Genomic DNA, 72,089 nt, shown 5'->3' with positions numbered 1-72,089 from the left:
GAGTTCACACTTTCGTGATCTGCGTGTGCTGCTCCTCATCAAAAGGTTCGTTTTCCGGATCAGAGTCAGTGGTGTCAGAATATCGATAATGGTCTGGCTCGTTGTCACTAACGTCCGGAGTGACAGATGTCGAAGTGCTCGCCTCGGAATTCGAAGAATCTTCCACGGTTTTCGTGAAATACAACTTCACCTAAAGGAGCGAGACAGTGAGAGAAAGGGGAAGCCATAATATCAGAACAAGGAACCTTGTCAAACAATAGAACTCAGCACTGCTGTCATTGAAAACCAATGTTTCAATTTCATCAGGATTCTAATAGCGCAAAGACCAATTGAGAGATTTACACAACAGATTTGCAGTACCTTCCTCATATTATTAATTGGCCCAGCGTTTCCTGGGCTAGGTTTTGGCCGGGGTAGGTCATCATTGTAAATAATAATTTGTTGTTAACTGACTTGCCTAGTTAAATAAAAGATTCCATTACAACCATTAGTTTAAATGGCTCACCTTGAAATTAGGTGAGAAGTAGCGGTTAGCTTTGTCTTTGTTGGCCTTGTCCAGGTCATTCTTGGTGAGCGCGAGGATGAGGTAGTCCCTGTCGCTGTCCCTGCTGCTGTCCCTGCGTTCGGCACTCTGCGGGGCCTGGGGAGGGGTGCCAATCGTGGACTGGTTCTGAACCCCGTCCACATCGTTCACCACCACCGACCCGTTCTCCACCTTCTCCATGCTCTCCTCCGGTGGCCCGGGGATGAAGAAGGTGTTAACCCAGAAGTGGAACATCTTATCCTGGATAGTGGAGAGGGAGATGTACTGACTAACTGTAATGGAGTATGTCTGACGATCATTGTGGTTATAGTTACCACGCTAATGCCGGCGTAGAAAAGCTACACATTACAGTACATAAGTGTGAAAATCCTTATCAGCTATTTATAGTAACATGATTCAATACATTTCCAGGTAAGCTATCCAATTATAACGTCAGAGTGCCGTTTAACATCATTACGACTATCATGTATGATACTATAAGGGACTCACATAAAACACCTTTTATGATAAAATACCAGGTAAACATTGGAGTGACACTGCAATTATGACAATAACTACAATGGGGCAGCAATTGAAAACCCCATAACAGCTGAAGCCAAGGAAACCCAGGTGGAAATTAGAGACACTCATGTGACAGGCGGAACTAACCAACCTTCTTCATCATTTTGTTTTGCTTGTGAAAGAACTCCACTTTGACGTCTCCACAGACAGGCAGCGGCTGGGGAAACTCAAATAACATGTGCTTTTCTTCCCTCCGCGTGTGAGCCGGGTTGGATGTGTGGATCTTGACTTTAAGTTGATACACCACAAACTGAGGATCTAAAAGGGGTGAGTGTTTCAGAGATATGGAGAGAGGTTGCAATGAAGGGTAATGGCGGTAGAGAGAACCAGACAAGACAGGACACAGGTCTTAGTAGTCTTGGAGTTGCTGCCATGACAGTTACAAAAGCAACCCCTAGTTGGGAGTTCTCTAAAACCGTGTTTTCCAATATAGGAGGAGAGAAGGAAAGAACCAGACCACAAAGGAGGATAGGGGGAAATAACCAGACCACAAATAGCACCCAAAAAGAACCAGAACTAAAGACATGGGACCCCATTCTGATGACTGTTGTGCTTTCTTCTATAACAAAAGCCTTACATTTGTGAGAGTTTGAAACCTCTCATAAGGGGGTGGTTGGTTGGTCTTTGTATGCCTCCACATTACAATGATGTTTTAATGCTACAACTCCTTCTTCTAGCCTTCACTAGAATAAGTTCTACCTTTCTAGTTCTTGTTGGAACTGGAGCCAAATGAACAGTATATGAGGGAAGGACATCAAAACGGATGAAAGGCTCATTTACCCCAATGCCAATTCCCTTTCTTGAAGCCCAGAGGGATCGGCTCGCTCCTGTTTTTAACGGTACTGTCCCCTTAGAGAGAGAGAAGGAGATTAACTCACAGCCTGGCTGGGCTGGCAAGCTAGGCCTTCAGAACACAGCAGGAACACTTCTAACAGTACAGATATATGCTAGGATATCAATTATATACATACACAGCCACATATCTAAAAACAATGCTTTCAAATGGAGATATCAAGTTAAATCTAGTCCACAAGACTTGGGATACATGGTGCAATACATTAATAATTCACAGGAAAAAGAACATGTGGGGAACTTCAGACTGTAGATATTCCAAGAACATCTCAATTGACCACCATAAATCCCAATGGCAGAAACCTGCATCTAGCCAATTTAATTCTTAACAATGTGTGATAATGTATTCACCAATGAGAACCGCCTTATATGCTAGCTAGTCTTATATGCTAGTCCATTAAAAAAGGAAAGTTCTCTCCAAATGAACTTCTCACCCAATACACTAGTGATGTGCGGGTTGACTCATAACCCACAGGACCCGCTTGGGCGTGTGGGTTATGGGTCATTAAATATTGTGTGGATGAAGGGCAGGTGGGTGGCGGGAGGATTAAATAAAGAGAAAATGCATAACAAATACATAAATGTATGTAATGTGCAATTTATATCTATAGTCTACATTGAGGTTTTCATTCATTATTTTGTATCTGGAATTAGTGCGTTGCCTAAGCCTAGGCTTTAGGGCCAAACACTGTAATTGCCAAATGCTTTTGGGAACTTGGGCAGAAAAGATTCATGTCAATCGACTGAGGCAAAAAAGGATCATGTTAAGAGTTGAATTCAATAAGAGAAAAGCTGTGAAATGGAGAGTTGAAAAGAAATGAAACGGAGGGCAAGAACAGTAGCTCTGTGTTGTCTGTTCACACTGCTATGCTTTATCTTGGCCAGGTCGCAGTTGCAAATGAGAACTTGTTCTCAACTAGCCTACCTGGTTAAATAAAGGTTAAATATATATATTTTTTTTTAAGTCTAATGTTTGGGAAAGATTTGCTGAAGTGGTAGGAGAGGATGATAGCAGTGCTGTCCGGCTATGTTGTGTGTGATGATTGTGAACCTCTATATACATTTGACAGTCACAAGACAGGGATATCAATATGGCACATCAAGGTAACTGTACTGTTCAGATGGGTTAAATGGAATAGTAGCCTAACTGAATCTGGAAAGATGTTTAGGGACCAGGAGGTTATACACTGTAGCTCTATAACCTCGCTCATAGCCTGATATAATATTAACAGGAGTGGAGAAATAGGATTTATTTATTTTAGCATCCTGAGAGAATGGACACGACCATCTGTATATGTGCGGTCTTTATCAGCATCATAAAAGCTGATAGTATTTCAACCACAAATTGTTGGGTAATTTTAACAGATTTAAATTTCCTTAAAACCAGTCAAACCAATGTCATTAGGAAATGTTGTACTGAAAATCTTATTATTATTATTTTTTTAGTTATTGCATTTTCTCCCCAGTACCTAAACATCGTTGTAGAGAAGCAGAGATGAAAGAGGAAACAGAAAGCAAACTTTACCGATGCCAACTAGATTGAATCATTCATTCTATCGATTTATGACATTTTGTTGAGAAAGGGTTTATTTAGTCTAAGGGAAACAAGTAATGACAGAAGAGAAGCTGCATATATCTATTTATAGACAAGATGACTAACAAATAGCCTAAAAAAATGGCGGAAATTATAAGACGAAACATGGACCTATCTAAAAAGACCTCTTCAAAAAATTGTTGTGCCATCTGACGGTACAGAGCATTTACAATATTTGCGGGTTAGGGTCGAGTGCAGGCCTCAGATTTGGGGGGGTGAACAAACAGCTGATCTGCACGTCACTACAATACACCTCAGTATTTAGCCAATACTTTAAAATGAGTGCGAACAAGTAACATGATGTTTTCTATCTAGGTCTTTGCAAATAGAGAACGTCAAACTCAGAATAGGGCCCTCTCTCGGGAGTGTTAAGAGGGAAAGAGAAGGGTTAGTTCAGAGCAGTTGAGCACATTCAGATGCTAGGTTAGAGCATCACAGATAATCCAAGGAGGAAAAAGGTGCATTTTTTGTGCAACAGTGAAATATTGAGAAAAAACAAGATAATCCGTGACTCAGGCACATTAAACCAGAAATCCATATTTCATATGACCAAAATGGAAAGATATTAAAATCATTGTTTCACAGAAAAAAATCAGCCAAGCAAATTACATGCAGTAGATGTACATGCATAGTCATTCACATTCTATTGGATGAAAAACATAGATCACTACATCTCTTGATTAAAGATCATAGGTGAAAATGTCTACTTGAGCTAGGAGTTGAAGTCTTTGTCTTTATGAAAATCCCTGGACAACAATAAACGCAGTTATTATATTTGCTATCTGTAAGAGGCCATTGGTGACTTGTTATTTACATGTACTGAATTCCTCCTCTGAACTGCAGAGCAAAACATGTCACAATTTGGATAAAGCAGGTAGAAGCCAGCCTTGCTGAACGCAGCTGAGAATAGTGTCATCCATGCTCTCTTTCTCATCAATATCTAGCCATCTTTCTTAAAGAGTACAAGCAACTGATCAAGAGCTTCGTTGGCTTCAATGTAAAGTACATAATATGACTCTATGCTCTCACTACACAAGTTGACCTGCACCATTCTCTACTACCGTGGGTGGCCGTATACACACCATTTAAAGAGCTACATGCCTACACCCTGAGTCGGAGTTCAAGTTAAACATGAGTGACTCACTGCAGGTGCCTCCACTGAACATTGGTAGCGTCTCAAACACCATTTTGTGGAAGAGGAGAGCCACAGGCTTGTAGTCCAGCTTGTTTTTCAGCAGGTGGCTATAGTAGTACACGTAACGCCGTTGGCTTGGGATCGTCACTCCCTGAAAAGGAAAGACAACAAAAACAGTCAATGATAGGGAATGACCTCAATTTAATAATTACCACATAGAAAAGGATATACAGATTGTGAAAAATATGTCTTTGAAATCCTGTGTGGCTCAGTTGGTAGAGCATGGCGCTTGCAAGTACAAAAAAGTATGAAAATGTTTGCACTCACTACTGTAAATCGCTCTGGATAAGAGTGTCTGCTTAATGACTAAAATGTCAATGTAAAAATTTGATCACGGCAGGTCTATGACAAAACAGACGATCTAGGCCTAGTCTGCGTTTATTAAAAATTCTCACACCGAGTACTAGCGTCTAGTGTCCACTAGGAATGGGCACGGTTAATTGAATATCCGAACGGACGTTATTATTCGTTTACTTGTGTTCATTTTTTTGTGATTTTTTTTTAGGCTAATTTTGACAAAAAAAATGAATTGACATTGGTTTGCTATTTTCCCCACTTTGAATAACAACTACAGGCACACACCTAACAGAGTTCCCACAATAACTGACCAAGATGAATGTAAAACATTCATCAGAAAACCTTTTTGTAACAGAATCAGTTCTATCATGGCAAAAATTGGACTTCTCTTTCACTGTTGCTTTCAGCCAAAAAACAAGCAGAGAAAAAAAACACAGCCTGTCCTCAGTTCTCTGCCATGTGCATTTGCGTCGTACTGATAAATCACTATCCGGATATCCGAACAAATGATAAAATGTCATATTATTTGAATAGTTAAATCATGTAAAATGCCTATCACTAGTCACCACCCCTGGCAAGTCACTGTCACTGACCTTCTTGTCCCTTGTCCGCACTTCCCCGTAGAAGTCGAGTGCCTCCTGGGCGTCCTGGAACTTGCCACGGTGCAGGAGGTAGGCGCAGATCATCACCCCGGTGCGGCCTTTCCCTGCCTTGCAGTGGATGGCCGCCACATGATTGTCATCCTCGCTCAGCCACTGGTCGAGGTCTTCACAGAACGGCTTGATGAGCTCTAGCTGAGGCGGGTTGTGGTCTTCAAAGGGGTATTGTGCAACTGGCGGGTGGAGAGTTAGAGAGAAATATAAAGAGTAAGTTTCCTTTAAGCAACCTGGCTCTAAAAACATTTTGTTTGTGACGGCGTACCTCTGCAGTTAAATTTGGCAGCATCGTAGTGTCGTTCTGCACAACTGAAATAGGAAGGAAATTAGGTCAGCAGTCATGAAGGAGCAATTAATTTGTAAACAAAACATTGATATTAGCATTTAAGTGTTTAGCGGTATACTTACAGATTGTAAATCTTATAATGGTTTTTATGTTTCGAGTCAAGAAACCTGTTGAGGTAAAAGGTAGTTACATTCAAAACATTCCGCAACTACAGAAATTGACAACGTAATGCATCAAATGAGAATTTGAAACACCTCAGTATACTTTATCAACTTGGATTGTTTTGTTACTCACCGTACAACCTCGTCTATATTGTTTCTGTACACTCCTTCGAGTCGCTCTGCAGGAAAGCCCATAGCAATGATGTTTGGATAGATATCTGTGGGCACCATTGGGTCAAGGACACACAGATAGAAGAAAATCCTATATACAGTGCATTTGGAAAGTTTTCAGACACCTTTCCGTTTTCAACATTTTTTTATGTTACAGACTTATTATGAAATGTATTAACTATTTTTTTCCCTCATCAATCTACACACAGTATAGTAATGACAAAGCAAAAACTGGTTTAGACATTTTTGCAAATGTATTACAAATAAAAAACAGATACTTTATTTACATAAGAATTCAGACCCTTTGCTATGAGACTCGAAATTGAGCTCAGGTTCATCTTGCTTCCATTGATAATCCTTGAGCTGTTTCTACAACTTGTTTGGAGTCCACATGTGGTAAATTCAATTGATTGGACATGATTTGAATAGGATCAGATCTGTCTATATAAGGTCCCACAGTTGACGGTGCATCTCAGTGCAAAAACCAAGCCATGAAGTCGAAGGAAATGTCCGTAGAGCTTAGAGACAAGATTGTGTTAAGGCACAGATCTGGGGAAGAGTACCAAACCATTTCTGCAGCACTGCATCTCAGTGCAAGAGGCGTCACTGCAGTCCCTGGTTCGATTCCAGGCTGCATCACATCAGGCCGTGATTGGTAGTCCCATAGGGCAGCGCACAATTGGCCCAGCGATGTCCGGGTTTGGCTGTGGTAGGCCGTCATTGTAAATAAGAATTTGTTCTTAACTGACTTGCCTAGTTAAATAAAAAATAACAAAAATGCTGTGGGGGTGTTTATCAGCGGCAGGGAGACTAGTCAGGATCGAGGGATAGATGAACTGAGCAAAGTACAGAGAGATCCTTGATGAAATCCTGCTCCAGAGCACTCAGGACCTCAGACTGGGGCAAAGGTTCACTTTCCATCAGGACAACAACCCTCAGCACACAGCTAAGACAAGGCAGGAGTGGCTTCATGACAAGTCTCTGAATGTCCCTGAGTGGCCCGGACTTGAACCCGATCGAACATCTCTGGAGAGACCTGAAAATAACTGTGCAGCAACGTTCTCCATCCAACCTGCCAGAGCTTGGGAGGATCTGCAGAGAAGAATGGGAGAAACTCCCAGATGTGCCAAGCTTGTAGCGTCATACCCAAGAAGACTTGAGTCTGTAATTGCTGCCAAAGGTGCTTCAACAAAGTAAATGATCTTAATACTTATGTAAATGTAATATTTCAGTTTACTTATGTTTATATCTTTTTTTATTATAAATTCGATCCCAAAAAAGATAAAAGCCTGTTTTTGCTTTGTCATTATGGGGTATTGTGTGTAGATTGATGAGGAGGGGGAAAAAATGTAATCCATTTGAGAATAAGGCTGTAACAAAATGTGGGAAAAGTCAAAGGGTCTGAATAAGTTTTGGAATGCACTGTGTAGCTCATACAATACCAAAACCTCTAGCTTACATCGTAATCCTATCACAAAAGGTCTGAGGAAAGATCATCATGACGTTTGTATCACCATGTGGGTGTCATTGTGCAGTAATGAACAGAAAGGGAAAGTACAGTGCTGGGCAGAAGGGTTGTGATCAGTAGAATAACAGATGGTGTTGGCTGTGTGAGGGCGAGAGAGAGGCCGAGAGGACCGGAGCACTCCTAATCAAGCGGGGCCCACATGTGGGTGCACTAGGAGAATTTACACAGCTTGACCTGCATGTATTTATAGAGCCCTAGTTATATTGAGATCGTCGCAGATGTTGGGCTTAATTTTTCTGCAGCCCCAGCCGAATCACATGGAATATTTAACAGATCAAATGTAAGAGTAAGGAGGACCCTGCCTTGACGGACAAGAAAAGTATCTTGTTGGGATAAATGACAATTGGTTATGGGGTTCATGGGGAGGAACAGTGGAGCAGTGAAACACGCAGATGAGGTGACTTCAGCGACGAACAGGGCTCCAGGGTGGTTACATTTTGCCACCCTTTGACTTGAATTGTCAAGTTACATTTTTAATTGGTCACATTGGCGCATGCTGCAAAATCTATCTGGTTACTTCATTCGAAACATTCTATTATGGGGTGGCTAAAAGCATGACTTGGTCAAACTAGCATAAAGCAGTGTTTCCCAAAGTCAGTCCTGGCCATGGTCCTGCCCCCCCCCCCCCATGGTGCACGTTTTGTTTTTGCCCAAGCACTTCATAGCAGATTCAAATAATCAAAGATTTATGAGTTGACTATTTGAATCAGCTGTGAAGTGCTTGGGCAAAAACCAAAATGTGCACCCAGGGGTCCCAGGACAGGGTTTTGGAAACCCTGGCCTAAAGTGCATGAAAGTGCTTGCCTGTGCCCATTTTTCCTGCAGGCTCTGAGTAGGCTAGTGGGAGAGGAGTGGCTGAGAGAAATGTGTTGTAATAGCAACCTTTACAAAATATTTGTTTTTCTCCGAAAGCAACTACTGTTGTGACTGTTGGAGAGAGGAGGTTCTCAGCTTTCTGTATTACATTTATTTCTCAACTCTCAATATTGACTGTCTGAGTGCTGTTTTTCAAACAAAAGTATCTGGTAGGCTATGGGCTTTGAGATATGCGGAACGGGGGAGCACGCATCTACCAGTTACAGTGATTACATAGGCCTAGACATCATTGGGAATGCTACAAAGTTATTACATTTGCTGTTAGATTAACCAATTACATGGCTTACTAGCAACATATTATATTCCTCAACCTAGCTAATGCATTTGGAGTTTCCACTTCCTCAGTTGGCAAATTAGCCCTAAAGGAATTAGCCTATTTGTAGCTATTTGTGATAGCCTATTTGTAGCCACACAAAATACGTATGCAAATTTATTGAACTAAAGACATAGCAATTCAGGATCCCTATTTTTTAGAGTAAAATATAGCAACAGGCTAATTGTAACCCCAAAATTCATTACAATCACTGGTTTAGGCTGCACATCAAAATATCTTGAATAATACCATCTCAATGGCACTGTGTATGACTTAAGATGATTGCAAAAACGTTTCTATTGACCAACCATTTTGGTTGGGCTGGTGCCACCAACTGAAAAACAGGGGGGTAGTCTGGAGCACTGCTAAACCCACACACTCATTAAGTGCAAAATGAAGCTGTTACTTTCACCTGCATATTGAAGATTTTCTAGTGCATCTGCGGTTTTTTGAAAGATACTTTAAACTACTAAACTAATTTCTGTCTCTGGAGGACAAATGTCAACCATATTATGTGTGATCATGTCCATATCAACTTCAATGTCATATCTCAAAACATTATTGAATTGATTGCACATCATCTCAACTCCTACCTGTAACTGACATTCTGAAGCCTGTCTGCCTACATAAGCCGTGGGATTTTGCACTTTAACCACTGACGAAAGGTCACCCTTTTGTACGTTTCCTGTGTCACCGTGTCAGAAATAGAATGGCAAACAGCTCTAATTTAATGTCTGTTTTTTCTAGCAGAAGTTATTTTGGAGCAAATCATTTTAAAACTGGTCTCCAAGATTTGACACACCACTGACGACTCTGGTGAGAAAGGTGAAGACTTGACTACCTTGAAATGCCTCTAATTTCTGCATAATGCATGCACACAAACACACAGTACAATGGCAGTATCTGTGGATGTGATGAACACATTTGCCAAGATCCAATGTAACTTGACCAAAATTTGAATGAAACTAGCAAGAATATGATGCCCTATGTCAGATAGGCATAGTATCTACCAAATTCCAGCTATGGCAATATAATTCAAGAGGAACACAATGCATTAATTCAATAAAACACAGCAGAGATTTTATTATAGTATTTGCATAATGCCAAGCTACTTGCTTGTGGCCTTCAGCATATGAGCATGTCTATTACATAGAGTAACATAATCATTTCCATTAATGCCTCAAAGACCTAATTAGGAACCAAATGCAGGCCGTTCTATACCACATAATGGGCTACAACCTCCACCTCTGCCTTTGGTCCTACTGGCAAAATCATTCCACTCAGACTATTTTAAGTGTTTTTAAAAAGCTCCAGAGCTCCTAGAGGAGCTACAGCCCAGGGCACGGGGGGCTCGGAATTCTGCAGCTGGGAGGAAACGCACATACAGGACCCCCGACAGAAGCTCCTCTAAAAACCGGACATTTCAGGAACGCCTTTTCTCTCTGCCGTTTTCAGCTGTCCTGCCACAGCTCTGTGCTCTAGCTAACTCCACGGCTGGGCAACAGAAAAAAAGAGAGTAGAGGGGGAGAGAGTTGAAAAGAGAAAATGAGAGGAGCAGGCAGAGAGCGAATGATATGGGAAGGGTGGATAAGAGTAGAGGAGAGAATTTGGGGATGGGGACTCAGGCAGCATTGCTGATACAACATCACTGGTGCTCTATTATAAGGATTATTCCCAGAACCCTGATACTGTATTATAGGGATATAAACGGTTAACTGTTAATCGGTAAGCTGTCGAAAACACATTTGACCAGTCATGCTTATCGGTCTTTATGCTAATTTGCATAATTTAGTGGAATTAAATTGGCGCGTGTGTATTTCTGTTAGTCGTCATGCACGTTATTTATTATCCAGGCTGTATCACATCCGGACGTGATTGGGAGTCCCATAGAGCGGCGCACAATTGGCCCAGCGTCATCCGGGTTCGGCCGTCGTTGTAAATAAGAATTTGCTCTTAACTGACTTGCCTAGTTAAATAAAAGGATAAATTATTTATCACACATGCACAGCATACAGAGCCTAGTTTGAGGAGGGGAATGGCCCATCACCTGTCAGACAACACGAGAGCAAACCCTTTAAAAATGCTGCTATTGGAATTAAATATGCTTTAATAAATAAACCCAGTCATTGTGCAACAAATAATTCTAAATGCAATGGCGTGTTAAAAACAGTTTTGATGGCCACAATTAAAAATAGCTACTATTTATATATCTCAATCTCAACTCTCAATTCAAGTGCGCCTCCTATTCGCATGTATAGGCTATAGTCAACGGTAGGCAGGCTATCAGCTCGTCACCCACCACATTGCAATGTGATCTTAAGGCAGTATCATTGCTTGAAACCTGAATATTTTACTTAACTTTAAATAATGTGGAATGTCTTACCTTGCTTCAAATTAGCCTAGCCAAAATCCAACCATAGAAACATGGATGCAATTATTTTATAAATACTTCCTCATGCCATTAAGCAGCATTTCTCTCCTGTTCTATTGGTTTTCATAACTTTCTTTCATTGTCCAGAAGCCAAAGGCACAATCATAGTCATATTAGCAACCCATCCTAGTTGTTGCTATTAGATTCTCCCTCTTTCTAAGTTTCCAATGGAGACGTTCATCCACGTCACAAATGGAACCGCTCGCATTAGGTGCGTTGCTTAGAACGGTGTTCACACAAATTGCATTTTGGTAAATGTATTAAAAATTAAATATTATTACCTGCTTCACTACAGCTGTCGAACGTTCAATAATAGCCATTTGACTGTAAAACGGAGGGCTTGCTATTGTTGCAAATTTTCATTAAACTCGTAATGAAATATGTCAGTTCCTTGCATGCATAGAATTTTCTGTTGGTCACGTTATTTTCCTGTTTGGATGTTATTTTTTCTACAGTTTGACTGGTTAACCAAAATGTCCATCCCTACTGCATTACATAACTGCAAAGAGATCATATTGTTTTAAGACACCATGCCAAATCCGATAAAAAAAAGTTTGCGTCCACAAGCGCCTGAATTTAGATCAGCAGAGAGGGGACTCACTGACTGGCTGTTGCTCATCAACAGAGGAATTACTGGGGTTGAATGACACACCCCTCTCGCTCCCTTGCGTCTCTCTCACAAGCAGAAAACCCCACAGAAACGGACAAATCTGATATCAATATCTCAATAACAGCATCTTTACACGATCAGCCTGTTATCCATTCATCTGTGGTTTCTTCTACTGAATGGGTGCAGGGAATAAACTGAGTTGAATTGACATAAATGCCTTTCTCCAGTGAGTGGTGTCCATTCAAAACAGAATAGTGGCATTTGACACTTTCAATGAGGGGTAAGCTTAATGCTCAGACAGTGACCAGTTTTCCTATTAGTCACATGTAAGTATCAATTTTAAAACAAGATAGAAAAGTAAAGCAAAACCCCCTTAACCTGTGCCGCAACTTACATCAATATGGCCTCTAGATTATAATACTGTATAGCCTGGACAACCAGTGGATTCAAACAGACTGTGGGACAAGTCCTTTTGATATGCTCAGGCCCACAAGTAACTGAACAAATGCCTCACTAAACCGTCAAAGGTATTGCCATTAGGGTGAACACCATCCTACCACACCATAGATAAAAAGGACTATACAGGCCATTAGAGTCCCTAGATTTTTTGCAAAGTCCACAAAAAACTGCTCCAAATAAACATTGTGCACATAATCCATGTCAGAAAACTATACAATTAACACAATACCTGTGTCCACTCTTCCCACTATCTCTCCTCCAAACCCATACAGTGCACTCCCTTAAACTTGTCTTCAATATCAGGGCCAGGTATGAGATGTGCTGCAGCAAGGGACTACCATTCTCACCACCAGCATATTATGGGTTAACAAAATCAGTATAGGCCTAGATCACATATGTCACTTGACAGAAAACATGAGGATGTTCTGAAGTTAACCTCAATAAATTAACAATATCCAATCATGCAGATTCCATTTGGACTTTATTAGCATTAGATCTTCTCAATTTAAGAATTTTCAGGAAGTGTTGCATCAGTGTGAATGTTATTTGTAAAAAGTATAGTGATTCATTGAAAAGCTAGACATTGAAAATTGGCATATTGAATTAATAATTTGCATAAAGATAACATGAACTGAATTGAGACTCTTTCGGCAGTAGCCTGTTTTCAAATGTTTTCTATCCACGGTTGCCAGATATGTTCCCTATACCCTAAGGGAACCTAATTTAGATCACGTTTGACAGCTAGCTAGCAGCACATGCTGCATGATTGCCAAATTCATGAGAACATATTTAGTTTCTCAATCTGGTTAACAGTGCTTTTCGAAAGGTGCATTGCACCGTCTTAAACATTCAAATCGATTGCTTCCCAACATGTCCAATGATTAAATCTGTGATACATTGGCCTTTGGGCCAACATCCCAGAACTGTCAGGCTGCGTTTACACAAGCAGCCAAATTCAGATATATTGCCCATAATTGGGTAAAAGATCAGAATTGGGCAGCTTATGTAAATGCAGTCTCTGTGTTCGCAAACCAAGTTTGCGGTTGATTAGCTGGCCAATAGGTTAGATAGTTTGCTAGGTAGCTAGAATTATGCCTCATGTCATCTATATTTCATCTAAGAGAAGAAAACATTGTTACAGCAGCCAACCAGCTTCCCTGCACTGTCAAATAAGTCAAGTTTTACTGTAGCAAGCAAACCAAATGTTAGTTTACATTACGGAAAGTTGGCTAGCATCAGTGGTGGAAAAGGTACCCAATTGTCATACTTGAGTAATTTTCTATTAAAGATATCATTACTTTTACTCAAGTAAAGTCACCCAGTGAAATACTACTTGAGTAAAAGTCTAAAAGTATTTGATTTTAAATATACTTAAGTATCAAAAGCAAATATAATTACTAAAATATACTTAAATATTGAAAGTAAAGTATAAATTATTTAAAATTCCCTATATTAAACAAACTAGATGGCACAATTCTTGTTTTTTAATTTAGGGATTTACAAGGGGCACACTCCAACACCTAGACATAATTTGCAAAATAAGCCGTGCTTAGTGAGTCTGCCAGATCAGAGGCAATAGGGATGACCAGGGATGTTCTCTTGATAAGTGAATGAAATGTACTATTTTCCTGTCCTGCTAGCCATTCAAAATGTAAGAAGTACTTTTGGGTGTCAGGGAAAATGTATGGAGTAAAAATGTTTTTGTTTTTTTTAGGAATGTACTGAGGTAAAAGTTGTCAAAAATATAAATAGTAAAGTACAGATATCCCAAAAACTACTTAAGTAGTACTTTCAAGTATTTTTACAGTGCTTTACACCACTGGCTAACATTAGCTATCTAGTAGCAAAGTAGTCATGTCTATATTGACAATTTGTAGCCAACAAAGTTGAGTAATAATGACTGGCTGCTAACCTGAACCTAGCTAGCAAGCTAAATTGGTAAAATAATGTGTTGGCTAATGTTACTCGTAACACAACTTACAGTGCCTTCAGAAAGTATTTATACTCCTTAACTTATTCCACATTTTGCTGTATTACAGCCCAAATTCAAAATGTATCAAATGTATTTTTTTCATTACACAATTTCCTATAATGATAAAGTGAAAACATGTTTGCAAACGAATTGAAAATAAAATACAGAAATATAATTTACATAACTATTCACACCCACTCAATACATGTTAGTATCACCTTTAACAGCGATTATAGTTGTGTCTTTCTGAGTAAGTTTAAGAGCTTTGCACACCTGGATTGTACAATATTTGCACATTCGTTTAAAAATTCTTCAAGCTCTGTCAAGTTGGTTGTTGATCATTGCTAGACAGCCATTTTCAAGTCTTGCTAAAGATTTAAGCCGATTTACATCAAAACTAACTAGGCCACTCAGGAACATTCAACGTTGTCTTGGTAAGCAACTCCAATGTACAGTTGGCCTTGCGTTTTAGGTTATTGTTCTGCTGAAAGGTGAATTTGTCTCCCGGTGTCTGTTGGGAAGCAGACAACCAGGTTTTCCTAAGATTTTGCCTGTGCTAATGTGTCGTTCACCCCAAACGTAACACTTTGTATTCAGGACATAGTTCATTTCTTGGCCACATTTTTGGAATATTTAACATCTGCTTTTTTATTTTATTTGTACCCATCTACCAATAGATGTCCTTCTTCCCAAGGCATTGTAAAACCTCCCTGGCCTCTGTGGTGGAATCTTTTTGAAATTCACTGGGTGACTTACAGATAATTGTATGTGTGGGGTACAGAAGAGGTTGTCAAAAAAAATAAAATAATTGTGCACACAGAGGGAGTCCTTACAACTTATATGACTTAAGCAAACGTTTACTCCTGAACTTATTTAGGCTTGCCATAACAAAGGGGTTGAATACTTGACTCAAAGACACTTCAGCGTTTCATGTTTTATTAATTTGTAAACATAATTCCACTTTGACATGGTATTTTTCGTGTAGGCCAGTGACAATCACAATGCAATACATTTTAAATTCAAGCTGTAACAAAATGTTGAAAAAGTCGAGGGCTGTGAATACTTTGAAGGCACTGTACCTGATAATGACAACTAGCTAGGTAGTTACTGGATGTCATACATACTTGCTTCAGACATTTCTGCGTGCTCATTTGACAGATCCACCATATTTCAAACATGCTTTCCGGCTTATCAAAAGCAGCCAGTTACCTTAACTAGCTAACGTTAGCTAGCAAGCAATCATCGCTATTGAATTGATACAATATGCATACTCACGTGACTAGTTTACTGTATAATAAACTAACGTTTGTTATTTAACAAAAGGATACACGTTAAATCCAAGTCGAACCCATCCTCTTGGTATCTCCTTTTGTTCCGGCTGACCATTAATTTTATCTTCGCAGCCATTGTAGCTAACTTAGTGACAGGAGTCTATTTATGAAAAAGTATCGTTGCTTTCGCTTGATTTGCCTCTCGCTCGCCCTTTGCGCTTTTGATTTTGCAGCTCCTTTCTCGCAATGACAAGCTAGCAAAGCTAGCAGTGGTAGTCGTTGTGAGTAGGATTAACTAGCTAACTAGAATGTCTTCTCTGGATCATAAAGACGGGCCTTGCTCTGCTCCTCCACGCAGGCCCAACTTTCCCAACCCTGGAATTTGTTTTCAAATCCCCCCTGAAAAATACATACAATTCTCCTCCCGCCTAACCGTATGGTATAAGAGACGGTCCGAACCTCTTGATCTACAGTAGCCGCCGTGATTGACCGGACAGCGAGGAGAGAAAACTCTCCGGCGCTCGAATTTGAAGAATAATGTTACTCTCGGAAAGGACAGCAACAGTATCCACTCGTAGCTAACGTTAGCAAGCTACAGTATAGTAACTAACTAGCTAGCTAACGTTACCCCCTTTTTTTAATCAAAAAACCTTCTAACGAATCAACATCGTCGTGAATTATTTGCTAAACAACACCGAAAAAAGTGACAGGCTCCACCGTGCATTTATATTGTCTATACAGGGATCAAATATGAGCACAGATTCGTCTGACAGATAGCTATGTCCTGGGGATCATCTTTTCGCGTTTCTCCCCAGCTGAATTCTCAAGCTTCCATCATGGCTTCCAACGGAGGAAGAAAATGTAGAGCAGGCTAGGTTTTTAAAATAATATCCTACCGCCGCAAATATATAGTTCTAGAGCGAAATCAAAAACACTTTCTTCCTAGAAAATAAATAATTGTTGATTCTCAGAATATCTATTTATTTGCATAAGTTTTATATCGTAGTCAGTGTATTGTCAATTTACGTTTTTTGTAGTCGGCTAGTTCTTTTGTTGGCAGCGGAAGGACACAATCAGAGCGCATGCAAGTCTCTGTCAATGTGATCACGTGTTTTTTGTAATTAGGGAAGTTTCCAACATAATGTCACTTTTTTCGGTTTAAATTGGGTTATGCTATTTAAGTGTGACTGACAAGCATATCTGTTCATGTCATCATATAAAACAATTGAGAGAAGTCAGATACACCATTTTAGTATATTATTTCTAATGTCCTAGTTTACCTTATTGAATGTATCCACGGGTCCATTAATTGACTCTGAGACAACCAATTACCTGTGTGTGTGTGTGTGTGTGTGTGTGTGTGTGTGTGTGTGTGTGTGTGTGTGTGTGTGTGTGTGTGTGTGTGTGTGTGTGTGTGTGAGTGAGTGAGAGACAAGGGTGGGGTGTAGAAGTGGGAAACATCCACTTCGACTCAGTGTCATGAAAAGACCAGATCCTCAAAAAGTTTTACAGCTGCACCATTGAGAGCACCTTGACAGGTTGATCGCTGCTTGGTATGGCAACTGCTTGCCATCCAACCGCAAGGCGCTACAGAGGGTAGTGTGTACGGCCCAGTATATCACTGGGGCCAAGCTCCCTGCCATCGAGGACCTCTATACCAGGCGGTGTCTGTTTGGTGTAACTTGTGTGCACGTCTGTGGGTTTCGTGTTTTCCCATTTCGTGGGTTTTTCTGGACAGTTTAAGTCCCCCTGTTTGGGGCGTTTGTTTGTTTATACGCCCTGTGTTTTCGTGGGGTTGGCTTATGTTCGCCGTTTTTTATGCATTAAAGTAGCACTCCCCTGAACTCTCTGCTTCCTGCGCCTGACTTCTCACCCACTACACTCAGAACGTTATAGAATCCCGCACCGTGAGGAATGGAGTCAGCAGGAGCAACAGCCACTCCCCTCCCATCGATGGAGGAAAGGGTTCTACAACATACCACCGTTCTCCATCGGATCGGAACGGCTATGGATCAGGTGATGGAGAGAATGGACCGATGGGAGAGAAGCGTGGAGACAGGGGGTTCTCCAGGGGTGGTCAGAGGAGTGTTCTGGAAGGTGTCTGGGGGTTTCCATCGGTGCCACATCGGTGGAGAGTCCAGACCAGAGTCCCACAGTGTGCATTCCCCCCGAGTATGCCGATTTGGCAATCGCTTTTAGTAAAAAGAAGGCGACTAAATTACCACCACATCGACCGGGAAGGGATTGTGGAGGGAGGTTTGCATCCGTGTATTGATTATAGAGGTCTAAATGCCATCACAGTGGGGTTCAGCCACCCACTACTTCTCATTGCTACGGCAGTGGAATCCTTTCAGGGAGCGCAGTTCTTCACAAAATTGGATCTCAGGAGCGCGTATAGCCTGGTGCGTATTCGGAAGGGAGACGAGTGGAAAATCGCATTTAGTACCACATCGGGCCACTATGAGTACTGCGTCATGCCGTATGGGTTAAAAAATGCTCCAGCCGTTTTCCAATCCTTTGTAGACGAGATTCTCAGGGACCTGCACGGGCAGGGAGTGGTTGTTTATATCGATGACATTCTGATCTACTCAGCCACTCATGCCGCGCCTGTGTCTCTGGTACGCAAGGTGCTTGGTAGACTGCTGGAGCATGACCTATACGTCAAGGCTGAGAAGTGTGTGTTCTCCAAACGAGCCGTCTCCTTTCTGGGTTATCACATTTCCACCTCGGGGGTGGAGATGGAGGGTGACCGCAGTAAGGCCGTGCGTAATTGGCCGACTCCGACCACGGTAAAAGAGGTGCAGCGGTTTTTGGGTTTTGCCAACTACTACCGGAGGTTTATCCGTGGTTTTAGCCAGGTACGGCTCCAATTACCTCACTGCTGAAGGGGAGCCCGGTGCGGTTGCGGTGGTCAGCAGAGGCGGACAGAGCTTTCAACAAGTTGAAGGCGCTGTTCACGGATGCACCCGTGTTGGCGCATCCGGACCCCTCTCTAGCATTCATAGTGGAGGTGGACGCGTCCGAGGCTGGGGTGGGTGCTGTGCTATCACAGCGCTCGGGTACGCCACCAAAACTCCGCCCCTGCGCTTTCTTCTCGAGGAAGCTCAGCCCAGCGGAGCGTAACTATGATGTGGGGGACCGGGAGTTGTTAGCGGTGGTCAGGGTTCTGAAGGTGTGGAGACACTGGCTTGAGGTGGCTAAGCACCCCTTTCTCATCTGGACCGACCACCAAAATCTGGAGTATATTTTCGCCAGCTAGGAGACTGAACCCGCGTCAGGCAAGGTGGGCCATATTTTTCACCCTATTCTGGTTCACTTTATCGTATAGACCGGGCTCCCAGAACGTGAAGGCGGACGCACTGTCCCGCCTTTACTACACCGAGGATAGGTTCACCGAACCTACTCCCATCCTTCCCGCCTCAAAACTGATAGCATCAGTGGTATGGGAGGTGGATTCGGACATCGAGCGGGCGTTACGGACTGAACCTGCAGTGTCCGGCGGGGCGGAAGTACGTGCCGCTTGGTGTTCGGGACCAACTGATTCGGTGGGCTCACGTCCTACCCTCCTCGGGTCACCCTGGGGTGAGGAGGACATTTACATTTACATTTAAGTCATTAGCAGACGCTCTTATCCAGAGCGACTTACAAATTGGTGAATTCACCTTCTGACATCCAGTGGAACAGCCACTTTACAATAGTGTATCTAAATCATTAAGGGGGGTGGGGGTGGTGAGAAGGATTACTTATCTTATCCTAGGTATTCCTTGAAGAGGTGGGGTTTCAGGTGTCTCCGGAAGGTGGTGATTGACTCCGCTGTCCTGGCGTCGTGAGGGAGTTTGTTCCACCATTGGGGGGCCAGAGCAGCGAACAGTTTTGACTGGGCTGAGCGGGAACTGTACTTCCTCAATGGTAGGGAGGCGAGCAGGCCAGAGGTGGATGAACGCAGTGCCCTTGCTTGGGTGTAGGGCCTGATCAGAGCCTGGAGGTACTGCGGTGCCGTTCCCCTCACAGCTCCGTAGGCAAGCACCATGGTCTTGTAGCGGATGCGAGCTTCAACTGGAAGCCAGTGGAGAGAGCGGAGGAGCGGGGTGACGTGAGAGAACTTGGGAAGGTTGAACACCAGACGGGCTGCGGCGTTCTGGATGAGTTGTAGGGGTTTAATGGCACAGGCAGGGAGCCCAGCCAACAGCGAGTTGCAGTAATCCAGACGGGAGATGACAAGTGCCTGGATTAGGACCTGCGCCGCTTCCTGTGTGAGGCAGGGTCGTACTCTGCGGATGTTGTAGAGCATGAACCTACAGGAACGGGCCACCGCCATGATGTTGGTTGAGAACGACAGGGTGTTGTCCAGGATCACGCCAAGGTACTTAGCGCTCTGGGAGGAGGACACAATGGAGTTGTCAACCGTGATGGCGAGATCATGGAACGGGCAGTCCTTCCCCGGGAGGAAGAGCAGCTCCGTCTTGCCGAGGTTCAGCTTGAGGTGGTGATCCGTCATCCACACTGATATGTCTGCCAGACATGCAGAGATGCGATTCGCCACCTGGTCATCAGAAGGGGGAAAGGAGAAGATTAATTGTGTGTCGTCTGCATAGCAATGATAGGAGAGACCATGTGAGGTTATGACAGAGCCAAGTGACTTGGTGTATAGCGAGAATAGGAGAGGGCCTAGAACAGAGCCCTGGGGGACACCAGTGGTGAGAGCGCGTGGCGAGGAGACAGATTCTCGCCACGCCACCTGGTAGGAGCGACCTGTCAGGTAGGACGCAATCAAGCGTGGGCCGCGCCGGAGATGCCCAACTCGGAGAGGGTGGAGAGGAGGATCTGATGGTTCACAGTATCGAAGGCAGCCGATAGGTCTAGAAGGATGAGAGCAGAGGAGAGAGAGTTAGCTTTAGCAGTGCGGAGCGCCTCCGTGATACAGAGAAGAGCAGTCTCAGTTGAATGACTAGTCTTGAAACCTGACTGATTTGGATCAAGAAGGTCATTCTGAGAGAGATAGTGGGAGAGCTGGCCAAGGACGGCACGTTCAAGAGTTTTGGAGAGAAAAGAAAGAAGGGATACTGGTCTGTAGTTGTTGACATCGGAGGGATCGAGTGTAGGTTTTTTCAGAAGGGGTGCAACTCTCGCTCTCTTGAAGACAGAAGGGACGTAGCCAGCGGTCAGGGATGAGTTGATGAGCGAGGTGAGGTAAGGGAGAAGGTCCCCGGAAATGGTCTGGAGAAGAGAGGAGGGGATAGGGTCAAGCGGGCAGGTTGTTGGGCGGCCGGCCGTCACAAGAAGCGAGATTTCATCTGGAGAGAGAGGGAGAAAGAGGTAAGAGCACAGGGTAGGGCAGTGTGAGCAGAACCAGCGGTGTCGTTTGACTTAGCAAACGAGGATCGGATGTCGTCGACCTTCTTTTCAAAATGGTTGACGAAGTCATCTGCAGAGAGGGAGGAGGGGGGAGGGGGAGGAGGATTCAGGAGGGAGGAGAAGGTGGCAAAGAGCTTCCTAGGGTTAGAGGCAGATGCTTGGAATTTAGAGTGGTAGAAAGTGGCTTTAGCAGCAGAGACAGAGGAGGAAAATGTAGAGAGGAGGGAGTGAAAGGATGCCAGGTCCGCAGGGAGGCGAGTTTTCCTCCATTTCCGCTCGGCTGCCCGGAGCTCTGTTCTGTGAGCTCGCAATGAGTCATCGAGCCACGGAGCGGGAGGGGAGGACCGAGCCGGCCTGGAGGATAGGGGACATAGAGAGTCAAAGGATGCAGAAAGGGAAGAGAGGAGGGTTGAGGAGGCAGACTCAGGAGAAAGGTTGGAGAAGGTATGAGCAGAGGGAAGAGATGATAGGATGGAAGAGGAGAGAGTAGCGGGGGAGAGAGAGCGAAGGTTGGGACGGCGCGATACCATCCGAGTAGGGGCAGTGTGGGAAGTGTTGGATGAGAGCGAGAGGGAAAAGGATACAAGGTAGTGGTCGGAGACTTGGAGGGGAGTTGCAATGAGGTTAGTGGAAGAACAGCATCTAGTAAAGATGAGGTCGAGCGTATTGCCTGCCTTGTGAGTAGGGGGGAAGGTGAGAGGGTGAGGTCAAAAGAGGAGAGGAGTGGAAAGAAGGAGGCAGAGAGGAATGAGTCAAAGGTAGACGTGGGGAGGTTAAAGTCGCCCAGGACTGTGAGAGGTGAGCCGTCCTCAGGAAAGGAGCTTATCAAGGCATCAAGCTCATTGATGAACTCTCCGAGGGAACCTGGAGGGCGATAAATGATAAGGATGTTAAGCTTGAAAGGGCTGGTAACTGTGACAGCATGGAATTCAAAGGAGGCGATGGATAGATGGGTAAGGGGAGAGAGAGAGAATGACCACTTGGGAGAGATGAGGATCCCGGTGCCACCACCCCGCTGACCAGAAGCTCTCGGGGTGTGCGAGAACACGTGGGCGGACGAAGAGAGAGCAGTAGGAGTAGCAGTGTTATCTGTGGTGATCCATGTTTCCGTCAGTGCCAGGAAGTCGAGGGACTGGAGGGAGGCATAGGCTGAGATGAACTCTGCCTTGTTGGCCGCAGATCGGCAGTTCCAGAGGCTACCGGAGACCAGGAACTCCACGTGGGTCGTGCGCGCTGGGACCACCAGATTAGGGTGGCCGCGGCCACGCGGTGTGGAGCGTTTGTATGGTCTGTGCAGAGAGGAGAGAACAGGGATAGATAGACACATAGTTGACAGGGTACAGAAGAGGCTACGCTAATGCAAAGGAGATTGGAATGACAAGTGGACTACACGTCTCGAATGTTCAGAAAGTTAAGCTTACGTAGCAAGAATCTTATAGACTAAAATGATTGAAATGATACAGTACTGCTGGAGTAGGCTAGCTGGTAGTGGCTGCGATGTAGCTAACCTAGAAAATCGCTCTAGGCTAAACAATTGACTTAGATACAAAGACGGCTATGTAGCTAGCTAGCTACAATCAAACAAAACAAACCGTTGTACTGTAATAGTTACTACAGTGCTGCTATTCGGGGCTAGCTGGCTAGCTACGTTAAGAGAACGACAATAGCTGGCCAGCTAACCTAGAAAATCGCTCTAGGCTACACAATTGTCTTAGATACAAAGACGGCTATGTAGCTAGCTAGCTACGATCAAACAAAACAAACCGTTGTACTGTAATAGTTACTACAGTGCTGCTATTCGGGGGCTAGCTGGCTAGCTACGTTGAAAGACCGACAATAGCTGGCCAGCTAACCTAGAAAATCGCTCTAGACTACACAATTGTCTTAGATACAAAGACGGCTATGTAGCTGGCTAGCTACGATCAAACAAATCAAACCGTTGTACTGTAATGAAGTGAAATGAAAAATGTGATACTACCTGTGGAGCGACGCGGAATGTTGACCGGGTAGTTGGAGTTCAATTCGGTAGAGGTTGGCTAGCTGTTGGCTAGCTAGCTAGCAGCATTTCCTACGTTAAGGACGACAAATAGCTGGCTAGCTAACCTCGGTAAATTAAGATAATCACTCTAAGTCTACACACTCTAAACTGCACAATATCTTGGATACGAAGACAGCGAAGACAACTATGTAGCTAGCTGACACTACGCTAATCGAGTCGTTCAGTTGAGTGTAATAGTTTCTACAGTGCTAGTGGACAGTGGATGTTAGCTAGCTGCTTAGCTAGCTGCTGGGCAGATACGTTAGGACGACGAAATACGATAATATGCAATTGTCGTTGATACAAAGACGGCTATGTAGCTAGCTAAGAAGAAATTGCTAAGATAAGACAAATCAAACCGTTGTACTATAACGAAATGTAATGAAATGTAATGAAAAGTTATACTACCTGCGGACCGAAGTGTAGATGCGACCGCTCGCTCCAACCGGAACCGGAGAAAGTGGGGAGCCTTTGGGAGAGGTATTGGTGGCCTACCTTGGCTAGGGACGTTAAGGTTAACTTCTTCGATATAGGGGGCGCTCTTTTAATTTTTGGATAAAAAAACGTTCCCGTTTTAAACAAGATATTTTGTCACGAAAAGATGCTCGACTATGCATATAATTGACAGCTTTGGAAAGAAAACACTGACGTTTCCAAAACTGCAACGATATTGTCTGTGAGTGCCCCAGAACTAATGCTACAGTGGAAACCAAGATGAAATTTCATACAGTAAATGCCCCAGATTTTGAATGCGCTGTTTTCCAATGTCTCCTTATATGGCTGTGAATGCGCCAGGAATGAGCCTACACTTTCTGTCATTTCCCCAAGGTGTCTGCAGCATTGTGACGTATTTGTAGGCATATCATTGGAAGATTGACCATAAGAGACTACATTTACCAGGTGTCCGCTTGGGGTCCTCCGTCAAAATTATTGCACAATCTCCAGCTGCGTCCACTTTTCCATTAGGTTCAGAGGAGAAAGGCAACTGCCACGAATGATTTATCATCGAATAGAAATGTGAAAAACACCTTGAGGATTGATTCTAAACAGCGTTTGCCATGTTTCTGTTGATATTATGGAGTTAATTTGGAAAAAAGTTTGGCGTTGTAATGACTGAATTTTCGTTTTTTTTCTTAGCCAAACGTGATGAACAAAACGGAGCGATTTCTCCTACACAAATAATCTTTTTGGAAAAACTGAACATTTGCTATTTAACTGAGAGTCTCCTCATTGAAAACATCCGAAGTTCTTCAAAGGTAAATGATTTTATTTGAATGCTTTTCTTTTTTTTGTGAAAATGTTGCCTGCTGAATGCTAGGCTTAATGCTATGCTAGCTATCAATACTCTTACATAAATGCTTGTGTAGCTGTGGTTGAAAAGCATATTTTGAAAATCTGAGATGACAGTGTTGTTAACAAAAGGCTAAGCTTGTGAGCCAATATATTTATTTCATTTCATTTGCGATTTTCATGAATAGTTAACGTTGCGTTATGCTAATGAGCTTGAGGCTATGATTACGCTCCCGGATACGGGATTGCTCGACGCTAGAGGTTAAAGCAGCACTCCCCTGAACTCTCTGCTTCCTGCGCCTGACTTCTCACCCACTACACTCAGAACGTTACAGTAAGGGAATCACACATGCCACTAATTTGCCTTTTGGTAGGCCGTCATTGTAAATAAGAACAAATTATTAAAACTGACTTGCCTAGTTAAAGGTTAAATTAAATAAAAAATAATAAAGAGAACCCTTCATTCAGGAGGAAAGTTATTAGAAATCATGAACCATGATCACACCGCATACGACTGTTTCAGTGCTTAGAGAGTACTTCCGGCATGAGGTTAGCTTCTCTGAGGATTAAATAGCTATGAAATAAACTCCTTCATACCTATCACCGCTACAATGCTGTAAGACACAGTGATGTGTAGTAATACTACTACAGATCACCTTAACACATGCCTTGAGGTCAACATCATATATTACTGACCTCCAGGCATTGACCTGGAAATTATCAAATCAAATCAAATTTTATTTGTCACATACACATGGTTAGCAGATGTTAATGCGAGTGTAGCGAAATGCTTGTGCTTCTAGTTCCGACAATGCAGTAATAACCAACAAGTAATCTAACTAACAATTCCTAAACTACTGTCTTATACACAGTGTAAGGGGATAAAGAATATGTACATAAGGATATATGAATGAGTGATGGTACAGAGCAGCATAGGCAAGATACAGTAGATGGTATCGAGTACAGTATATACATATGAGATGAGTATGTAAACAAAGTGGCATAGTTAAAGTGGCTAGTGATACATGTATTACATAAGGATGCAGTCGATGATATAGAGTACAGTATCTGATGACATCAGGTTGTAACCTACTAGGATACTTGGTTCTTTCCCTTGGCATGTGTGCCAATGTAAGCATAAACGCACACGTACAACTGAACGTTTAATGAGGATTTATGCTAAGATCACTTAAGGGTCCGAACAAAATACCAGCCTTAGTAAAGTTGAAAATTACTCTGAGGCTACAGTATTCACCAGTTTCTCCACAAAGGTTCTTAGGTCATCCCTGTAGACTGCCCAAAGCTGGTGCCTTACAGATGTAGACTTATCATGTAGTTATCAACTTAGGAAAGTGCCCTAAGCAACACACTGCAAATTAGGAACACTCTAGAGATGACATTAGACAATGCCATGGTAGGGTCATTTTGCTAGGACCTTGGGCATATATAGAATACAGTCCAATTAGATGATTTTGGTGTGATAACAATTTTTTGTATATCTTTTGTTTATGCTTTGTTTATGCGATCACCAACCGGACATCCACTGCCCATTCTTGTGGTGGACTGCTCCGCTTTCAGAGAGCCTACCAAGTTCAAACACCAGAGGGAGGACCGCAACAATGATCCACAACCAGGACATCACGTGGTGATTATTTTTATGTGGGTTTGAAACTTGCAGGATAATCACAAGATTCAACCAAGCAGAAGGAGACTGTCATGATGTGCCCTGGGGGAAGGATCATAGTCATCTCTCTCTATAGTTTTATAACTTTACGACAGGTCATAAATACCTTGTAGAAACAGCCATGCACTATTGAGAGAATCTAAGAGAAAAAATAACCTCTCTTGGCCAACTACTAATCCCCAAAATGGGAGAATTAAACAATATTTCTACTTTTGAGAATGCTCCGTGGACACTTAGGGGACAGTTATGACGAGTGTGTTTCATTTGGTGATATCATGACAGGAAACACACAACTGTATCTCTTAAAGTGCAAATTTCCCAGCTGTCAGGTTTACGTCTAAGTATTGTGAAACATTTGTGATTACATCTTTTCACAAATAGTTTCATGTTTAATGTGATGTTAACCTTCTAAATGAGAGTATGGGTTTTTCATATAAAGTTAACCAAATCAATGGCTACGCCCACGTGAGCATAGACATTACGTAGGCGTCATGGAACCACCCTTTTCTACTGAAATGTATAAAACCCACTCCTGATGAAATTCACACCAGACCACGCAAACCCCTGTGTATGCTAAGGTTGCAAATGGTTCAATTTCTAAGACTAGAAAACATGCAGCTGATGCGACATGTTGAAATAGTTGGCACTAAAACGCTACCAAAGGAACCCCCACGAAACAGTTCTGTCTGATGCAGACACAGGAAGACAGAAGACAACCACCCACAAAACCCAACACAAAACAGGCTACCTAAATGTGGTTCCCAATCAGAGACAATGAGTAACACCTGCCTCTGATTGAGAACCATATCAGGCCAAACATAGAAACGGGAAAACTAGACACACAACATAGAATGCCCACTCAGCTCACGTCCTGACCAACACTAAAACAAAGAAAACACAAAAGAACTATGGTCAGAACGTGACACGATTGATCACTACAGAATAAGAGCAAATCTTAGACGTAAAATTACTAGTCTGCAGCTAGAAATGACGTAAATCTACAATGAGAATACTATTCTATGAGAACATTTCCGAATGATACTCTGAAGTATCCATTCTAACCACCTATGGTGGTTACCTACCATGGTCAGGGCGTGAGTTGGGTGGGCAGTCTATGTTTGTTTTTCTATGTTTTGGGGTATTTCTATGTTTCGGCCTAGTATGGTTCTCAATCAGAGGCAGGTGTCATTAGTTGTCTCTGATTGAGAATCATACTTAGGTAGCCTGGGTTTCACTGTGTGTTTTGTGGGTGATTGTTCCTGTCTCTGTGTCTGCACCAGATAGGACGGTTTGGGGTTTTCACATTTTTTGTTTTTTTGTAAGTTTGTTCATGTTAAGTAATTTATTAAAACATGAATCAAAGTAACCACACTGCGCTTTGGTCCGCCGCTCCGTCAATGGAAGAAATCCCTTACAGTAAGGTTGTATTCTGCATATGTGACAAATACAAAACAAATCAAATTGTGATCCGGTGTGAGTAGGAGCAGGGAGACACTGACACATGCTTTCACATGGAAATGGAGAAACATGTTAGCACCATTATTAGTTGATATGTTTAGGACTACTGTTTGATGTTATTACTACTGTTTCATGTTGTTGAGAACTGATGATCCTTTGACGTCTGTCATTCCTTTATTACCGTTTTCTAACTCTGTATGTAACAGCTGATGTTTTTAACTTTGTAGCAGTTGACGAAGGCCACTACCTTATTTGGATTTCCTCCTAGTTTCTAGAACCATTTGTTGATAAAACAGCAGTGTTATCTGATTAGGATAAAAGGGCCAGTTTATAGAAGGCTAGTTAGTTTCTCTGCTTCTCTGTTAGATTATTAATGTTGGTATTACACCGTTATAACTGAAACAATGATTGATCAACCATCCAAGTAATCAAATAGAATATTTCAAAAATAGAGGAACAATCCAAACCCATTTGGCTTGTGAACAAAACCCTATATTAAGGCATGTAGCCTACAGGACTGTAGCAGAACTTTTCAAGTTTTTGTCTGGATGAAGTGCCTGCGCCTCATGAAGATGGATTACTAGGCTGAACACGCTAACAACAAGTGGCTATTTGGACATACATTTTGGAACTTTATGGAAATAATCAGTCATTTATTGTCGAACTGGGATTCCTGGGAGTGCCTTCTGATGAAAATCATCAAAGATAAGTGAATATTTATGGTGTTGTTTCTAACTTTGTTGATTCCAAAATGGCGGATATTCCTCTAAGCGCCATTCTCAGATTATGCTTTTTCCGTAAACAATTTTTTAAACCTGACACAGCGGTTGCATTAAGGAGTGAATAACACTTGTATCTTTTATCAATGTTTATTATGAGTATTTCTGCAAAATCACCAGATGTTTTGGAATCAAAACATTACTGCACGTAAGGCGCCAATGTAAACTGAGATTTTTGGATATAAATATGCACATTATCGAACAAAACATACATGTATTGTGTAACATGATGTCCTATGAGTGTCATCTGATGAAGATCATCAAAGGTTAGTGATTAATTTGATCTATATTTCTGCTTTTTGTGACTCCTATCTTTGGCTGGAAAAAGACTGTTTTTTTAACTTGGCTAACATAATCATATGTTGTGCTTTAGCTGTAAAGCATTTTTGAAATCGGACACGATGGGTAGATTAACAAGATGTTTATATTTCGTTTGCTGTCTTGGACTTGTTAAAACCTCTTAGAGATCGGGCTACTTTGTTCAACATTCTGTTAAAAATTGCGCAACATTTCAACATCCTGCTACTCATGCCAGGAATATAGTATATGCATATGATTAGTATGTGTGCATAGAAAACACTCTGAAGTTTCTAGAACTGGTTCAATGGTGTCTGTGACTATAACAGAACGAGGTCTGTGGTCAAAATCGCCAGAAAACCTGGTCACTAAATCGACGGAGAAAAAATCAATCCGCCAGTCTATGTATTGTCTATTGGAAGGAAAAATACTTAAGGCTGAGAATACAGTTCCTATAGCTTCCACACAATGTCGCCAGTGTTGTGATTTCGATTTAACTAAATCCTTGGTCATCTGAGTAATAGCCACATCCGGTTGTCAGGTCCACAGCTTGTAAACAATGGAACCGGAAAAGTTGGCTACGTTTCCCAAACTTGTGCCTATTGAATACAGATCGCTCCGTGATCAATTTGATCGTTTATTAACGTTTAGTAATACGTAAAGTTGGATTACAGAAGTAGTTTGAAGTGTTTTGTTAAAGTTTATAGGCAACTTTTTTCATTTAAAAAAAATAACGTTGCGTTTAAAAAATGTGTTTTTCCTGGATCTGACGGTCTTCATAAATGGACATTTTGGGTACACAAGGACCGATTTAATCGGAAAAAAAGACCCAATTGTGATGTTTATGGGACATATAGGAGTGCCAATAAAGAATCTCGTCAAAGGTAGTGAATGTTTTATATTTTATTTCTGCGTTTTGTGTAGCGCCGGCTACGCTAATTCCTTTGTTTACGTCCCCTTCTGGTATTTCGGGGTGTTGCCTGCTATCAGATAATAGCTTCTCATGCTTTCGCCGAAAAGCATTTTACAAATCTGACTCGTTGGCTAGATTCACAACGAGTGTAGCTTGAATTGAGTACCCTGCATGTGAATTTTAATGAACGTTTGAGTTTTAACGAGTGCTATTAGCATTTGGCGTAGCGCATTTGCATTTATTGTTGGCAGGGGGTGCGGTTGTGTCCCGGGTGGGCCAGAGAGGTTAACCTCTTGATGCTCTGGGGGCGCTATTTCATTTTTGGATGAAAAACGTTCCCGTTTTAAACAAGATATTTTGTCACAAAAAGATGCTCGACTATGCATATAATTGATAGCTTTCGAAAGAAAACACTCTGACGTGTCCAGAACTACCAAGATATTTTCTGTGCGTGCCCTAGAACGTGAGCTTCAGGCAAAACCAAGATGAGACGGCATCAGGAAATGAGCAGGATTTTTGAGGCTCTGTTTTCCATTGTCTCCTTATATGGCTGTGAATGCGAGAGGAGTAAGTCTGCCCTTTCTGTCGTTTCCCCAAGGTGTCTGCAGCATTGTGACGTATTTGTAGGCATATCATTGGAAGATTGACCATAAGAGACCACATTTACCAGGTGTCCGCCCGGTGTCCTGCACCGAAATTGGTGCGCAAAAGTCAGCTGCAAGTATTTTTCCATGGAATTTAGAGAAGAATGCAAGCTTCCACGAACGATATATCAATGAAGAGATATGTGAAAAAACACCTTGAGGATTGATTCCAAACAACGTTTGCCATGTTTCGGTCGATATTATGGAATTAATTCGGAAAAAGTTTGACGTTGTAGGTGACTGAATTTTCGGTTCGTTTCGGTAGCCAGATGCGATGTACAAAACGGAACGATTTCTCCTACACACAGACGCTTTCAGGAAACTGCGCATTTGGTATGTAACTGAGAGTCTCCTCATTGAAAACATCCAAAGCTCTTCAAAGGTAAATGATTTCATTTATTTGGTTATCTGGTTTTTGTGAAAATGTTGCGTGCTAAATGCTACTCAAAATGCTAAGCTAGCTTTGCATACTCTTACACAAATTAGTCAATTTCTATGGTTCAAAAGCATATTTTGAAAATCTGAGATGACAGTGTTGTTAAGAAAAGGCTAAGCTTGAGAGCAGACGCATTATTTTCATTTTATTTGCGATTTTCAGAAATCGTTAACGTTGCGTTATGCTAATGAGCCTGAGGCTTTAGTCACGATCCCGGATCCGGGATGGGGAGTTTTTAATGTGTGAAAGTTACATATTTCAAATAAATATTTTTGAATTTCGCACGCTGCCTTTTCAGCGGAATGTTGTCGAGGGGTTCCGCGCTAGAAAGGTTAAATACACCCTACACATAATGAGGGAAATGAGAACCAGGTGTGTGGGACAACGAGACAAAATAAATGGAAAAATAAAAATGGATCGGCGATGGCTAAAAGACCGGCGACGTCGACTGCCGAACACGGCCCAAACAAGGAGAGGCATCGACTTCGGTAGAAGTCGTAACAGTACCCCCCCTCCCTACGCGCGGCTGGACACCGGCCTCGGGGACGACCCGGAGGGCGAGGCGCAGGGCGATCCGGACGGAGACGGTGGAACTCTCGCAGCAGAGATCCAGCACCTCGATGTCCAGAGGGGGCGGAGGAACCTCGCTGCCCGGATGTACTCCAGATTGCGGTGGTCAGTCCAGATGAGAATAGGGTGTTTAGCCCCCTCAAGCCAATGTCTCCATGCCTTCAAAGCCTTGCCGACAGCTAACAACTCCCGGTCTCCCACATCATAGTTTTGCTCCGCCAGGCTGAGCTTCCTCGAGAAGAAGGCACAAGGGCGGAGCTTCGGTGGCATACCCGAGTGCTGAGAGAGCACAGATCCTATCCCAGCCTCGGACACGTCCACCTCCACTATGAACGCCAAAGAGGGATCCGGGTGAATAAAAGCCCTGTCCGCCTCAGCTGTCCACTGCAAGCGTACCAGGCCCCCCTTCAGCAGTGAGGTAATGGGAGCTGCTACCTGACCAAAACCATAGTTGGCAAACCCTAAGAACTGCTGCACCTCCTTTACCGTGGTGGGAGTCAGCCAATTTCACACGGCTGCAATGCGGTCACTCTCCATCTCCACCCCTGAGGTGGAAATGCAGTACCCTAGGAAGGAGACAGACTGTTGAAAGAACAGACATTTCTCAGCCTTGGCGTACAAGTCATGCTCCGACAGTCCACCAAGCACCTTACGCACCAGGGACACATGCTCTGCGCGTGTAGCGGAGTAGATCAGAATGTCATCAATATACACCACTACACCCTGCCCGTGCCTGCACTGAAAATCTCGTCTACAAAGGCTTGGAAGACTGATGGAGCATTCATCAACCTGTACGGCATGATGAGGTACTCATAGTGCCCAGAGGTGGTACTGAAAGCCGCCTTCCACTCATCTCCCTCCAGGATACACACCAGGTTATAAGCGCTCCTGAGATCTATTTTGGTGAAGAACCTTGCATTGACTCTATCCTGTGGCTATGAGCGGTAGCGGGTAACTATACCTCACAGTGATCTGATTCAGACCCCTATAGTCAATACACGGGCGCAGACCTCCCTCCTTCTTCTTCACAAAAAAAGAAACTCGAGGAGGCGGGTGAAATGGAGGACGCAGGGATTCGGAGACATATGTTTCCATAGCTCCTGTCTCCGCCTGTGAGAGGGGATACACGTGACTCCTGGGAAGTGAAGTTGAGTCGCCTTCTTTTTGGAGAAGGCGAGAGCCAAATCGGCATATTCAGGGGGAATGCGCATGGTGGAGACCTGTCTGGACTCTCCACCGTAGTGGCACCAACTGAAACCCCAAAACACCTACCTGAGCACTCTCGCGACCACCCCATGATAGCCCTCTGTGGCCAAGAAACAGTGGGGTTATGACAAGCTAACCAGGGTAGGCCCAGCACCACAGGAAACGCAGGAGAGTCAATAAGGAAGTGACTAATTCTCTCCGTATGACCCCCTGCGTCCAAAGGAGCGGTGACCTCCCTAATCAACTCTGACCCTAATGGTTGACTATCTAAGGCGTGAACTGGAAGGGCACATCCACAGGAACGATGGGGATCCCTAAACTATGGGCAAATGGTCTGTCAATAAAATTCCCAGCTGCGCCTGAATCGACGAGCGCCTTATGCTGGGAATGCAGGAAAAGCTCAGGAAAAGTAACAAACAAAAATGTGTGCAACAGAGGGCTCTGGGTGAGAATGGTGCCTTCTCACCTGGGGTGACGCCAGAGTGCCCTGCCTGCTGCCTCGAACCCTAGAGGAACCAATACGGCACCGACCAGCAGTGTGACATCTGCGGCCACAGATGTTACATGTAAAAGCGCCTCCTCCGGTCTCCCTGAGCGCAGCACCTCCCAGCTCCATAGGCACCGGAGCGGTGGTGCTGGGAACGGGAACCGACAGAGCCCTCTCTGGACGTCCACGGGTGACCAGCAGGTTATCCAACCGAATGGACATGTCCACCAGAAGTCGTGACAATATCCCTGGTATATAGGATTTTAAACGCCAAACCTCTAGTTCATGGTTAGGCAACACTGACCCTGGAATGACTCAGGCACTTCATAATTTTGATTTAACCAACCTGGAAGACCAGGTGTGTTGAATTTAGGCAATCACTGAAATGATCTATTACCTCAGTTGGTCAGGTGTGGTGCCTTGTTGGAACAAAATCCTTCAGTACCTGCAGCTCTCCAGGAACAGGGTTGCCCACCCCTGCTCTAGACATAGCTGACAGCTGGGCGGGAGGATGTGGAGTTCGCCAAAATCCAATATTACCCCTACATGGGAGAACACTTATCTCATAGCAACACAAGCCCTTACAGCAGTTTAACGTCAAGCATAATTAATCACTGCCTCAAGAACATTGGACCATCTCCATGTGTCTCTGGTGATTTTAAATGCTTCCAATTAATCTATTAGGTTAATTTAGTTAACTCATTCACTCAGTATTAAATCAGTTGATTCAGTTTATTGACTTTGCTGTATATAATAAGAATTCACAATGCATTTAGGATCTAAAAGAGGGTCCATAAAACCATTGCTTGTCATTGGAATTGATGAATCAGTTTATGATACTAATATGTATTTTTCAGAGTTCTTTAGTCCACTTCATCCTCACTGGGCACACACTGGTTGAATCAATGTTGTTTCAGTGAAATTACGTTGAACCAACATGGTATAGACGTTGAATTGACATCTATGCCCAGTGAGTCATGTTCTCATTTGCTGTTATGGATCATAAATGTGGACATGATGTTACATCAAATGTGAACCGCCTCACTGAAGAAAATGTGATTCTTAACACATAAATATAAGCAAGAAACGGATTACCTGGGTGCACGGGTCCATAGTATGATGACTAAGAAAGTTACAAACGCACAAATATCATATGATGCTAACCTCTCACCATTACAATAACAGGGGAGGTTAGCATTTTTGGGGGAGGGGTATGATATTTGCAACATTCTCAATCATTATTCAGGATTATCCGTTATCATGATAGCATCCACATTAATGTAGAAGTGTTTAGAAACATATTATGTTCTTATTTATGATAAAAATACTCTGAAACACAACCAAAACAACTACAGCAAATGCATCCAACCAATTTGAGGTCACAAGCGTGATGCAGTCATTGCGTACCATGAAAATGGGACCACATACTTAACTTTTAACTAATTTAATGCAAATAAGTGAACATGTCCCCTAAAATGGGGGGGACGAGGTACAAAAAGTGTTGTAATTTCTAAACAGTTCACCCGATATGGATGAAAATACCCTCAAATTAAAGCTGACAGTCTGCACTTTAACGTTCTAGTCATTGTATCACTTTAAATCCAAAGTGCTGGAGTACATAGCCAAAACAAAAACGTGTCACTGTCCCAATAATTTTATAGCTCACTGCATGTGGTCTTTACATGTGATAGACAGGTACTCCTATCAGCATACCCCAATAAGCCAATATGACATTTTACAACCCCATAAGCATTGTCAATGTTACATTTGGTCCCACCAATTATTTTTAAGGCACCTCCAAGAGTCAATGTGCAATTCAAATCACAAAACTTGATCAAATCCATAATGTAAAATGTTGAACGATTTGCAGTACAATCTCCTGCCAGCAGAGGGCAGTGTTGCAGTTTCAGTCTTGTACTCAGCAGAGATGCAGGCTCTATTAATCCAAACGTCAGTACCAACCTTTCATCTTTATCTGATTGACTAACACCTTGTAAATCAAATCAAATTGTATCTGAAATGAGGAAATACAGATTAAGTGATTTTGTTGAGAAGAAAATATTTATTTAAAATCTTGTCTGATACATTCATGTATGGACATATACATTGTTTATACAGTATTCAATTTGAGACAGTTTTCTGGTTTGATGCAATACAGTTTTAAAGATTTTTTTCTATAAAATTTCATTCTTCTATAAAATTTCATTCTTCACACGATTTCTCCACTGACATTTTCAATCTTCACAGACTTTCCAGTTGGCTTACATCTTTCATAAAGAGTTATTGATGATCATCACGCTATTTATGGTTCTTCATATCAAACTTCTTAGAAACCTGAATGGACATTTTATACAGTACAGTAGTTAAACAGTGTTTACATTCTGATGAAAAGGCACTTACGGTTGGAAGATGAAAAGCTTTGTTTGAAAATACAAGAAAAAGAAATTGGATAACAATGATAAATCAATCATCTGGAATAGAAATAGGTAGGTGGGAAATGTTAAAATTGAATTAAATATCACCAGCAACTTATTTACTGCATCATCATAAATGGCACGTCTTTAAATATCCAAAAATGCTTTTGGGAGGTAAAACTATCAGTAACTTCCTGTATAATGATCTCACAAAATAAGAAGAGTGGGAGACATGGGATACATGTTAGTCTCTAAAGATGAAATATATCTCATATCTATACCTTTTCTTTAAATATAATGATTTACAGATACATAGACAAACATAGGAATGTTTTCACTGCTTAAACCCAACCACTAGCTCCTCTGACATCACATGGGTTTTCCTTCAATGAAGATAGGCACACAACTCCAATCCTCTAGGACTGCTTGGTCTCACTTGATTTCAGTCATTAATGGATTCCTTACTCACTGAATCATCTACTGGGATAATTAAATGAAACACATAACAACATCAAACTAGAACATTCCTTGAGGACTAGAGTTGTTGCTCTTCTAAGAGCTCTGGTCTTTGAGTTACTGGTCCTTCTGTATAGAGCTGTAGTACTCAGTCAGGACCTTCCAGGCCTTGGGGGCCATGAAGCCGTCTGGGGGGTTCTCCCCACACCGCGCCAGCTTTCTCATCCTGGTGCCAGAGATGAACTCAAACTCAGCGTGTCTGGGAAAGGCAGAGGAGGGGAAGCGAGATAGATGAGAGATAAAGAGAGAGACAGAAGGAAAATGATCAGCAGTGTCCGCTTTTGAAGATTCTTTGACAAACATTTCCTACCACGGGCACTGTATAAAATCTTCTGTAAATATGCATTACAAAAGCCATAATCAATCTTTAACATTCCACTCACCGGTCCTTGTCGTAGAAATCCATGGCCCTCTTGGTCTTGTTGTAGGCAGCCACTCTGAAAGGGATGATCTCTACAGAGGTGAGGCCGGGGGCCATGGTGAGGACCTTTCCCCCATGGGTGGGCTCATAAATGTCCTGCTTGGTCTCGGGATGGGGCATGCCCGCTGGGTCACGACCCACAATGTAGAAGTTAGCTCCGGCGATCATCCGCGCTCTGCAGTGCCACTGGACCTGAAGGAAAAACAAATGTATGCTCACACACATTATGGTCTTAAATATGTTAACCTTAGTGCTGGACTAACACAATAGGGTATTCACAGCCCTACAGTGACATCATCTGCCTCGCCAAATGGGGGTTTACTTACTGTAACTGACTAAATTCTGCATCATATCTCCTGCTAAACACACAAAAACTATGAATGTGTTGATGGCTGTGTTGTTGACCCTTACCTCAGTGGGTCCAGCGTACATCATAGGGGATGGGAAAATAGCCACTATGGTGCTGGTGGGGTCCAGTACCCCCTCCTCCAGTACTGCAGCGTGCTGTTTCATGCGCCAGTCCAGGGGAACATCGTCGTCTTTGGTCCAGCCCCCCAGCGGGTGCAGCAAGAGGACGGGTCGCTTGTAGCCCCGCTCCAGAAGGTGGCGCTTGGTGTCCTGCATCAACAGGGCGTGGCCATTGTGGACCGGATTCCGCAGTTGGAAGGCGAAGATGGCATCTGGTGGTCATAGAGAATAGGAGAGAGATATTGAATTAACTTCAGTGAGAACTTTCTTACAAGTGGTTGGTAGGGGGTTGGTAACAAGAGGACATATCAACATTTTTTATTTATTTTATTTTACCTTTATTTAACCAGGTAGGCAAGTTGAGAACAAGTTCTCATTTACAAATGCGACCTGGCCAAGATAAAGCAAGATAAAACATAATTTGCATTCAGTTCATCATTTGCATCCTGTGGTCTCATTGTGTAACTGTACAAGTGAACATAACGTCATGTTGGAGCCCATACATTTTCCTTTTGTATCTACTTTGCATGCCTTTTGGTATCCACATAACTTGTGGATAAAGTAATGAACACTGGTCAAAAACAGTCAACACCATTGTCAGTGCAGATATCATAGGGGGTGAAAATGTACGCACAACAGTTGACTCATGACGCAACAGTCCTCAATGTCTCACACAGAGGAATATGTCTCCATCTAGTGCAAACAAGAAATTCTACCATGCACATATATTGTTTTTTCTTCAGAAGCACTTGACAAAGGTCATTTTTACCATGCTACATTTTGCACCTGGTCCTTTGTCAAATGCTTCTGAAAAAAATATGTTTCTGTAGCTAGACATAAACCTTAATTTATTTGACTTAATATTTAACCCTTTACAATCGTGGGAATTGGACTAAATGGATAGGGCTAAATTCAATATTTTTTTTACAGAAGAAATATGAAAAGCATATGCATAACCAGAGTAGCAATTGAAAAATAACAGTTTGGAGATTATGGGACATTATTAGACCAAAGGTGAGGACACAACTGTTCACCTGACACAAGACTGAATCCAAACATTACACTGTTCATTTTACATTTACTGTACGTTGCATAGCATTTGTTGATAATGAAAACTAAAAATACTCTGGATATATTCATGAACATGATAAGAATATTGTGGGGTAGGTGCAACATAAGACAAAACAATTAAATGGGTTTGAGTGAGAGGACTAACTTGTGTCTTCAAGTGGACACACACCTCTCCAAAGTGTGCACAGTTCCCAATTCATTTCAATGCACTTTTATAACTCAAAGAACAGACTTTAACGTTTTTTTTTTGAGCTCGCCTAGCACTGCCATTGAGGGACTAGAGCAAGCACACTTATAGTTGTTTTATTTTGTTGTTTAAGCAATCGAAAAACAGTACATTATAAATTGCAATCTGGGACAAGTGGGCATCATTTGAAAGCCTGTTCTATTGCCAGCATGACTAGTTAAGTTACAAAATACGATATTACAGTGTTAGGCTTTCTCAATGCAATTCAGGGAAACAGATCATAATTTTAGTGCACATAGAAAGGAGGAATTTTCTTCACAATAAACAACAACCATGGGTGTGACACCATGTCATCTTGTAACTGTACATCAAACACAGTGATCATAAACGTTGACACTGTATATGACATGAGTTTTATGATATGGAAATTTGAAGGGCATGGGTGTTTGGCTTGCTTGTATGACATCAAAGCGGTATTTATTTTGATCCTCAACGTCTCATCTTTGAAAATACATAGAGTCTTCTTATTTACAGCTTTTTCCGAAAGTGTTCAAAAGTTGCCCAATTAGCGGGAAGGATAGGGTCAACTACTTGTTGCATGAAGTGCTCAAGTTCAGAACAGCTGTCAGTCAAAGCCCATACAGCGCAGTGAAGCGCAGAGCCTGAGCTCTGACGTCATGTATAGCATGTTACTGTACAGCCACTGGGTTCCAATTGAGACGCTTATCAATGCCAAATCTGCCATTTTCAACCTGTATACATACGGGTACGAGTGTGAAGGCCAACTCAAATGTATATTTAGTTTAATATGCCATGTACTGTATGTTTGTACTGCCTTTAGAGAAACTCTTTTAACCTGCTTTCATTTCTTTAAACTTCTGCTTGAGCTCCCGTGGAGTAAAGCGGTACTGGTCCAGCCCATCGTTCCATCTGATTCGGTCCAGCACCTCCAGGTCGCCACCCACCAGCCAATCACCTCCCTCCATCACCATCTGTAAAAAGTTGTGGATGTTGTAAAGATATGAATGACATAATATCAAGATATTTCACGTGATGGATATGTTCAAGTGCAACTTCATTCAACTCCATTATAGCTAGGAATTGGATGCACGAGTGTGCACAGTGTTGTTTTAACACAACAAAGGACATCTATGTTTGCTAAACAACTATGAATGAACGAGTGTGGTTAGTGATAACCTTAATGTAGGGGTGCTGGGGGCAGGTGGTACCCCACTGACGGGCACAGCGCTCCTCTTTGCGGTGTTCGTAGAACTCTGGCTGTCTTAGAATGGCCACAAGGGTTCCCTGGAACTCCAGAGCTACCGCCGCACAGCCGTCCAGCCTCTGCTTGGTTTCCGTGGTAACAGGCAGGACGATGGGAATAGACTGGTTGATGGTTCCATCTGAACCAGGGAACGATAAATGTTTGTGATGATAGGGCCTGGAGTTTGTGCTAAACATGTGAACCTACCAAGGGAAACTTCGGGCCCAGGTTATTCGCTATAGTCACATGGTCAGGATAACAGTTAGAAACAACCTTATATAATATCCATCCACTGTCACTCGCTCCATTATGAAGAGGGGAGAATAAGAATTGGCTGAGTAATGTTACGATGTATTATAAGGGTGTGTGTGTGTGGTTCTTACCGTCGAGGAGGTTGCCGAAATGTTGCACCTGGAGGAACTCCCTCTCCCTCATGAAGCCCTTCAGTGGGGTGGCCCAGCCTTCAGCCAGCACCTGCACCCACTGGAGGTCCAACTAAACAGGACAGACCGGGGGTAATATACATCAAACTGGTAGGGTTTTAACTTACTGACTGTTAACAATATCCCTTAACAGCTGATATGTTAGAGATATTGGATGCTATCAGTGGTAGCAGAGTCCACACAAAACCATGCTGAATGAAAAACAGCTCATGAGGAAACAGAGATAGTAAAGTAAGACTTTTCATCACACCAATTTCATGTGATATATTGTACCTCCATGCTTCATGGTGGTATGATAAAGTTTTAGTTTCCAAGTGCACATATTATTACAGTTTTACTACAATACAGTAAGTAGTGTTGTACTAACAACTCCACTTATCAGGATACTAGGGTTTACCTATCACAGTAATTCAACCATAAGTCATAGCAAATACAATGCAAATACTGTAGCTGCATATTTCCTATGTTTGATTTTAATTGATTTTCAAACCTTGGCAATCAGCCCAATCGATTAGAACGTATAGTACAATCCAAAAGAGAGAGATCTAGAGGCAATTGTGAGCACAGCCTGCCATCCAGTCAAATATTTACATATGGTCATTTGGGTCGTCATAAAAAATATATGGATTAGTAGTGGAGAGGTGTGTTGTTACCTTGGTGATGCTGATTGTGGGAAGTGTGATAGCGTCGACCTGAACTAGCTTCAGCTTGTTCTCAGGAACAAAAAGTTCATTCACCTCCTCTGTGATTCCACTTGGAACAATACTCTGAACAATTACAGAGAGAGGACAATGTCATGTAAAGATAACATGACAGCTGGTTTGTATGCATAAGCAGTTATCACTTTAGTAGTTTTTTTCAAGCCCTTATGATACGTTTTGTTTGGTTTTGTCTTTATTGGTTTGTTCTAAGCTAGGTTTGGTGTCAATTCCATTACATACTGTGACGGCATTCTTCCTCCTCTTCTAAGGAGGAGTAGCGAAAAAGATCGGAGGACCAATGGGCAGCGTCGTAAGTGTCCATAACGTTTATTTTAAGACATAAACTGAACACTATGAAATACAAAACAATAGACGTGAACATGTCAGGATTTGGCCAGGGTTGTTCCGGGTTTTGGTCACTAGATGCCCCCATTGTGCTTTTTGACCTTATGTTTGTTCCCTTGTTCCCCATTATTATTTGCACCTGTGCCTCGTTTTTCCCCTGATTGTATTTAAACCCTTAGTTTCCCTCAGTTCTGTGCTCTGTGTTTGTATGTTAGCACCCAGCCCTAGTGTTCTGTGTATTCTTGTCGATTCCGGTGGATGCTCTTGTGGAATTCTGCTTTTGTTTTCGAGTATCTCTTGAGGCTTTTTTTGTGCTATTCCTACCACCTTTTGGATTTGCCATTTTTTGTATTGAAGGTCTTCTCCTTTTTACTTTATTAAATACACCGTCTTAAGTACTGCTGTGTCTGCCTCATCTTCTGGGTTCTTCTGACTATTCGTGGCTCAGTTGGTTAAGTGACTGTTTCTCACTCCGGAGACCCAGGTTCGTAACCGGGTCCTGACAGAAACACAGAGCCAAAAATGAACCCAGAGGCAGCCAGTTCCCAGGACCTTTTTGCCATGCTGTCCCACCACCAGGAGACTGTCCAACACCACGAAGCCGCCCTGGTTCAGCAAGAGGCCTTAATGGCTAGACATTCTCATCTTCTGTCGGAGATGCTGACTTCCATTAAGCAAATATCTGATCGTCTTACCCCGGCAACAGTTCCCGTCCCAGTACCTCAGATTCACGTACCCATGGCAGTTAACCCCCTGGCTGAACCTCGTCTTCCACCTCCCCAACGGTTCTCAGGTGATCCAAGTGCTTGTAAAGGGTTTCTCACCCAATGTTCTCTCTCCTTTGAGCTACAACCCTCGTCGTTTCCCACCGACCGGTCTAAGATCGCTTATATCATCACCCTGCTGTCGGAAAAAGCCCTGGCCTGGGCTACTGCTGTGTGGGATGCCCATAGTTCCTGCTGTGCCAGCTACTCTGCCTTTGCTGAGGAATTCAAACGAGTGTTTCAAGGCCCAAGCAGTGGTTCTGACTCAGCCAAACAGCTCCTGACTCTCCACCAAGGTTGGCGCAGCGTGACGGACTATGCCATCCAGTTCCGCACGGTGGCAGCAGCAAGTGGCTGGAACAACGAGGCGCTCACGGTGTGCTTTCTGAAAGGCCTTTCCGACACTATCCAAGATGAACTGGCCACTCGGGAACCACCGGACAATCTCGAGTCCCTGATCAAGTTGGCCTCACGCATTGACCAGCGTCTGAGAGAGAGAAACTCAACCGTAGACCTCTAGCCCCTATCAGTCCCAGCTCCGAGTCCCCACCTTTATCCTCGCTGGCTCCATCGGAACCCATGCAGATTGGACGCATCTCCCAGGCTGAGAGAGACCGCCGGATGAGGGAGCAACGCTGTCTATATTGCGGCAAACCGGGCCATTTCCGTTCCACGTGTCCCGGGCTCCAGGGAAACGCTCTGTCCCGGGGGGAACTGTAACGGGAAACATAACCTCCTCCCATCCGTCCAACTCCCGTCTGCTCATTCCAGTCACCCTCTCCTGGGACAACCACAAGCTTCACCTTCAAGCCTTGGTAGACTCTGGAGCCGCAGGTAACTTCATGGATGGTGTCTGGGCGAAGGAGAATGGCGTTCCCTCTGAACCTCTAAGTGAACCCATGAGGGTCACTACATTGGATGGAAGCCCTTTGGGATCTGGACTTGTCACTCATGTCACTACCTCCTTGCGACTTTCAGTTTCACAACACCAGGAATTGATGAACTTTCATTTGATCTCCTGTTCCGAGTTCCCTCTCGTCCTTGGATACCCCTGGCTTCACAGCCATAACCCTCACATCGACTGGTCTGTGGGCACTATCAAGCAGTGGGGTCCTACGTGCCAAGCTACTTGTATTTTCCAGAATTCCCCGAGTTCTACTCCCGAGTCTTTAGAATCCATCGACCTGACCCGAGTTCCCGAGTGTTACCATGACCTCAAACTGGTGTTTAGCAAACAGAGGGCCACCATGCTACCACCCCATAGACCTTACGATTGCCCCATCGACCTGTTTCCGGGCACTTGCCCCCCAGGGGTCGGATCTTTTCCCTATCTCCACCCGAACGAGCTGCTATGGATACCTACATCAAGGACGCTCTGGAAGCAGGCCTCATGCGTCCATCCACCTCCCCGGCGGGAGCAGGGTTTTTCTTTGTGGCCAAGAAAGACGGTGGATTACGTCCTTGCATCGACTACCGGGGACTCAATGCCATAACCGTCCGTAACCGTTACCCGCTACCCCTTATGGCCACAGCCTTCGAGCTGCTCCAGGAAGCAGTTGTTTTCACTAAGCTTGACCTGCGGAACGCATACCATCTTGTGCGGATCAGACCTGGTGACGAGTGGAAGACCGCTTTCAACACGCCTACTGGTCACTATGAATACTTGGTGATGCCCTTTGGCCTGACCAACGCCCCAGCGGTGTTCCAAGCGCTCATAAACGATGTGCTTAGGGATATGCTTAACATATTTGTGTTCGTTTACTTGGATGACATCCTCATCTTTTCGAGCTCCCTTCAAGAACACACTAAGCATGTCAGACAAGTACTCAAACGCCTCCTGGACAGCCATCTGTACGTTAAGCCGGAAAAATGTGACTTCCATTCATCCCGAGTACAATTCCTGGGATTTGTAGTGGAACCCGGTCGAGTCCAAATGGACCCCAGGAAGGTAGGGGCGGTAGCGGATTGGCCCACCCCCAAATCCGTTAAGGAAGTTCAGCGTTTCCTGGGCGTCACAAACTTTTACCACAAGTTCATCAAGAACTTCAGCTTGGTGGCAGCCCCTCTCTCAGCTTTAACCAAGGGTGGCAATGCAAGGTTTTTGTGGGGAAGAGAAGCTGAGACGGCCTTCCAAGGACTCAAGCAGCGCGTTCTCTCTGCTCCCATCCTGATACTACCGACTACGGATGAACCATTTGTGGTGGAGGTAGACGCATCAGAGGTTGGTGTTGGAGCTGTCCTGTCTCAGAGGGGTGAAGACAAGAAGCTTCATCCGTGCGCTTTCTTCTCACACCGGCTTACCCCGACTGAGAGGAACTACGATGTGGGGGATCGTGAACTCCTAGCGGTTAAGATGGCATTGAAGGAATGGAGACACTGGCTCGAGGGGGCTTCTCACCCGTTTCAAGTGCTTATGGACCACAAAAATCTGGAGTATATCCAGCAGGCGAAGCGGTTGAACTCTAGACAAGCTAGATGGTCTCTCTTCTTCAGTCGATTCCAGTTTATCCTCACCTATCGGCCCGGGTCGAAGAATCTCAAACCGGATGCCCTGTCCCGAGTCTACGCTCCTGCCATTCGAGATGACACGGACATGCCTGTCCTTCCTGCTGCTAAGATTGTGGCGCCGATCTCGTGGCAAGTTGAGGATACCGTGAGACGTGCTCAAGCTAGCGAACCGGACCCGAAAGGAGGTCCTGCCAATCGGTTGTTTGTCCCCAAGGCAGTGAGGACTCAGGTCCTTCTGTGGGGGCACTCCTCTCGCCTCACCTGTCATCCGGGCGTAGGTCACACCTTGGAGTTCATCCAGCGTAAGTTCTGGTGGCCTACCATAAGAGAAGACGTTGCCACTTTCGTCAATGCCTGTCCCGTGTGCTGCCAGGGCAAATCTTCTCACCTCCGCCCTCAAGGACTCCTTCACCCTTTACCTGTTCCCCACAGACCCTGGTCCCATATCTCATTGGACTTCATTGGACTATTACTGGACTTCCTCCATCCCATGGCAATACTACTATCCTAGTCATAATCGACAGGTTTTCAAAGGCGGCCAGGTTCGTCCCTCTGACTAAGTTACCTTCTGCCAAGGAAACGGCTGAGTTGGTAATTAATCATGTGTTCCGAGTCTTCGGCATTCCTCAAGATATGGTTTCTGACAGAGGTCCCCAGTTCGCCTCAAGGTTTTGGAAGGCCTTCTGCCAACTCATGGGGGCTTCTGCCAGTCTATCTTCAGGGTACCATCCGGAGTCCAACGGCCAAACAGAGAGGATGAATCAAGAGCTGGAAACCACCCTCCGATGTATGACTCGTGACAACCCGTCCACATGGTCATCCTTTATTGTTTGGGCCGAATACGCGCACAACACCTTGCGCTCCTCCTCCACTGGTATGTCCCCGCACGAGTGTCAGTTTGGCTATGCTCCTCCATTGTTCCCGGACCAGGAGGCAGAAGTCAGAGTGCCTTCAGCCTTGAAGTTCGTCAGACGCTGTCGGCTTATGTGGAGGAAGACCCGTCTTAATCTTATGCGTTCCTCACAGGGGTACCAACAACAAGCCAACAGACGTCGCCGTCCCGGGCCTACCCTGCGCCCCGGCCAGAGAGTCTGGCTCTCCACAAGAGACTTACCTCTACGGGTGGAGTCTCGCAAGCTGTCCCAAAAATACATCGGTCCCTTCAAGGTTGCCAGGAGAGTTAACCCAGTTTCTTATCGCCTACACTTACCCAGATCCCTTAAGATTAATCCCACATTTCACATTTCATTGTTAAAACCTGTTGTTTTTTCTCCCCTTGTCCCGGCAGACAGACCTCCCCCTCCGCCTCGTGTCATTGGAGGCCAGCCGGCTTATACCGTCCATCGGATACTGGATTCCCGCCGGGTGCAGCGGTCCTGGCAGTATCTGGTGGACTGGGAAGGCTACGGTCCCGAGGAGCGCTCCTGGGTTCCTGCCAAAGACATCCTGGACCCTGACCTCATTCGTCAGTTCAGGGCCCTCCACCCTGAGAGAGCTGGTAGGAACGTCAGGAGCCTTTCCTAGGGGGGGGGATTCTGTCAGGATTTGGCCAGGGTTGTTCCGGGTTTTGGTCACTAGATGCCCCCATTGTGCTTTTTGACCTTATGTTTTTTCCCTTGTTCCCCATTATTAATTGCACCTGTGCCTCGTTTTTCCCCTGATTGTATTTAAACCCTTAGTTTCCCTCAGTTCTGTGCTCTGTGTTTGTATGTTAGCACCCAGCCCTAGTGTTCTGTGTATTCTTGTCGATTCCGGTGGATGCTCTTGTGGAATTCTGTTTTTGTTTTCGAGTATCTCTTGAGGCTTTTTTGTGCTATTCCTACCACCTTTTGGATTTGCCATTTTTTTGTATTGAAGGTCTTCTCCTTTTTACTTTATTAAATACACCGTCTTAAGTACTGCTGTGTCTGCCTCATCTTCTGGGTTCTGCTGACTATTCGTGGCTCAGTTGGTTAAGTGACTGTTTCTCACTCCGGAGACCCAGGTTCGTAACCGGGTCCTGACAGAACATGAACGAAACCGAAACAGTACCGTGTGGCAACAAACACTCACACGGAAACAGACACCCACAAACCAAAAGTGAAACCCAGGCTACCTAAGTATGATTCTCAATCAGAGACAACTAACGACACCTGCCTCTGATTGAGAACCATACTAGGCCGAACACTAAAACCAACATAGAAAAACAAACAGACTGCCCACCCCAACTCACGCCCTGACCATACTAAAACAAATAATAAAATAACAGAACTATGGTCAGAACGTGACACATACGCTTAACTTTAAAAAAAGTTTAGCGCTGGATGAGCGGGTAAAAAAGGTGAGCTGTCTGTCATGTTCACCTGCTCTCTAAGCAGGTCCACAACCTGCCGAATGCACTCGTTAACGGTGACCTCTCCTGTTTTCAGCACCAACTCCGGAGCCTCGGGCCGCTCGTAGTCTGCATCGATCCCAGTGAAGCCTGAGAACACAGGTAGATCAGTTATTAGTACAATGTTGGGGAAGCAGGTAGCCTACTGGTTAGAGTGTTTCGGCCAGTAACCGAAAGGTTGCTCGATCGAATTCCCGAGCTGACAAGGTAAAAATTTGTCACTCTGCCCCTGAACAAGGCAGTTAGCCCACTGTTCCCCGGTAGGCCTTCATTGTAAATAAGAATTTGTTCTTAACCGACTTGCCTAGTTAAATAAAGGTTCAATTAAAACATAAAAAAAATCCATTAGAATTCCTTTTCAAAAAGGATGTTTGAGTCTTTCAGATAGAAATGGAACACATAGGGGGAATAGTTATGTTCTTTCCCTTATAATAAGGAAGTTACATTTCGATGTATGGATACAAAAATGTAAACAAAGGACCAAAAGTGTGTACCTTTGATCTCTCCAGCACGGGCTTTCTTGTAGAGGCCCTTCACATCGCGACTCTCACACACCTCTAGAGGAGCATTGATGAACACCTCAAAGAAGGGTAACCCAGCACTCTCAAGGATCTTCCTCGCATCATCACGATCCTTTAGACAAAAGAGGAGAGGGAACAGGATTGTCAGAATGCTGTCTTGTCAATCGTAACACACACTATACTTGATATACGGCATCCATTTGCACCAGAACACTCTACACAAGTCAATACTACCAATACCAACAGAATTGGGTAGACAAACACTCCCAAGAATGACCACTGACCTTGGTGTAAGGAGAGATGAAGCTGGTGATGCAGACGAGGCCAGCGTCTGCGAACAACTTGGCCACCTCAGCAATACGTCTGATGTTCTCCTCACGGTCAGTGGCTGTGAAGCCCAGGTTCTTGTTGAGGCCATGGCGGATATTGTCCCCATCCAGTGAGTAGCAGGGGATGCCGTGGGACACCAGATACTCCTCCAGGGCAAAGGCTATGGTGGTTTTCCCAGCACCAGACAAACCTGGCGGTGGACACATGGAGAATGTACAGGTGAGATTAGCCAATGCTCAATAGTATCATTATCACTAAAGTCTGTAGTAGCACTACTGTAATATTAACACGTAATAGTGACAATTCATTGAGTATTGGCTATGGTGAGCGGTTTACCTGTGAGCCAGACGGTGCAACCCCTGAAGCCTCCTCTAGTGCCCACCACCTGACCTCTCTTGCTTCGGGTCACATGGTGGGCCTGAAACACTACATTGGTGGATCTGTTCAGATCCTGAAATTAAAGCAGAAGAAGACATGATAGGAAATGAGTGACTTGTGCTGACGAGTAATGCTCTAGTCTACGTTGTTTCTCTTTCATTTGCACTGAATTATAAAATACCCATGTGAGCAAAGCTCATCGGCTTCTGATGTCGCTCTCAAGATAAAAAAAATATATATAATGACATCACCCTTTGGACACCACCCCAGTCCCATATCCCACAGGTTATGACATCAATGTGGTCTCTGGCTCAAAGATGATGCACACCCACATTCTGCTCTCAAAAGCATATTTAGTACTTCAACTTTTTAGGGTAAGAAGATGCAGAATTTTACCGTATCTCCCATCTTTCACAAACATTCTCATTTACATTTGACTAACTACAGTAGGCTACATACAAATGCTGAAAGAATGTGGAATATTCTCTGAGGCAGTTGGAGATTAAATACAGTAACACAGTAAGGAATGAGTCCTTGTGTTTAGCCATTTGCTTTGCTCAGTTCCTGTGTGATATTATCTTGTCCATATGCATCTCACTTCTTTTCTCCCATTGGTCCACATATGCTTTCTCATGCCAAACATACCATAATCCATTTCATTTAGTTCAAGTTTGATACGGACCATGCCTCCTAAACTACATCTAGTTTTTCCTGCAGGACTAGACATTCCAATGGCAGACTAGATTAATTCTAACATTTTTGTTATGGTTGCCTTGCAATAAATTACATGGTTTTGCTTTAGGCCTAGTAAGTCTGTCTTTGCTTGAATGAATTAGAATTACCTTTACTCACCAAATGAATTTGCATGGACAGAAATTTTACTTGGTGAAATGGTGCTGCCACAATAAACGGAACATACAGACAGAAGATAAACAGGATATACAGACCAGATATGTAGAAGGCTTTGCCATCCGAGTGGGCTATATCAACCCAACAGACTCCACTAAATGCTTTCTAGGGGAGTTTAAATACTCCAGGGTCTTATTCAAATATTCATTCAGAGTGTTACAGAGAGGGATATATTTTGTAGAAAAGACATGATTCTTCATTCAACCTGATAGAAAGTCAGGTATGGTTTATAAAAAACACATTTCTATGTGAACCGTTGCAAATGTGACTTGGTGAATAGGCCCCTTCAGAGTGAGTCCGACTGAGACAGTCTCTGGCTGAGTAGACACGGCAGTGGTGTTGGGATGCTGGCTGGCTCCAGGGAATGAAGGGAACAGGACCAGACAATGTGGCCAGTGTGCTGCCTGCAGCCCAGCGATGATGTGGCATCCTTCCCTCTCACTCCCTCTCTATGCCCCCCTCCCCTCTTGTGCCCCCCATCTTTCCTACCAGTGCCTACTCCCCATAAAACTTTCCCAGCCCTTCCACTACCCCACCCAGTGTAGGTTACGCACACAACCTCCTGTTATTAACCGTAGCAGGGCCCCCACGCCCCCACCACAGACAGAGAGCCTTGTATAAACAGAGGGCACTCTTTCTGCACTCTCACCCACCATCTCCTACCAAATACCACACCACACCGGCCGGCCGACAGCCTCCACACACAGAGGTATGTTTCTATCAGGGTGGTGGAGGGAACTCCAGGTACTTACAGTACCGTCTTTCAGGTGGATAGAGGCGAGGGCAACATTTTTGCAGATTTTCCATGACACTAGTACCTACATCACTAGTAACCTATACAGTGCCTTCAGAAAGTATTTATTCCCCTTGACTTATTAAATGTTTTGTTGTTACAGGCTGAATTCCAAATGGAATACATATATTAAATATCTACACACAATACCCCATAATGACAAAGTGAAAAACTGTTTTTAGATATGTTATCAAATGTATTGAAAATTAAATACAGAAATATTGAATTTCAAATTAAATCAAATGTTATTAGTCACATGCGCCGAATACAGCAGGTGTTGACCTTACTGTGAAATGCTTACGAGCCCCAAACTAACAATGCAGTGAAAAAAAATATGGATAAGAATAAGAAATAAAAGTAACAAGTAATTAAAGAGCAGAAGTAAAATAACAATAGCGAGACTATATACAGGGGGTACCGGTACATAGTCAATGTGCGGGGGCACCGGTTAGTTGAGGTAATATGTACATGTAGGTAGAGTTATTAATGTGACTATGCATAGATGATAACAACAGAGTAGCAGTGGTGTAAAAGAGGGGGGGAGCAATGCAAATAGTCTGGGTAGCCATTTGATTAGATGTTCAGAAGTCTTATGGCTTGGGGGTAGAAGCTGTTTAGTAGCCTCTTGGACCTAGACTTGACACTCCGGTACCACTTGCTGTGCGGTAGCAGAGAGAACAGTCTATGACTTCGGTGGCTGGAGTCTTTGACAATTTTTAGGGCCTTCCTCTAACACCGCCTGGTATAGAGGTCCTGGATGGCAGGAAGCTTGGCACTAACCTCTGTAGTGCCTTCCAAGGCACTTGAAGCTCTCAACCTACTCCACTGCAGCCCCGGCGATGAGAATGGGGGCGTGCTCGGTCCTCTTCTTCCTGTAGTCCACAATCATCTCCTTTGTCTTGATCACGTTGAAGGAGAGGTTGTTTTCCTGGCACCACACGGCCAGTTCTCTGACCTCCTCCCTATAGGCTGTCTCATCGTTGTCGGTGATCAGGCCTACCACTGTTGTAATCATCGGAAAACTTAATGATGGTGTTGGTGTTAATTTTTTATCCTGAAAAACTCCCCAGTCCTTAACGATTACAAGTATACCCCTAACATGATGCAGCCACCACTATGCTTGAAAACATGGAGACTGGAACTCAGTAATGTGTTGTATTGGATTTGCCACCAACATAACACTTTGTATTCCAGACAAAAAGTTAATTGCTTTGCCACATCTTTTGCAGTATTACTTTAGTGCCTTGTTGCAGACAGGAGGTATGTTTTGGAATATTTTTTATTCTGTACAGGCTTTTTTTTCCTGTGTTAGTATTGTGGAGTAACTACAATGTTGTAGATCCATCCCCAGTTTTCTCCTATCACAGCCATTAAACTCTAACTGTTTTAAAGTCACCATTGGCCTCATGGTGAAATCCCTGAGCGGTTTCCTTCCTCTCCTGCAATTGAGTTAGGAAAGACGTCTGTATCTTTGACGTGACTGGGTATATTCATACACCATTCAAAGTTAAATTAATAACTTCACCATGCTCAAAGGGATATTCAATGTCAGATTTAAAAAAAACTATCTACCAATAGGTGCCCCTCTTTGTGAGACATTGGAAAACATCCTTGGTCTTTGTGGTTGAATATGTGTTTGAAATTCACTGCTTGACTGAGGGACCATACAGATAATTGTATGTGTGGGGTACAGAGATGAGGTAGTCATTCAAAAAGTATTCTTGACACTAGAAATGCACACCGAGTGAGTCCATGTAACTTATTATGTGACTTGTTAAGAACATTTTTACTCTTGAATTTATTTAGGCTTGCCATAACAAAGGGGTTGAATATTTAGACATTTCAGCTTCACATTTTTTATTAATTTGTAAACATTTCAAAAAACATTAATCCACTTTGACATTATGGAGTATTGTATATGTAGATAAGTGACAAAAAATATATAAATGTTATCCATTTTACATTCAGGCTATAACACAAATTGTGGAAAAGGTCAAGGGGTGTGAAAACTTTCTGAAGGCACACACTGTAGTCGATTTTTCATTTAAATGCAGAGAAATGATACACAGTTGTCCATGTTTCAAAATTCCTTCTGCTTATGCCTCTGTCATGTCATTTTGGCAAACCTATCAATGGCAAACAAACGTCTTACAGTGTAATTATTACAATACTGACACATCACTGACTCATTATGCAAATTCAACTTGTGAAACACACACATTTTTTAAGGTGATACATCTTAATTAGATGCATTTCCCCATCATCATCCACCCTCTCATGCACAAAAGCACATATAGTGGGTGAAAAAACAAACAGTATCGTTCATCAAACCCCGGCAGACACCCATGACCACTTAGCCTTACTTTCAGCCCTGCCTCTCCACCCTCTTCTTCTGTCACTTCAGCAGCCCCAACCTCACTGATCCAATCACATCTCATGCTGTGCAATTCAATCTACTTTTATCACTCTGTTCTCTCCATCAATCTATCCATTGATTCATTGTTTCTGTCCCTTTGCTGTAATTCTTACTCGACTTCCACTACTTCTTCTACCTTTATTGGCCTCTTCCTCCCTCCCTCTCTGTCACTATCACAAACACACACAGCTCAATCTGTCTGTCTGTTTCTCACTCTCTTTCATTCTCTGTAGTATAATACAATCATCTTTTTCACTCTTCTTCCTTCTCATTTCCTTCCCCTCGTATTCCGTCTGCGTTTCTAACTCTCCCTCTCTCATTCCCTCTGTGTTACCATTGCCCCTTCCAGCATACGATGGATGAGTGGCTCTTGTAAGGCCAACTCCAAGAACATCCTAGTTTAAATTAAATTGTCTATATGGATACTGTGCAGTAAAACATGTGACATAGGCTATTCTAACATAACCTATATGAGGTGATAAACAAAATGTTCCCTACTGCCCTTGTCATCATACTTAATCTGTAGAACAAAATAAACAGTTGTGCTTACTATTGGAAACATTTCCTATTCCCACACCCTAACTGCATAGTTATACAGTCTCCATACAGAGCGGAGTGGAAATCTGACAAAGTAAGCCTACAGTACTAGGTGTATCAAAATATTGAGAAAACAATGACTTGAGTGACATTCTTTATGTTTTGTCTACAGGTTGGTTATGAAAAAACATGTAGGGTATTGGTCTATTTGTTGATACACATCAGTTCCTTACATGTGTTTGGTACAAATGTTTCCCCACACAGGTCAAGTTTAGACTGTGATTGTGTGAGCGGTACATGATAATATAAGATACCTGTGCAAAACCACATGCTAAGTATTGGAACCAGCACCTTATCAACTTGCTGCTTTCCACACTCTTCCAACTTATACTGTGCTAACATATTGTCCACGTATAGTACTGGGCTAACTCATTGCAAGTAAACCTGTAGAAACTATGCAGTCTAAAGTGAGCTACATTTCACTGTTACAAAGCATTTGTGGCATTAGCTGGTTTACTGCCTACGGCAATTGTTTTCTGCCACACAAACTTTGTCAGTTCCTTAGCAACACAGAAGTAGCCTGTATCAGCTACACAATATTAAATACTAACTTCCTGCTTATAAAGGCTTCATAAATGCTTAAGGCACAACTTAGATACTTCACAAATCAAATGAATCAAAGCCATTACATGAACAGTGGCTTTGTCAAATGTGGCATAAACCTGTGCCACCCTTTATTAGGCCATGGTGTAACATTTGCTTATAAATGATTAGTGATTAGTAAATTATTCGCTTTTTGCACTATTGGTTAGAGCCTGTAAGTAAGCATTTCACTGTAAGGTCTACTACACCTGTTGTTTTTGGCACAGGTGACAAATAAACCTTGATTTGAAGCATATTTTAGCGATTTCGGGGGGTAGGGGCCCCAACAGGGTTTCGAATCACAGTCTGAACCTCTTCATGAGGTTGCTATTGTAGGTGTTGGGTTAAGGTCACTTCATTACCCTCTTCCTTCGGGAGAGTGTGTCCCAATGCTTTTCTTTACCAAGTCCTGCACGTGTAAACGCCTCCCCCATGGCCTCAATCCCAATTTTGACACCAACGTAGCGAATTCAGGGGGGTAGCCCCAACCGGTACTCAAACCCTTGTCAAGCGACAGTCAAGCTAACACCTTAAACGTTATGCCAAGAGGCCCAAAACGCTTGATGATCGAGGTCACTAGGTATTGGTTTAAGGTTGTTACATTTAAGTAATAGTGCCAGAGAAGTTTGGAGGATATATTGGCACGGGTGTTCAGGGCATTATCACTTTTCAACAACAGGTTACCAACATATTCAAATAATGATTTACATATTTTTATTAAAAATGTTATTTTGATTCATTTATTCATACCTTCCACAAGATATAGTCCAGACACAAATCTAGGGTTGCTACCCAAGCAGGCTGGTCGTTCGTTCTATTGGTTCGGTTGCCAGAGACACGCGACCCAGTTGTTTAGTCTTTTTGTTCTGTATCTATGGATGCAACTCAGTCGTTCTAAATATTTCATTGCCATACTGGCTGGCAGCGTTCTTATCCCTTGCTTGCTAGCTAGCCAACTACAGCTAACTTACAGTAAAACAGTGCAGCCAGAATAACAGCAAAGTAGCTACATTTGCGTTTGTTTATTTTGTTTTCTAGAGACATTAATTTAGATACATCCATAACAACGAGCTAATGATGCGCGATTTCGACTGGCGTAGAAAATGTGCTCTCTTGTCAGGACACTTGTTCAGAGGAGCTAGCCAACCACACAGCTTACACATTCACTTCAAACCTAAGCTGGAAAGACAGCAAACTAGCTGTACTTATGTTTTACCTGTTAACTATTGATAGTACTTTATATATATCCATACAAATGATGCTGATTCATGATTTTCGAAAAGCTGCTTGCCTGTCTGTCTCATCCCAACTCCTGACATGTTCATTACTATGGGACATCTGGAGATCAAATATTAATATTGAAACAATGTTGCAAATGTTGGAGAGACAGACAGCAATGTTTATACAAATATCTGCTTTTGAAAACTAAATGTTAGTCTAAAAGAAATGTGAAATAATGTCTAGCTGCTTTTAATAGTCGAGAGCAAGTTTATAAAGTGCCTGGCTGGGCCGATGAGAGTAAATAGGCATTTTAACGTCATAGATTTAGTCGATGGTAACTTGTGGAATAGACACCGGCTGGAATGCAGTTTTAACCAATCAGCATTCAGGATTAGACCCACCTATTAAGCAATAAGGCATGAAGGGATGTGGTATATGGCCAATATACCACGGCCAAGGGCTGTTCTTAGGCATGATGCATCACGGAGGGCCTGGTTACACCCCTTAGCCGTGGTATATTGGCCAAATACCACAAACCCCTGAGGAGCCTTATTGCTAATATAAACTGGTTACCAATGTAATTAGAGCAGTAAAAATAAATGTTTCGTCATACCCGTGGTTTTCAGTCTGATTTACCACGGCTGTCAGCCAATCAGCATTTTCGAGCCCTGAATGCTGATTGGCTGACAGCGGTGGTATATCAGACTGTATACCACGGGTATGACAAAACACTTATTGGTACTGCTCTAATTACGGTCTTATTGCTTAAATACACTAGGTATTATAAAGGATTTGTGAAGGATTCAGTTATGGTTCATTCTAAGTGGGACATACAATTAACTAAATGTATTTATTTATTTATTTCACCTTTATTTAACCAGGTAGGCAAGTTGAGAACAAGTTCTCATTTACAATTGCGACCTGGCCAGGATAAAGCAAAGCAGTTCGACACATACAACGACACAGAGTTACACATGGAGTAAAACAAACATACAGTCAATAATACAGTATAAACAAGTCTATATACGATGTGAGCAAATGAGGTGAGATAAGGGAGGTAAAGGCAAAAAAAGGCCATGGTGGCAAAGTAAATACAATATAGCAAGTAAAACACTGGAATGGTAGATTTGCAATGGAAGAATGTGCAAAGTATGAGGAGTCATGACGAGTCATTAATCACCATTAGGCTACTTCTCAACAACAACAAAAATGATATACAATTTAACCTATATGCAGTGGTGTAAAGTACTTATGTACTTTAAAGTACTACTTAGTAGTTTTCTTGGGTATCTGTATTTTACTATTTATATTTTTGACAACTTTTACTTTAATACATTCCCCCCCAAAATATATGTACTTTTTACTGACACCCATACATTTTTCATGACACCCAAAAGTACTCGTTACATTTTGAATGCTTAACAGGACAGAAAATGGTCCAATTCACAAACTTATCAAGAGAACATCCCTGGTCATCCCTACTGCCTCTGATCTGGTAACTCACTAAACACATGCTTTGTTTGTAAATTATGTCAGTGTTAGCGTGCCCCTGGTTATCCGTAAATATATATATATATATATATATATATATATATATATATATATATATATATATATATATATATATATATATATATATATAAAATTGTACCGTCTGGTTCGCTTAATATAAGGAATGTACTTTTAATACTTACATACGTTTTAGCAATTACATTTACTTTTGATACTTAAGAATATTTAAAACCAAATACTTTTACTCAAGTACTACTTTACTGAGTGACTTTCTCTTTTACTTGAGCCATTTTCTATTAAGGTATCTATACTTTTACTCAAGTATGAGTTGGGCATGTTTTCCACCAATGCCTATGTCAAATCAAATCAGTCCAATTTCCTACCAGTGTGAAAACTTGAAAATAGCCTACTTCACGGTCAACAGTGACAGCGCTGATCGTATCAGACTTCTAACCGTTGTTTGATGAAGTAGATTTGGTGAACAAACATGTCTAGCACTTTATCCACATAATTGCTATTATGTAACTTATCAGTTAAAGGTTTTAATTAGAATGAGGTTATAACGTCAGTTAACGAAATACACGTATAAAGGTCACCCAAAGCGCACTATACAATAATTATTTTATAAATGCATTGAGGCTACACCATTTCTAGCCTAGGCAGATGGAGCACTCTGGGCTTCGTGGGCTACAACATTTCTATACATGCTTATGCTATTAGACAACTTTCAAAATCTATTTTATATTTGAATATGATGTTTCAAATAAGTGTATGTATATCTTACCGTCTGCTGCTTTTTAACACCCAACATCATGCACTAGGCTAAGGTTAACCCCAAAGGACCCGGAGAGTATAAGGTCCAATAACCGGTAGGAATGTGTCGCCTCACTCGAGTTACTTGACAACTTTGACGATAGTCATCTAAGAACTGTTGAAAGACCTCAAGACACGTAGCATTCCACTGGCCCAGCCTCCAATCCTCCTCCAGGGTTCAGAAATCTGCATATTCCTGTTGGCAAACCAATGTATCGAGATTACGACAGTGCGGGGCTGAGCTTTGGAACCGGCGAATTTACATAGGGTTTATTTTCAAAAGTACAAGTCAACCAGACTATTCTTATGTAGTGTTTTTATAAAGATTGAGAGCAAACCAACTAAAGAACAATGACACAACGGTAAAACTTTGCCCCTGATGTCCGACTGAAAATGAAATACATTTTAATAAATAGAAATGTAAAGAATTTGGCATTTATTTTCCTACATTGCAAAGAAAAGGACAACCATTCACAATTCACTGTTCACACGTCCAATTCAAATGTTTTAACAAAATAAACTAGCCTGTGTAGTTCAAATTATACTTTAATAATAATCAAGTTATACAGTATTAGAACAATTATAGGCCTAACTTCTGTAATATCTAGCAGCAGGACATTATATAAATTACATAGTCCTTGTCCAGAAAACACAATTCTGGCCTATACCTCCACAATAGGTGTACGAAATATGGTAGTATCTCCACTTCATTCCAAAAAAAATAAATCATAATGAATACACCTATGCGTTCTTCTCAGGTCTACACAAGTACATGGAGGATAGGTGTTGTTTCTGGAGAGGGGCAATGTATCACCTACTATGTACAGTAACTGTCATTTTTGGTCATAAGCTGTATCCCGTGTGATTTGACAGATTCTAGTAATATTAGTAATACTTCTGTATTGGTAGCAGTGGCAAGCTTACATTAAATGGATTGATTTACATTTGGTGGATTGATCTCAACACAGGGGGTGTGTGGCACTTTCATTTTCGAGGACGGTCTCGTGGTAATGGCTGGAGTGGAATAGTATCAAATACATAGTGTCCATGTGTTTAATGCCATTCCATGCGCTCCATTCCAGCCATTATTATGAGCCGTCCTCCCCTTAGGAGCCTCCAATGGATCTCAATTGGTAAATTTAGTCCGATTAATCTGTTTTGTGTCTCTAATACTACCATACATTTGAATAAACGGACGTTGTGGCCTTGAACAGAGTGAATCATAATTTCATTCCAACATTGCGCATATACACAGAAATTTTACTCTCAATCAAATTATCTAGCCATAGAAGTAAAGTGGTGCTCAACCACAGCAGCTCACCACATTGGTCTAACCATATCTATAATATTACAGCAAATATTGTTTCATTATTTGTGTATTTGAAGCATTCTACTGCACTGTTGGAGTGAGTAACATAAGCATTTTACTGCACCTGCTATAACACTTCCAAATCTGTGTATGCAACCAATAAACTTTGATTTGAATACACACCAGAGACACACTTTACTGATGAATGACACACATTTATAGCGTTGACTCCCTCATTTGGATGGGATCAGTTGGCACTCCTTCTCAAAGTCGCAGCCCTGGAGCAGTTCCCCGTAGTGGTCTCTGACATCCTGGTAAAGCGGGGCTCCCTCCTCTCCCTGGTTGTTGGCCAGGCCTGGGAAGGCCAAGGGCCTCTCGTTGAGCAGTGCCTGCAGACGGAGGTTTCCGCTGCAGTCATACAGCACAAGGACCAGGTTGGCAGTGTAGGGCATCATGCGGCTGGTGCGGAAGGCACGCTGGCCCTGGGTGACATAGTTGTTGGAGGTCAGGGGCACGCTGTCCTTGAAGAAGCCCAGCAGGGTCAGCAGAGGCAGGAGAGTGTCAGCGTGACCCACCTGGATGGTCGCTGCTTCTGTGACATTACTGCCAGATCTGAGGGACAGAATGGGACATGTATACTTCAGGAGGGTAATTATTTATTTGCGGCAGAACAATGTGGTATATAAGTGAACAAGAACTTGCTTGACCAGAGGCAGTGAATTGCAAAACACTAGTTGTCATATACTAGTCTACATATACTCAAGGGGAGTATATGTATACTTCTGGCCCTTCTTTGGACACTGTGTTAACAACCCTCCAGGCAAGCTTCAATGCCATACAACTCTCCTTCCGTGGCCTCCAATTGCTCTTAAATACAAGTAAAACTAAATGCATGCTCTTCAACAGATCGCTACCCGCTCCTACCCGCCTGTCCAACATCACTACTCTGGACGGCTCTGATTTAGAATACGTTGACAACTACAAATACTTAGGTGTCTGGTTAGACTGTAAACTCTCCTTCCAGACCCATATCAAATATCTCCAATCCAAAGTTAAATCTAGAATTGGCTTCCTATTTCGCAACAAAGCATCCTTCACTCATGCTGCCAAACATACCCTTGTAAAACTGACCATCCTACCAATCCTTGACTTTGGCGATGTCTTTTACAAAATAGACTCCAATACCCTACTCAACAAATTGGATGCAGTCTATCACAGTGCAATCCGTTTTGTCACCAAAGCCCTATATACTACCCACCATTGCGACCTGTACGCTCTCGTTGGCTGGCCCTCGCTTCATTCTCGTCGCCAAACCCACTGGCTCCATGTCATCTACAAGACCCTGCTAGGTAAAGTCCCCCCTTATCTCAGCTCGCTGGTCACCATAGCATCTCCCACCTGTAGCACACGCTCCAGCAGGTATATCTCTCTAGTCACCCCCAAAACCAATTCTTTCTTTGGCCGCCTCTCCTTCCAGTTCTCTGCTGCCAATGACTGGAACGAACTACAAAAAGCACTGAAACTGGAAACACTTATCTCCCTCACTAGCTTTAAGCACCAACTGTCAGAGCAGCTCACAGATTACTGCACCTATACATAGCCCACCTATATTTTAGCCCAAACAACTACCTCTTTCCCTAATGTATTTAATTTATTTATTTTGCTCCTTTGCACCCCATTATTTTTATTTCTACTTTGCACATTCTTCCATTGCAAATCTACCATTCCAGTGTTTTACTTGCTATATTGTATTTACTTTGCCACCATGGCCTTTTTTTTGCCTTTACCTCCCTTATCTCACCTCATTTGCTCACATCGTATATAGACTTGCTTATACTGTATTATTGACTCTGTTTGTTTTGCTCCATGTGTAACTCTGTGTCGTTGTATGTGTCGAACTGCTTTGCTTTATCTTGGCCAGGTCGCAATTGTAAATGAGAACTTGTTCTCAACCTGCCTACCTGGTTAAATAAAGGTGAAATAAAAAAATAAAATAAAAAGGGGGTGTCAGTTGAGAACAGTTTTGAACGATTTGTATTTATGTATGGAATGCAGGAATTGAGCGCATGGTTTTAGAAAACATGTTGTCCCTGCATGTTGCCCTGTACTAAATGAAAGCTTTTCCCTTTGTCGATGTGGTCATCATTTCATGAAGTCTGAAAGAAGAAACCACATGGAAAAAGTGGTGAGCAAGTTAGGTCCAAAAAACTGATTTTCAGAAAGTCAAATGAATTCATTAAACCTAACATGAAAGTGCATCCTTATAGCTGTGTGGTCTAATATAGTCCAAATGTTTGCTTGGAGTAAGTTGAGCCAATGGCCACCATACCCTATTCAAATGATGATTGCATTTTCAGTTTTATGCATTCAAACATTAGTATGCATTAGTATTTTTACAATGTGTCATGCATATGAACAAAATCTGTATGGTTACAGAGCAGACATTGTGCCCTGTGTATACAAACGTATAACAAGCAGGAGTCTAACCCCCCTTGAGGTTCTTGATAGAGCAGCCAAGGAAGTGAGAGAAGGGAAGAAGTCCATTTGAGCAGCAGCAATGGATGATTTGTTTTACTGAGTGACACTGAAGAGGTAAAAAAAATAAGAAACAAACAGACATGTACCTGTGCGACACGCTCTGATAGATTAGCAGAGACACACAAGGTTTTATCTGATGACATGGAGTCTGAGCTTGCTAAAAATTTCAAGAATTTCACGGACCAGTTTCATGGGCTTAGTAAACTTAAATGCAGAGATCTTGCCTACGAATTGGCACATCGAAACAAAATCCCTGTCCCAGACAACTGGTATGGAAATAGAAGGGTAAGCAATATTGAACAGTGATCTACATCGGAATGTAGACATGCACTTAAGATATACAATATACCACAGCCCCATTCTATGACCTACTAGCACCATCGCCCACTGTCACAGGACAGAAGCGCCCACTTACCCCAAGGCGGCTCAATCTACCCTGGCCTACGTTAAATTTACCCCGTAAGTTGTTCCAAGAGAACACTTTTTTTTGGACAAACTATGTTTTACAAACTGTTATGTTTATATATATATATTTTTAAATTATTTCCAAGGATACACAACATCCTGAAATATGTGTAGATATCGGTTAGAAAGAGTACTATATTTCCCTTCACATAGTAAGGTGGAATGTAAAAAATGGCTCCATTTACCCCACTCTCCCATACAGTGTTCTACTGACTGACAAGAAACCTTGAGATTATGTGGCAGGTACATCAATTCACTTTATTTGAAAAATCAAATCAAATCAAATCTCCTCTTACCTTTACAACAGAGGAGTGCCACAACTCACAGATTCATATTATTATGAGTTCTATGATCAGGTGTGCTGCTACATGCACTGTGCTTGCAACACAGCATGACAGACACATTCATTCTGTAACAGAAATGTGTATTGACATGTGGGTGTGGTGCGTGAACCACAAAATACAATTTCGTCACAGTCCAGGGAAAAGGCACACACACACACACACACACACACACACACACACACACACACACACACACACACAGGATCCTGACCAGACAAAAAGGTCTGCAAACTTCTATGATGAGCTGCTATGGATGGGTAATTGTATTACTCATTTGAACCCTATAATGAGTATTGAATAATGTTGGATGTGGATTGCCCATAATCCTACCCCCATATGTATGCGCTTTGGTTAAACTTCTCTCAGTATCATGTATACGACACTGACAGTTTGAGGACTTGGCTAAACTAGGATGTATAACAGGACACAGGGTGCAAACGAGAAGGTTCATGTGTCATATTCTATTGACACGTTGACAGGTTATTTTCGAACAGTATTTCTGACACTTGCAATAGATACTGTACCGGGCAGTTGTTTGTATAATATTACAGTTTGGTCCTAATTGGCTTAGGAAGTATCCCTTAAAAACGACAGTTCACACCAAAATCAAAGTTTGTCAGATCTTTCTGACCTCAAGTACAACACCACTTGAATTTTTGGTCGGTTTAGGAAGTATCCATTGCGAAACATACATTTGTCTTTTCGCGGTCTTGTTTTTTCCCAACAACTCAGACACAACCCACACTCACAAGAGGCTGGAAGCAGCACAGGGTCAGCCACAGAGCAGCATCCATTGAGCAGGTTAGGGGATAAGATCTTTGCTCAAGGGTACAACAACACAAAGGCAACCGCAAGGCTACCACAGCCCCAGGCAAAGTGGTCTTGCATTGAGATACGTCCACTTCCCAGACATCTGAGTAGAATGGAATCAATGGAAAAGATAAGTGCTATAATTTCCAGATTTTATTCTGTACTTATTTTTTTCCATTCATGTGGGATATAAAGATGCGGACCAACACAACCAATGGCGTGGGACAACAATTAATGTTTACATTACACTACATTTCGGGTTTGTAAACGTCTGACAAACTTTGATTTTGGAGTGTCCTGTCCTTTTAAACACATATAGCCTAAAAATAGTTTTTTTTTAACGTTAGTTACATTTTTACCCAAAGGCCATCCACTTTTAATCCTTTTGCTATACTGGTGAATGACATGAAGCCTGACACGTGAGGCTAACCAGTCCCTCACCTGATCTCATTGGCCGCTCTATCCAGACGGCTGAATACATCATGAAAGAGGATGCAGCTTGACTTGCTGTTGATGTCATGACCATAACTCCTTTTCCAGAACTGCTTCAGGTCATTTGCATACTCCAAAACCTGTTTGTGAGGTAAATGCTGTGTAAGTATACCATGGGATTAGATGATGTAGGCTTTGTGTGGATACCACGTTAGATAGTTTCCATATACATTAACCTGTTAGTGGGGTAATTGCTGTATAAGTACAGTGCATTCAGAAAGACCTTGACTTTTTCCACATTTTATTGCGTTACAACCTTATTCTAAAATGGATTCAATTGTTTTTTTTCCATCAATCTAAACACAATACCCCATAATGACAAAACAAAAAAGGGTTTTTAGAAATGTTTGCAAATTTATTACAAAAAAGAAACTGAAATATCACATTTACAAAAGCATTCAGATCCTTTACTCAGTACTTTGTTGAAGCACCTTTGGCAGCGATTAAAGCCTGAAGTCTTCTTGGGTATGACACTACAAGCTTGGCAGACCTGTATTTGGGGAGTTTCTCCCATTCTTTGCAGATCCTCTCAAGCTCTGTCAGGTTGGATGGGGAGTGTCACTGCACAGATATTTTTAGGTCTCTTTTTTATTGAACTAGGCAAGTCAGTTAAGAACAAATTCTTATTTACAATGACGACCTACCCCGGCCAAACCCTAACCCAGACCACGCTGGGCCAATTGTGTGCCTCCCAATCACGTCCGGTTGTGAAACAGCCTGGAATCAAACCAGGGTCTATAGTGACGCCTCTAGCACTGAGATGCAGTGCCTTAGACCGCTGCGCCACTCGCAAGATGTTCGATAGGATTCAAGCCTGGACTCTGGCTGGGCCACTCAAGGACATTCAGAGACTTGTCCCGAAGCAACTCATGCGTTGTCTTGGCTGTGTCCTTAGGGTCGTTGTCCTGTTGGAAGGTGAATCTTAGTTCAGTCTGAGGTCCTGAGCGCTCAGCCTGAGGTCCTGAGCGCTCAGCAGCAGGTTTTCATCAAGGATCTCTCTGTACTTTACTCCATCCATTCTGTCCCTTGATCCAGACTAGTCTCCCAGTCCCTGCCGCAGAAAAACATCCCCACAGCATGGTGCTGCCACCCCCATGTTTCACTGTAGGGATGGTACCAGGTTTCCTCCAGATGTGACACTTGGCATTCAGGCCAAAGAGTTCATTCTTGGTTTCATCAGACCAGAAAATCTTGTTTCTCATGGTCTGAGAGTCTTTGGGTGCCTTTGGCAAACTCCACACGGGCTGTCATGTGCCTTTTACTGAGGAGTGGTTTCTGTCTGCCCACTCTACTATAAAGGCCTGATTGGTGGAGTGCTGCAGAGATGGTTGTCCTTCTGGAAGGTTCTCCCATCTCCACAGAGGAACTCCAGAGCTCTGTCAGAGTGACCATCGGGTTCTTGGTGACCTCCCTGACCAAGGCACATCTCCCCCAATTGCTCAGTTTAGCCGGGAGGCAAGCTCTAGGAAGAGTCTTGATGGTTCCAAACTTCTTCCACTTAAGAATGATGGAGGCCTCAATGTTCTTGGGGACCTTCAATGCTGTAGACATTTTTTTGGTACCATTCCCCAGATCTGTGCCACGATACAATCCTGTCTTGGAGCTCTACGGACAATTCCTTTGGCCTCATAGCTTTGACATGCACTGTCAACTGTGGGACCTTATATAGACAGGTGTGTGCCTTTCCAAATCATGTCCAATGAATTGAATTTACTACAGGTGGACTCCAATCAAGTTGTAGAAACATCTCAAGGATGATAAATGGAAACAGGATGCACCTGAGCTCAATTTCGAGTCTCATAGCAAAGGGTCTGAATGCTAGTGTAAATGTAATATTTCATTTTTTTTTTTTATATATAAATTTGCAAATGTCTGAAAAAACTTTTTTGCTTTGTCATTATGGGGTATTGTGTTTAGATTGGTGAGGGGAAAAAAACATGAATACATTTTAGAATAAGGCTGTAACGTAACAAAATGTGGAAAAAGTTAAGGGGTCTCAATACTTTCCGAATGCACTGTATACCATGATATGTAGGTAGGCTTTGTATGAATACTTCGGTGAGTGACGCCCTCAGATAGACAATCTCTCATTGTGTAGAGTCGTGGTAGGATTTCCCCTAGGCCACCTGAGAGCTGGGCCAACTTACCTTATAACACAGGACACACCCACATAGCCCAGCTTCTTATTGACATCTATTCATACTGTAGATTAGGTGAGGATATTGTAAATAATACATTCATTATGTTTTAGATTAATGTCCTATCAGCAAAAGCACTTCACATAAAAAGGTCAATGGATTACTAGTTAGGCTAGATGCATCTAATTCATCTCTCCAATATTGATGAACCTCAACGTTTTTGATCACTGCTTAAAAAAATAGAGTTCCCCATAAATAATAAATGGTTCCATTTTCACTTGAACTGGTCAATACTCTGCAATGACGTAAAATGATTACTACTGGCAGGGAATACAGTTGACGTACCAGTGCATCTGCCTCATCAAAGAGTTGACACCAGGGGGAGTTGATGGTTTTGATGGCCAACTCGTAAGCACACAGGTAAAATGCAGCCTCAGCCATGTCTACAGGGGGAAAGTAATGGCAAAGTGTTCACAGGAGCCATTACATTTGAGTCATTTAGCAGACACTTATCCAGATCGACTCATGGAACAATTAGGTTTAAAGGCCCAGTGCAGTCAAAAATGGGATTTTCCTGTGTATACAAAAGTATGTGGACACCCCGTTCAAATTAGTGGATTTGGATATTTCAGCCACACCCGTTGGCCACACAAGCTTACAGAATGTGAATCGCCCAACATTAGTGACCGACCTCAATAATACTCGTGGCTGAATGAAAGCAAGTCCCCGCAGCAATGTTCCAACACTAGTGGAAAGCCTTCCCAGAAGAGTGGAGGTTGTTATAGCAGCAAAGGGGGACCAACTCCATATTAATGCTCATAATTTTGAAATGAAATTTTCTACAAGCAGGTGTCCACATACTTTTGGTTAAGTAGTGTATTTTAGAGCTGGGACAATAAACTGAAAATGATTGACACCAACCATACCGATCACATATCGCAGGCATTTGCTGATATTGTTCATAACGATAATGTGAAGTATGAAACAAAATAAGTTTGCTAAAATGGGTGATTGTTAATGACACAAATGATGGCTACAACCATCAAACTAGTAGTAGTAGTTTAAAGGATATTTGTTTTTAAACTGTGGTTCACATTAATGTTATAAACTTATCGTTCTATTTATCGTTATCGGATCAATTCAGGCAATTTCTCTAATATATTTCAACACTATGAGGTTGGAAAAATAAATGTGCAAATTATGATAATGCCCTTTAAGTGTAAGAGCTACTTGAAAAGACCGACAGAGACTTCAGCCTGTGAGTTTTGACCTTCCTGGTGACATTACCTGGCGGTAAATTAGTTAACAGGCAAATAAGAAAAAGAGATCCAAACATCTTTGGCAATATTAGCTAGTTTTCCCCTCCCAACTCCAACCACTCCCTGACAGTGCTAGCTAAATTCTTGCTGGAGAAATTGCTCTTCGATAAGAAGCTATTTTTTCCCCCTTTTTGACTATTTTAACTGAAAACAATTAGAGCCCGACCGATATATAGGTTCAACGATATTGTAGGATAATATTGGCCTTTAAACGCTACATTGGTATCGGCCAATAACTCCACCGATAACCGATATTCAATAAATAGGATGAAAAAAGGGAATCTCTTGCTTACAGCGCCATCAGAATGTATTTACACCCCTTGACCTTTTCCACATTGTTGTTACAACCTGAACTTAAAATAGATTCAATTGAGATTTTTATGTCACTGGCCTTCACACAATACCCTATAATGTCAAAGTGGAATGATTTTTTAAAAATTATTATTATTATTATTATTTTTTACAAATGAATAAAAAATAAAAAGCTGAACTGTCTTGAGTCAATAAGTATTTAAATCCTTTGTAATGGAAAGCCTAAATAAGTTCAGGAGTAAAAATGTACTTAACAAATTACATAAGATGCATGGACTCACTGTGTGCAATAATAGTGTAAAACATGACTTTAGAATGACTACCTCATCTCAGTACCCCACACATACAATTATCTGTAAAGTCCATCACTTGAGCAGTGATTTTCAAACACAGATTCAACCACAAAGACCATGGTTGTTGTCCAATGTTTCGCAAAGAAGGGCACCTATTGGTAGATGGGGGGAAAAAGCAGACATTGAATATCCCTTTGAGCATGGTGAAGTTATGAACTACACTTTCGATAGTGTATCAATACACCCAGTCACTACAAAGATAAGGGTGTTCTTCCTAACTCAGTTGCCAGAGAGGAAGGAAACCATTCAGGGATTTCACCATGAGGCCAATGGTAACTTTAAAACAGTTACAGAGTCTAATGGCTGTGATAGGAGAAAACTGAGGATAGATCTACAACATTGTAGTTACTCCACAATACCAACCCAATTGACAGAGTGAAAAGAAGGAACCCTGTATAGAATACAAATATTTCAAAACAAGCATCCTGTTTGCAACATGGCACTAAAGTAATACTGCTACAAATGTGGGAAAAAAGCACTTCACTTTTTGTCCTAAATACAATGTGTTTTATTGTATTTGCACCAAACATATTACGGAGTACCACTCTCCATATTTTCAAACATAGTGATGGCTGCATCATTTTATGTGTATGCTTGTAATTGTTAAGGACTGGGGTGTTGTCAGGATAAAAAAATAAAACAGAATGGAGCTATGCACAGGCAAAATCCTGGTTCAGTCTGCTTTCCACAAGACACTGGGAGATGAATTCACCTTTCAGCAGGACAATAAGCTAAAACACAAGGATAAATCTACCCTGGAATTGCTTATCAAGAAGACAGTGAATGTTCCTGAGAGGCCAAGTTACAGTTTCAATTTAAATCTATGACAAGACCTGAAAATGGGTTTCTAACATTAATCAACAACTAATTTGACAGAGCTTGAAGAAATTAAAAAATAATAATGTGCAAATATTGTACAATCCAGGTTTGAAAAACTCTTAAGACTTACCCAGAAAGACTGTAAGCTGTAATCGCGGCAAAAGGTGTGTCTACAAAGTATTGATTCAGGGGTGTGAATACTTATGTAAATGAGATATTTCTGTATTTAATTTTCAATAAATTAGCAAAAATGTCTAAAAACATGTTTTCGCTTTGTGATTGTGAAGTATAGTGTGTAGATAGGTGAGATTTTTTATTTTATTTAATCAATTTTGAATTCAGGCTGTAACACATCAAAATGTGGAATAAGTCAAGGGGTATGAATACTTTCTGAGGGCACTAATCTGAACACTTGTGGCCATTTTCATGATGTGCCATTATTGTCACAATGTATGGAATCAATATTTGAAGCAGTTATTGAACAATTGCTCTTTTGGATGGCAATGTATGAGAATTCAGTGTGGGAAAATTACACTAATTCCCCCACTGTAAAACAGTACATCGGCAGATATATCAGCATCGGTACGTTTTCCCCCTCAAAATACAGGAATCATATCGGACCCCAAACAACATATAGCTCGGTCTCTAAAAAAATCACAGTAAGGTACATAATTGTTACCCAGAAATTATTTGATATTGAGAAAAAAACAGCTCCATTGGAACTTTAATTGCCTTGTCGACCTGGGGATTCGAACCAGCGACCTTTCGGTTAATTGCCCAACTTTCTTAAATGCTAGGCTACCTGCCGCCATTCCATGTAAAAATTTAAATAATTATTACAGACCAGTGACCGTATCTGTACTTTGATATAAAACATAAGTCCTGTATGGTTTAGCATTAACAACACATTCCCCACTTTGTTTTACTTTTCAAATAATAGAAACATACAGGTATTCTTATTTCAATGTCCTCACTTCTCAGATGCTCATTGATGACATTCTGATAAAACCATTCAGTTGAGGGAATTGTATATGGGAGTGCTTAACTGTTTTGTACTGTTAGTGAGAAAACAGCCCCATCTAGTGTCTAAATATTCTGTAAAATGTTTGCAATCAAGCAGATCTGAAGGAGATCCGTTCATTGTATAGAGAACATGAGCAACATCATGAGGATAGCCCTCTCAGTAATAATAGAATAGCTATATAATATTTACTATCCACTGTAGAATAGACATTTTTGTTTCCCAACGTCCTGTGACAAATCACACACAAATAGAGATAGAGACAGATAGGCTAGAGATGGAGACCTGATGTAATGTGGCTGTAGGGGACCAGGAGCCGGTCTGCTATCTTCTCCTGCACCCTCTTCATCTCTGCACTGGACGTGAACTTGTCCAGCTCAGCCATGGCTGACTGGTTCTTGTCGACAGTCTCCACAAACCTGGTGCATTTGTCAAAGAACCTCATCAGTGCATCGTTCACCTCGTAGTCAATCTCTTCATCTTTGGAATCAAACATAGAAGGCACTGGTCATTCAAAGGGAGATCTTCAAAGTTTTGAAATTATAATAATATTAAGGTCAATGAAAGTGAATGAAAAGCACAAATGAAAAGCTAGTGACAAGTTCAGAACGTTTTTTTTTTACAGTGTTATCGAGTGTTATAACCCTGCATGTTATAACACAGTAAGACATGTTGAATTGTTTATAATTTCACTTCCAAAAGACTGCTGGCCAATGCAATATCATGAAAAATGACCACTTATGACAAAATATAATATCGGTATTACATTTACCTAGCGTGGGTGTTGTTTCTGCTCTCCTACCAACTCATGCCAAACAATTTGGGGAATTGGGATTCCAGGGAACATGTTGTCCGAGGACGCAACAGTAACCAATGGGGTCGGAGCTTAGCGAAGGGTCAATTGTTTAGCTTGTCAATGACAAATAGTGTAAGTAAACGCACAAACAGATCTGGGACCAGCCTAGCTGAGGAACGCTAAACTCTGTTCTCTTATATCTAAGCGGTTGATTATTGATAACTGGTTGCGTGATTTATCAGTCTATACTTGTAAAAATGTCAATTCTGAAAACGCTTACCTGTATCTACATTTTTCCTGTACAACTGTGGTCCTTCTGTGGGGTGTTGAAATTCATACTTTTAATAAAAACTTTTATCGAATACAACCACTGATTTTTTTCCTAATTTGTGTTGCTCAACTGCAGGTGTAGCGGCCTTGAGATACTACATACACTGAGATTAGCAGTGTACATTTTTTTCCCCACAGTGTGCCATCACAGCAGCATGATTTGTGACCTGTTGCCACAAGAAAAGGTCAACCAGTGAAGAACAAACACCATTGTAAATACAACCCATATTTATACTTATTTATTTTCCCTTTTGTATATCATTACACCACTGTATATATACATAATATGATATTTGTAATGTCTTTATTCTTTTGGAAGTTCTGTGAATGTAATGTTTACTGTTCATTTTTATTGTTCATTTCATTTTTGTATATTATCTACTTCACTTGTTTTGGCAATGTTAATTAACATATGTTTCCCATGCCAATAAAGCCCATTGAATTTAATTTAATTGATTAGCATGGATGCCACGTTCAAGACAACTGGGAACTCTGAAAAAACAGTCATCCAACTGAACAGTCAACTCGGGCATCTTTCTTAAATTCGGACATTCTGACCCGAAAACCAACTGACGTCATGATTTGACCTCTTTTTCCCCCCCGTGTTACCAGTTGTCTTGAAAGCACCATGTTTCGACTGCTGTTGTTGCTCGCAAAGATTATGGATATACTGACAAGATAACTCTCTCTACCCTAACAATGGGAGCCACAAAGCAACTCCGCGGGTTCTCTAGCTCCCACCTGTCCAACTCAGAAAAAAAAGTATAAAGTTGCCGGGATGTCACGTGTCCTTGTCAGTACACGCTTAACAATTTAAGCATTACGAAACTTTTATTCACTCAAATAACCCATTCGTTTTTTTGTTGACCAAATTCGACTCACTGACCTCCATCCAAAAACTCGCTTGGTGGGCGAAACGAAGAACAACGCCACCTGCTGGAGGGAAACAGATATCCCGCCGACTTGGCCACTCTCTTACTAGCAAATTGACCAGTTGTCGATCCTCAACCCCGCCTCGATATAAGAATGTAGTTGAGCTTTCCTCAAATACGACAAGGCTAACATTGACCTACTTAGTATATATATGCCTTATGTCTTGCAAATAATAAATAAAGAGTTGTATGCAATATGCTTGCACTTTGACACGATGCTATCATAAAGACATCGAGTAGGGTTATATCTACCTTCTATGTCCCAGAGCTTTGCCAGTCCTCCCTGGAAAGAAAGGGTGCTGTTCACACACCTGTGCTTAGAACTGGTCATGAACTTGATGTGACCATCTTGTAGCTTCTCCTTAGATATCAATGATGGAAATAACTTGGACAACCTGACTGCCAAATGCCTGTGGTCGAGGATTCCCTTCTGAACGAGACGGCCATCCATCTCATCAGTGTACCACATCTTCCACTGCGTAATTTCACGCAACCAGCGCTCCTCTCCAGAGGCCTTCTGTACAACAAGATTGTGAAGTGCTCGCATCTTCTTGACGTTTTTCGTCGTCGGGTACCTTGAACCGTGCCGTATGATAGCGGTCAGATGAATTTCGCGACATTCTGCAGATGGGGGCTTTACAAGAGATTTGTTTACAGCGAGTATGTCATCAATGAGGTAAGGGTTCACTTCTTCATATCTACCTTTTGTGGTGAAATATTTAGCAATCGCTGGAATATCTGCAGTGGTCTGAACATTTCCCGATAATGAACAACACGAGGTGTAACTAAAGAAGAAATGCGCACTAATAACTTTCAACTGAATGGTAAGCAGCATATTTACTTTATTTCGCCAAAAACGTATCAGACAATTCCTGCCCTCAACTCCAGGCGTGCATTACCATTCCAGTTTTGTTAAATATTAATCAGCAGGCCTATTGGTATCTTTTCCGGAGTTTTCAGGTCCATGGCCAACTGTACAGAACACTTTAGGATTTCAGTCATTCGAACTATGGATGGATAATTTGGTTCTGATAAATTGAAATACTTGTATATCCAACTGGATTGTCACAGCTCTGTCATACCCCTGGAGCTAGACCTAGGGGCAAATCTATTAAAACATGTAGTCAGCAATTAAAGACATAGTCCTGTACTTTGGCGACTAAGAATGTATTTTTAAAACCCCACACTTTGGGCTGGTTGTGTAAATGTGTAGTTCAGACTCGCATAATCTATGCACAGAATTACTGTTTTACCTCAATTAACCATGAAATCTCTAGTTTCAAGGCGACAGTTTTCTTGAAACTGTGCCGCCACCATTTACCCTACATTTAGCCCCACATGTTCCAGCTCCCTAGTAATTAGAGTTCTAGCCTATGAGCCTAAGCCCCTCGCATTTTAGTGACGGCTTGCAAGAGGCCAGTCCAGCACTATCCAATGAGGTTGCAGGGCGGGCCCAATGGCTCATTGGAGGGTACTATGGTGTTGAATGCTGAGCTGTAGTCAATGAACCACATTCTTACATAGTTATTCCTTTTGTCCAGATGGGATAGGGCAGTGTGATAGCGATTGCGTTGTCTGTGGAGCTGTTGGGGTGGTAGGCAAACTGAAGTGGTTCTAGGGTGGCCGATAAGG

The 72,089-nt window shown here is 42.4% G+C and overlaps 3 protein-coding genes across 4 annotated transcripts in view; all 3 read right to left on the bottom strand.

Moving 5' to 3' along the window:
* LOC135511031 (phosphatidylinositol 3,4,5-trisphosphate 3-phosphatase and dual-specificity protein phosphatase PTEN-like) overlaps positions 1 to 16,834 on the bottom strand; it is a 17,657-nt gene extending 823 nt beyond the window's left edge. The window contains exons 1-10 of one of the 2 annotated variants that reach the window (XM_064932489.1): positions 15,835 to 16,833; positions 6,280 to 6,364; positions 6,108 to 6,152; positions 5,965 to 6,008; positions 5,637 to 5,875; positions 4,696 to 4,837; positions 1,886 to 1,954; positions 1,197 to 1,363; positions 506 to 784; positions 1 to 190 (exon numbers count right to left, since the gene is read on the bottom strand). The exon at positions 1 to 190 is cut by the window's left edge and continues 823 nt beyond it. In XM_064932489.1, the coding sequence (XP_064788561.1) occupies positions 5 to 190; positions 506 to 784; positions 1,197 to 1,363; positions 1,886 to 1,954; positions 4,696 to 4,837; positions 5,637 to 5,875; positions 5,965 to 6,008; positions 6,108 to 6,152; positions 6,280 to 6,364; positions 15,835 to 15,913 (1,335 nt within the window). In that variant the 5' untranslated portion in view covers positions 15,914 to 16,833 and the 3' untranslated portion in view covers positions 1 to 4. Of the gene's footprint in view, positions 191 to 505; positions 785 to 1,196; positions 1,364 to 1,885; positions 1,955 to 4,695; positions 4,838 to 5,636; positions 5,876 to 5,964; positions 6,009 to 6,107; positions 6,153 to 6,279; positions 6,365 to 15,834 lie in introns of both variants that reach the window. The other variant, XM_064932490.1, reaches the window with a different exon arrangement.
* An 18,148-nt stretch (positions 16,835 to 34,982) lies between these two features.
* LOC135511028 (bifunctional 3'-phosphoadenosine 5'-phosphosulfate synthase 2-like) lies at positions 34,983 to 56,648 on the bottom strand. Its single transcript, XM_064932487.1, has 12 exons — positions 56,451 to 56,648; positions 47,595 to 47,709; positions 47,213 to 47,448; positions 46,902 to 47,040; positions 46,379 to 46,497; positions 40,372 to 40,485; positions 39,659 to 39,770; positions 39,209 to 39,414; positions 38,868 to 39,003; positions 36,697 to 36,965; positions 36,248 to 36,477; positions 34,983 to 36,063 (listed from the first exon to the last, which is right to left on the bottom strand). The coding sequence occupies exons 1-12, from the start codon at positions 56,478 to 56,480 to the stop codon at positions 35,922 to 35,924; spliced, it is 1,848 nt and encodes a 615-aa protein (XP_064788559.1). The 5' UTR covers positions 56,481 to 56,648; the 3' UTR covers positions 34,983 to 35,921.
* A 359-nt stretch (positions 56,649 to 57,007) lies between these two features.
* LOC135511030 (multiple inositol polyphosphate phosphatase 1-like) lies at positions 57,008 to 71,383 on the bottom strand. The gene is made up of 5 exons (XM_064932488.1): positions 70,710 to 71,383; positions 68,685 to 68,879; positions 64,921 to 65,018; positions 62,387 to 62,517; positions 57,008 to 58,400 (listed from the first exon to the last, which is right to left on the bottom strand). Exons 1-5 carry the CDS (start codon positions 71,290 to 71,292, stop codon positions 58,022 to 58,024), a joined length of 1,386 nt encoding a protein of 461 aa, XP_064788560.1. The 5' UTR covers positions 71,293 to 71,383; the 3' UTR covers positions 57,008 to 58,021.
* Between the last annotated feature and the right edge of the window lie 706 nt (positions 71,384 to 72,089).

The sequence above is a fragment of the Oncorhynchus masou genome, chromosome 23, assembly GCF_036934945.1.
Source record: "Oncorhynchus masou masou isolate Uvic2021 chromosome 23, UVic_Omas_1.1, whole genome shotgun sequence".
NCBI lineage: Eukaryota > Metazoa > Chordata > Actinopteri > Salmoniformes > Salmonidae > Oncorhynchus > Oncorhynchus masou.
This window is presented reverse-complemented; position numbering and strand designations above follow the sequence as displayed.

Coding starts and splice junctions, on each gene's coding strand:
- LOC135511030 (XM_064932488.1), bottom strand. CDS start 71,292: ATGCTGCTTACCATTCAGTTGAAAGTTATTAGTGCGCATTTCTTCTTT. Junction 68,880..70,709: donor AAAGCTCTGGGACATAGAAG/GTAGATATAACC, acceptor TTGATTCCAAAG/ATGAAGAGATTGACTACGAG. Junction 62,518..64,920: donor TTGATGAGGCAGATGCACTG/GTACGTCAACTG, acceptor CCTCACAAACAG/GTTTTGGAGTATGCAAATGA.
- LOC135511028 (XM_064932487.1), bottom strand. CDS start 56,480: ATGATGTTGGGTGTTAAAAAGCAGCAGACG. Junction 40,486..46,378: donor TGGACCTGCTTAGAGAGCAG/GTGAACATGACA, acceptor GTAATTGTTCAG/AGTATTGTTCCAAGTGGAAT. Junction 36,478..36,696: donor TGTACGCTGGACCCACTGAG/GTAAGGGTCAAC, acceptor TTTTTCCTTCAG/GTCCAGTGGCACTGCAGAGC.